At 35.3% G+C, this 70,787-nt stretch overlaps 8 protein-coding genes, 1 long non-coding RNA gene and 1 pseudogene across 12 annotated transcripts; 4 read left to right on the top strand and 6 right to left on the bottom strand.

Annotated features, from left to right (window-relative positions):
• Nucleotides 1-3,088: 3,088 nt before the first annotated feature.
• Nucleotides 3,089-12,265, top strand: LOC107878743 (imidazole glycerol phosphate synthase hisHF, chloroplastic). Of its 2 annotated transcripts, none has more exons than XM_016725851.2 (19): nt 3,089-3,542; nt 3,648-3,730; nt 5,828-5,922; nt 6,382-6,485; nt 7,063-7,232; nt 7,352-7,466; nt 7,624-7,679; nt 7,766-7,804; nt 7,894-7,992; nt 9,170-9,232; nt 9,314-9,376; nt 9,485-9,567; nt 9,728-9,836; nt 9,949-10,002; nt 10,253-10,340; nt 10,525-10,562; nt 10,714-10,819; nt 11,278-11,444; nt 11,994-12,265. In XM_016725851.2, exons 1-19 carry the CDS (start codon nt 3,371-3,373, stop codon nt 12,051-12,053), a joined length of 1,764 nt encoding a protein of 587 aa, XP_016581337.2. In that variant the 5' UTR covers nt 3,089-3,370; the 3' UTR covers nt 12,054-12,265. The 2 variants fall into 2 exon arrangements, 1 of the variants encoding a protein (XP_016581337.2); XR_007042594.1 differs by lacking the exon at nt 11,994-12,265 and adding an exon at nt 11,778-11,940 and having other exon boundaries at nt 3,120-3,542; nt 11,278-11,683.
• A 1,535-nt stretch (nt 12,266-13,800) lies between these two features.
• LOC107876930 (glycine-rich cell wall structural protein 1-like) lies at nt 13,801-14,310 on the top strand. Its single transcript, XM_016723745.2, has one exon. The coding sequence runs from the start codon at nt 13,801-13,803 to the stop codon at nt 14,308-14,310; it is 510 nt and encodes a 169-aa protein (XP_016579231.2).
• Nucleotides 14,311-30,678: 16,368 nt separating this feature from the next.
• Nucleotides 30,679-32,044, top strand: LOC107876929 (putative glycine-rich cell wall structural protein 1). Its single transcript, XM_047393343.1, has 2 exons — nt 30,679-30,883; nt 31,218-32,044. The coding sequence occupies exons 1-2, from the start codon at nt 30,877-30,879 to the stop codon at nt 31,949-31,951; spliced, it is 741 nt and encodes a 246-aa protein (XP_047249299.1). The 5' UTR covers nt 30,679-30,876; the 3' UTR covers nt 31,952-32,044.
• A 1,461-nt stretch (nt 32,045-33,505) lies between these two features.
• Nucleotides 33,506-40,952, bottom strand: LOC107878742 (dihydrolipoyllysine-residue succinyltransferase component of 2-oxoglutarate dehydrogenase complex 2, mitochondrial). Of its 2 annotated transcripts, none has more exons than XM_016725849.2 (15): nt 40,760-40,952; nt 40,567-40,641; nt 40,031-40,105; nt 38,606-38,666; nt 38,497-38,524; nt 37,279-37,349; nt 35,983-36,057; nt 35,827-35,882; nt 35,689-35,733; nt 35,313-35,576; nt 35,118-35,212; nt 34,678-34,768; nt 34,492-34,602; nt 34,090-34,284; nt 33,506-34,000 (listed from the first exon to the last, which is right to left on the bottom strand). In XM_016725849.2, exons 2-15 carry the CDS (start codon nt 40,615-40,617, stop codon nt 33,809-33,811), a joined length of 1,410 nt encoding a protein of 469 aa, XP_016581335.1. In that variant the 5' UTR covers nt 40,618-40,641; nt 40,760-40,952; the 3' UTR covers nt 33,506-33,808. The 2 variants fall into 2 exon arrangements, with proteins under 2 accessions (XP_016581335.1, XP_016581336.1); XM_016725850.2 differs by having other exon boundaries at nt 40,743-40,949.
• A 2,803-nt stretch (nt 40,953-43,755) lies between these two features.
• LOC107877413 (acanthoscurrin-2) lies at nt 43,756-45,334 on the bottom strand. Its single transcript, XM_016724062.2, has 2 exons — nt 45,088-45,334; nt 43,756-44,348 (listed from the first exon to the last, which is right to left on the bottom strand). Exons 1-2 carry the CDS (start codon nt 45,263-45,265, stop codon nt 43,915-43,917), a joined length of 612 nt encoding a protein of 203 aa, XP_016579548.1. The 5' UTR covers nt 45,266-45,334; the 3' UTR covers nt 43,756-43,914.
• Nucleotides 45,335-48,628: 3,294 nt separating this feature from the next.
• LOC107876928 (glycine-rich cell wall structural protein 1.8-like) lies at nt 48,629-49,063 on the bottom strand. The gene has a single exon (XM_016723743.2). The coding sequence runs from the start codon at nt 49,061-49,063 to the stop codon at nt 48,629-48,631; it is 435 nt and encodes a 144-aa protein (XP_016579229.1).
• An 855-nt stretch (nt 49,064-49,918) lies between these two features.
• On the bottom strand, nt 49,919-50,776 carry LOC107877412 (glycine-rich cell wall structural protein 2-like). Its single transcript, XM_016724061.2, has one exon. It carries the CDS (start codon nt 50,753-50,755, stop codon nt 50,048-50,050), a length of 708 nt encoding a protein of 235 aa, XP_016579547.2. The 5' UTR covers nt 50,756-50,776; the 3' UTR covers nt 49,919-50,047.
• Nucleotides 50,777-52,942: 2,166 nt separating this feature from the next.
• On the top strand, nt 52,943-55,394 carry LOC107877411. Its single transcript, XR_001676352.2, has 2 exons — nt 52,943-53,334; nt 55,084-55,394. It is a non-coding gene; the product is annotated as an uncharacterized LOC107877411 (long non-coding RNA).
• A 222-nt stretch (nt 55,395-55,616) lies between these two features.
• Nucleotides 55,617-57,414, bottom strand: LOC107876927 (annotated as a pseudogene).
• LOC107878741 (rab3 GTPase-activating protein catalytic subunit) lies at nt 57,252-67,569 on the bottom strand. 2 transcript variants are annotated; one of them, XM_047393342.1, is made up of 15 exons: nt 67,331-67,389; nt 66,880-66,944; nt 66,498-66,579; nt 65,140-65,331; nt 63,618-63,715; nt 63,136-63,329; nt 62,835-63,001; nt 61,380-61,718; nt 61,226-61,290; nt 60,721-60,769; nt 60,453-60,609; nt 59,007-59,091; nt 58,851-58,920; nt 58,075-58,215; nt 57,252-57,780 (listed from the first exon to the last, which is right to left on the bottom strand). In XM_047393342.1, exons 4-15 carry the CDS (start codon nt 65,203-65,205, stop codon nt 57,481-57,483), a joined length of 1,731 nt encoding a protein of 576 aa, XP_047249298.1. In that variant the 5' UTR covers nt 65,206-65,331; nt 66,498-66,579; nt 66,880-66,944; nt 67,331-67,389; the 3' UTR covers nt 57,252-57,480. The 2 variants fall into 2 exon arrangements, with proteins under 2 accessions (XP_047249298.1, XP_016581334.2); XM_016725848.2 differs by lacking the exon at nt 66,498-66,579 and having other exon boundaries at nt 67,331-67,569.
• Between the last annotated feature and the right edge of the window lie 3,218 nt (nt 67,570-70,787).

The following is a 70,787-nucleotide window of genomic DNA, read 5'->3' as shown; positions in this document are numbered from 1 at the left end:
AAAGTTGCTTAATCAAATTGCGTTGGCGAAAAAGTTAAAATTGATCAAATATTGGATCACAACACACTCGATCAAATCTCCCTCTCTTTTTTTCGGAACCAAAAAAAGTAAAGGCTTAATGTAGGTTTGTTTTGGATTGCAAGTTGACTCATTTAGAGTCTAGTACCCATTCAACTATGACAAAAGTTGCTACGACATACTCTAATTTTACAGGGTCTTATTACTCTCTTGAACTCAATTTTAGCGTATTTATATTAATCTTTTTAGCTGACGTGACACCTTTTACGTGGGCCTCAATAACAAAAGTATCGCATCGGCTAAAAAGGTTGACAATAAGTGTCACTTCAGCTAAAAAGATTGACAAAAATATGTTAAAATTTAGTTCATGCGATAATAGGACCTCCAGAAAGTTAAGAGCGTGTCGTAGCAAATTTGGTTATAGTTGGGGAGTGCTAGATACTTTACTCTTAATCATTATTTGATTAGTTAATTAAATGGATTGAACAGTTCATTAAAAAAATGTTGATTTAACAACATAGGTTGTGGTGTCCTGCTTTACCCTTAATCAGAGGTCGAGGGTTCGATCCTGGGTATGGAGAAAACTCTATTGGGAGCGATGTCACCTTAATGGGCCCTGCAACGCATGATTCGAATTAATCAGGGTTCCAATGCGGACACCGAACACCGGTTGGGAACCCCCCCAAAAAAAAAGTGTTGATTTTGTCACCTCCTAGCATTGACTGTTCAACAAGGGCCACCAAGGGCCACCATGGGTGATTAGTCTTAAGAGTTCACAAGCTTTGCTGTGTTGTAACAAGAACCATGATTTTTCTCCATATTCCCATGATTATAGATAAAATCAAAGTGGTGGAAATTTCAATTATTTCCTTGAGTACTATTTTTTTCTAGAACAACAAAGCATATTCTTGTGAAAATTCAAATCAAATAGTAAATTAATAGCATAGCCCTGACTTAAGCAGTGACTTCACCTAGTCTATCTAATGAGCTCTAGTATTATTCCCTCTTCCAATATCACACTTTTTCTATCCATCCATATTCTGACTTATGGGAGGTGAAGCAACGCTAAAATTATCTCCCATGATCCATAAGTCATGTACGTCAACAGTAAAACTAGACACAAATAAATATATTAGGGTATTAAGTTGTCTACATTGCACCTCATGGTGTGGCCTCTTTCAAAACATTGCGAGTCAGTGGTGGAGCCACCTTTGCTCTAGGGGTTCATCTGAACTCCCTTTCAGTGGCAGATTTAGAATTTTCATTGAGGAGTTCATAAGTAAATGTACATACTAGTCGAAGGGGTTTCAACATCTATTATATATATATAAAAATATTTTTGATCATGTAAAAATAGTATAATTTTCCGACGAAGGGGGTTCGAATGAACCCTTTGAATCTAATGTGGCTCCGTCATTGTTCCCTTCGACGAAAAATTATACTATTTTTATACGATTTCTAGATGGTTAAAAGTATTTTTTATGCATATATAATAGATATTGACCCCCTTTAGACTAATTTGTATATATACTTCTATCCTCAATGAAAATCCTGACCCCACCAACGAGAATGAAAGATGTTTTGTGCATCGGATATTTCTTTTATTCATATTCTGACTGTATTCCTCTTATCTATTTTATTCCATATTCTTCTAATCATGAACTACTTTTATTTGTATCCTTAGGAGTGAATCGTGATGCAAACTTTTTTCATAAAAAAGTTGTTTGGATATTGTACTTGTGGATATACTTTTTTTTTTTCTTAAAAAAATATTTTACAGAATCTTTGGAACAAAAATACTTGGCTAACATTTTGGATCGTGTAAACATATGCTTGGTTCTCGTCCTTTAAATAAACAAACACAATATCTAACCAATCAGTGTTAATTACTTGGAGCTTTTGATACTATCATTTTCTTTTTTTTTTTTAACTTGGGTAATGAGTGATTACTCAATTTTTATTTTATGCCACTGAAAGTCATTTACTTTTAATTTTGTAATGAAAAATCATTCAATTTTATTATCTAAGTTATCATGAAAGTTACTAAACTATTTCTAACAACAAAACTATTTACCCAACTTTATATGATACAAATCATAATTGACATTCAAGAATCACAACAGCAACACAACGTACTCAGTGTAATTTCATAAGTGGAGTTAAGGTGATTTGATTTATACGCAAACCTTATCCTACCTTATGATTATAAAGGTAGATAAATTATTTTCGGTAGATCTTTAGCTTAAGTGAAGCATTTCAAAGCCATTATGACATTCAAGAATCGGTACATAAAATTTGAAAAAAGAAGCTAATGCTTTTATATGAAGTTTGGTAATACTGATTAAAAATTAAATAATTTATAAAAACTAAAATGTAACTTGCATATATCATGATCAAATTGGCTACCTAGTGCAATTGTTAAGGAGTTGCTATATTTTTGAAGATAGACCAAGTAGGCCCAAAACACTACTCAAGACCTCCAACTGAAAGATTTACTGAAAGCCCAGGGCGTTTTACCAGTACTCAGCCCAAATCAATAAGTTTCTCTCAATATGGACTCAATAAGTTTCACAAGATGCACAAATAGTGTTCGATATTTGTAACATTATTGTAATTTTGGTCCTCCACCGAACTTCTGCCTATTTTTAACACATTGATTTTGACCACAATTTAGTGTATAGAATGTAAACTATTATTTAGTACAAACAATAAGTCAATCTAAGAGAAGGTGAAAAGAAGAGTATTCCTTATTCTTTTCGAGCCAAAATAATTGCAACTAGAGAACTTTATTTTGCTTTTCGAATTTTATCAATTTATTTTTATGGACAAACGACGTTGCAAGGAAAGAAAAACTGGTACTATTGCGTGTAAAATACAAATGACCGATGAACCTCTCGATGTAAATAAGAAAACAAAAGTGATTCTTCTCATCCGCCCTATCCTTGATAGATAGAGTTATCTAATATTTATTATTAGTGGAAGGTGACAAATATCTCGTGAAGTTAATCTGAGGTACGTAAAAATCACTTCAAACACCAAGCGGCCTAATCTCGTATTTAATAATTGGCATGGCAATAGGCTTCGTTTATCCGAGTATCTTCCCAACAGTTGAAAGAACGAGCGAGAAAAGCAACATAAATTTAAAGATGGACCAAAAGTGCAGACACACAATATAAAAGAGCAAAGTACTATTTACTCAAACCCAAAATAAAGGACTATTTTAAGCCTTTTCTCTCAAAAGTAGCGTTTTCCTTGCCTTGAAAAATTCCAGCTAAATTACCATACCATAAATATAATTTACATTTACTTACACTTTGTCAACCAAGCAAAACCAGAGCTCGAAGAAGCGAAAATGGAGGCGGCTACTTTCACTTCTACTACAGCTTCATCTTCAACGACGTCGTTTTCTTCCTTCTCTTCAACTTCTCAATCTCTTCGCTTTCTGCGTTACAAGCCAAATGCAAAACCTCTAAATTACAAATCTTCTAGAACCTTCTCTGTCCGTGCCTCCGCCGATGATTCTGGTCTCGCTCACACTTTGCGCAAATGCGTATATATATATATATATATATATGTAAAATGATTGTATTAATTTGATGATAATAATGCTGGTTGTTGTTGTTTTTCAGTGGTAACTCTACTTGATTATGGTGCTGGCAATGTGAGAAGTCTCAGGAATGCTATTAAGTATCTCGGTTTCGATATCATTGATGTATGTTCCACCTTTAATCTCCTTTTCAAAGTGAACGGTGAAAAACTCACCTCAAGTATCTCGAATTTTTTGAGTTCCATGCCTGAACTATTAGGTGTACGAGTTTCCTTCCTGAACTATCGACGGCTATTTATCAAAACACACGGCAGCTTTTAACTGTTTGAGTTTCGTACCTAGACTTTTAGGTAGGAAAAGTGAACAATTAACAGTTTAGGTGTGTTTTGATACGGCTATTTATCAAAACACATGTCAGGTTTTATCTGTTTGAGTTTCATACCTGGACTTTTAGGTAGGAAAAGTGAACAATTTTTAGCTGGTGATAGTTAAGGTAGGAAATTCGATAACTAATATTACAAATATGAAACTCTAAAACCATGATACTTTATATTGAGGTCTATTTGTAGGAAATTAAGAGAAATGCACACTATTAGGTGTACGAGTTTCCCACCAGAACTATTGGCGACTATTTATCAAAACACATGTCAGTTTTTAACTGCTTGAGTTTCATACCTAGACTTTTAGGTAGGAAAAGTGAACAACTAAAAGTTTAGGCGTGTTTTGATAAATAGCTGGTGATAGTTTAAGTAGGAAACTCGATAACTAATGTTACAAATATGAAACTCTAAAACCATGATACTTTAAATTGAGGTCTATTTGTAGGAAATTAAGAGAATTGCAAACCATTAGGTGTACGAGTTTCCTACCTGAACTATTGAGGACTATTTATCAAAACACATGTCAAATTTTAACTGTTTGAAACATATCTGGACTTTTAGGTAGGAAAAGTGAACAACTAATATTAAGGTTGGTTTTGATAAATAGCTAGTGATAGTTTAGGTAGGAAACTCGATAACTAATAGTACAGATATGAAACTCTAAAACCTTGATACTTTAAATTGAGGTCTATTTGTAGGAAATTAAGAGAAATGCAAACTATTAGGTGTACGAGTTTCCTACCTGAACAATTGACGACTATTTATCGAAACACACGTCAGTTTTTAACTGCTTGAGTTTCATACCTAGACTTTTAGGTAGGAAAAGTGAATAATTAATAGTTTAGGTGTGTTTTGATAAATAGCTGGGGATAATTTAGGTAGGAAACTCAGGACCTAATAGTACAAATATGAAACTCTAAAACCATGATACGTTAAATTGAGATCTGTTTGTAGGAAATTAAGAGAAATGCAAACTATTAGGTGTACAAGTTTCCTACTTGAACTACTGATGGCTATTTATCTAAACACACGTTAGTTTTCAACTGCTTGAGTTTCATACTTGGACTTTTAGGTAGGGAAAGTGAACAACTAATAGTTTAGGTGTGTTTTGATAAATAGCTGGTGATAGTTTAGGTAGGAAACTCTAGACCTAATAGTACAAATATGAAACTTTAAAACCATGATACTTTAAATTGAGGTCTATTTGTAGGAAATTAAGAGAAATGCAATTCGAAGAAGAATTTATATATGGCACCAAATTAAATTATCCATATGCATGTCATTAACATAGTTGAGTGGTGCTCTTATGTTTATAATTCATCCAAGTGAAATATATAGTAGAACTGAAATTACTGCGGTTTATTGTTTCCTGAAGTCTTTTTTGACCAACAAATGAATGGCCTTTCAGGATTTTTATCCTTAAAAATGTTATCTGCTCTTTGTCATATCAACCTTAAGGGGTCATTCTGTGTGCGGGATAAGGTGGGATATTCCTGAATTAAGCCTATGCCGGTAGAGATTTTATCCCAGGCTTTTGGATATCCCACTTTATCCCATCCAACTTGAAACTATCTTATCCCATCTCCAAGGTGAGATAAATTAGTCCTGGGATAGTCCTGAGATAATTTGGTCCACGTACCAAACGACCCCTAAATATTTATGTATTGAGAATTTGCTCGTCATATCAACATAAATGTTTGTACTTGAGAATTTGAGTATAAGCATGCCCTTTAATCACAGTGTGTAACTGGTGAATCATGGAGTGGTTCTGTATAGAAAGTTTATCACAAAAGCATGCCAAAGTCAAAAGGGAGAAAGTATCCATGCATCTTGAGTTTTGATTACCCTCATTGCGTACCTTTATTTTTTCAACATCTTCTAGGTCCATACACCCGAGGACATTTTGAAAGCAAAACAACTCATTTTTCCTGGAGTTGGTGCTTTTGCTCCTGCCATGGATGTGCTAAACAACAAGGGGTATGATTCTCATCCACATAATGCATAGGAAAGGAATTGTTTATTTGTTCAGTACTTCGCTTTGTAAATAAACAAGTAAATTACTTTGTTGTAATTTTACCCATATGAGAAGTTCATAACTCAAGCATGATTCTGGCCTCTGGGATAATACAACCTCTTGCTCCATATCCATGTAAAAGATAAGCTGTGTATTTGCGTGAGAGTGGTCAACCAGTATTTAGTATTTACTGCAGGACTTTATATGCAAAAAAGGACTAATAAAGGCAGCACAAACAAAAATATTTGAAGGACCAGTTGATAATAAATTGTACTAATTTATTTTGGTTAAAGCTTTTGCAAAGATAAGAACATGTCTACAGAAAGTTCGTGCTTCTCTATTTTGGTCTTTGTGTTTTATCTTCTCGCTTCATATAAGATTTTCTTGCTTCTCTGAAATTTACGGAGAATATTTTTCTACAGAATGGCTGAAGCACTTTGTACTTACATTGAGCAAGATCGCCCATTCCTCGGCATCTGTCTTGGACTGCAGCTACTTTTTGAGTCAAGTGAAGAAAATGGACCAGGTCACAAACTAACATTAGATTTATTAATAGCGTGACGTTTCATATTAACTGGGTTCTAGTGAAGTCGCTTTTGTCGTCACAAACTAACATTAGATTTATTAATGGCGTGACGTTTCATATTAACTGGGTTCTAGTGAAGTCACTTTTGTCTAACTGTAAAAGGGACCTCATGCACCGAGATGCTTAACTTATGGACTATGAGATTAGTGTTTGCTGCTATAACAAACAGGATCATTTCAGTATTTAAAATGGTTGTATATTTTGGAATAAATTATCATGGATGAGGATTCAAGGCTTGCAATTGTAGCTATAAGAATTTATATACGGAAGGAAATGAAGTTGGGCTGTCCACCAGCTTTACATTGTTACCTTATTGATGACATACATTGAGTCCTTTGGTTGCACTTTTCCAGTTGCAAGTATATTTGGATGTCTATTTCCATCGCATAATCCATCTTCCAAATTCAAGTGATCATTACTCTCAAATCATATATATTTATTTGTTTGCCCACAATTTCATACATCATTTTAACTAGCTTCTTCATCTGAGAAACTGACTTTCCAACATGTTTATCAGTAAAGGGTCTTGGTTTGATTCCCGGAGTAGTTGGACGTTTTGACTCTTCTAAAGGCATCAGAGTACCTCATATTGGCTGGAATGCACTTGAAATAGCAAAAGATATCCAAATTTTGGATGACATTGGAAAGTCCCATGTCTATTTCGTACATTCTTATCGGGCAATGCCGGTACTACTTCTCATTAATTAAATCTGTATAGATGGTGACTCCATCCTCTTTTTTCTCATTTTTTATGTTTATTTAGTAAATTGGCTAGCAGCTTGATTCAAACATTTCTCCTAATTTAGTCAGATCAAAATAGAGAGTGGATCTCATCGACCTGCAACTATGGTGACAATTTCATAGCATCCATTCAGAGAGGAAATGTCCACGCAGTTCAGTTTCATCCTGAGAAGAGTGGTGGTATAGTGACTTCCTCAAATGTTTTGGAGCTGTAAATAAAGAGAGAGAGAGAGAGAGAGAGAGCATGTACAAATATATATATAAATAATCCCCTTAAACTTTAATTTTTTCTCCTCATAATCACTATCTCCTTAAACTGTTGGAGTTATGTTTCCAGATGTTGGCCTTTCTGTATTGAGGAGGTTCTTGAATCCAAAATCTGGGAAAACACAGGTATTAATGGTGCTTATGACTTAATGCTTTACTTCTCAAGTTAACTGTTCAAAGCATCTAACACATGAAAGCCTCATGCAAGACAGAAGCTAGTCCAAGGGAATGCCTCTAAACTTGCAAAACGGGTAGGTCACATTCGTCATAGTAGTAATTGATTCTCAGATTTTTTTATTTACTTGTATTGCTGAAGTTAGTGCGTTTTGCGACCACTTAGGTTATTGCATGTCTTGATGTGAGGACAAATGATAAAGGTGATCTGGTTGTAACCAAAGGAGACCAATATGATGTTAGAGAACATACAAAAGAAAATGAGGTGAGTGGCCATTAGTCTTTGTTTAACCATCAGCTCCTTCTGAGCTCTGTCAATTCAAATTTTTATCTTTTAAGTTGTTCAACATTGCAGTTGGTTTGCAGGTAGTTGAAAGCAGACACTATAAATCATAAACAGTAGGTAAAATGAGATCCAACAAAACTTATTTAGAAAAGGAGATAGTCTAGAGATGTAAAAGGGTTCTGAGGAAAACAAAGTTTTGTTATACTTCTTTATCCAAAAAAAATCAAAGGTATGATATTCTTCTGCTGTAAGAAGGAAAAAAAATGCTAGTTCTCTTTCTCGTCAAATCTATTGCTCTGAGGTTAGAAAGCGGAGGCTAAAAAGTTGTAAGTTTTTGGGCTACCAGACCTTGCGACATTCTGTGATAAGAAATTCAGGTCATACTTGTAGGCTATCTTAATCAAAAGAGAAGGAACAATAGAAAACTAATGAGGAACAGAAGAAGCATGTTAGCTAGCTGGTTTATGGCCTCTTAAGGTTCTTGGTGTCAGGTGGTTGATTATTCTATTTTGATAAGATAAAGGTTTCATTAAAGGAAGTACCAAGGAGTACCCAGAAACTTACAAGCTACCGGAGAGCTGTATCAATAGCAATCCGAAATAGCATTCCCGAAACACCTATAAATTTGATAAGCTGATCTAAGTTATCTACTATATCTCCCTTACACCAAAAGTATAAATTTTGGAGACATCTACTCTATAAAATAGCTTGGTGACTCCTTTCATTCTCAAAACTTCTTTTTTTCCTTTCCAACCAATTGGTTCAAAAGATGCAAAGAGATATAGTCTTCCAGATTTTCTTCAGATGTTTCGTGACTTTCTAAGATAGCCAACATATCAGTAGACTTTCACATTCCTTGGCATCACCCAATGCACTCTACTCATGTTCAGAAAAAGATCCCATATCTGCTGTATATGGCTGCAATGCAGAAAGATATGTTCTACAGATTCTTGAGACTTCTCACAAAAAAATCGACTTGGTTAATACTTTTTGATCAGTAATCTAACTATGTATTTTAGCTTTTTCGGAACATTCTGTTTTTATGAAATCTGGAATTTACAGCTCTATGATGAAGGCTGAAGCCATGTGGATTTTTTACTTGATGTTGTTTCCCAGTACTTGCTCCTTTAATTGAAAACGCCTGTCTTTCCTGAAGGTGAGAAACCTTGGCAAGCCAGTGGATCTTGCTGGACAGTATTACAAGGATGGGGCAGATGAGGTTTACCTTAGCATTTGTTATTTGTAATTTTATGTTACTCTAACCTGATGATAGACTAATTAGTTGTTTCCTGTCGTTTAGGTTAGCTTTTTAAATATTACTGCTTTCCGAGACTTCCCCTTGGGCGATCTGCCAATGTTGCAGGTTTGTTCTGTACTTTCTTTCAGTGTTCTGTAGTTCAATATTCTAGTTAATCATTCCCGATCAAGAGGATGGTTAGTGATAATTTGTTCTACTTGATTTGCCATTTAGGTATTGAGATATGCATCAGAGAATGTTTTTGTGCCATTAACCGTTGGAGGTGGTATTAGAGACTTCAAAGACGGCAATGGCAGGTTTATAGCTATTTGTTATCCTGTTCATACATCACTAATCATTTGCTTTGAATCGTCCAAATTGGTTGTGTAAAACTGAGTTGGACAATCAAATAATGTTCATTTGGGAATATGGACAATGATCAAACTTCACTAGTTGATATATAAACTTTTTCCGCAGATACTACTCTAGTTTAGAAGTTGCTTCAGAATATTTTCGTTCTGGAGCAGACAAAATTTCTATCGGAAGTGATGCCGTTTATGCTGCGGAAGAATACTTAAAATCTGGAGTATGTGATACTTATCTATATGAAAATTGATCTGTTCATTTTCCAACAAAAAGTGCTTCCTTTTTTATAGTAATGTCAAACCTGTTTTTCATTTCGCTTACTGTCTTTGAAGGTGAAAACTGGAAAGAGCAGTCTAGAGCAGATCTCCCGAGTTTATGGCAATCAGGTTGATTTGAAACCATGTATAGCATTATGCTAGTTACTCAGATAGGGATGTCTGATAGTAATGATAACACATTTGTTGTGTCACTATCCTTGGTGTCTTCACTGATGAAAAGTTACTCATCAGACATATTAGTCTATAAGTGCTTTCCCTTGTCTGCTTGTTTTCATATATGAACAGCCTACTCATTATTTAGTGGGCAGGTCGCGTAAAAAAACTGTTGAATTTGGTTGGATGTGTTGTGATATTGTAGGCAGTAGTTGTAAGCATTGATCCTCGAAGGGTGTACGTAAAGGACCCCAAGGCTGTGGAATTCAAGACTGTGAAAGTGAGAAACCCAGGTAATTGCATTCAGATATCCGACTTGACCTCATTCATGCACACAGTCGTATCAGACTTGTTCAATATTGGGGAAGTACAAAGAGAATCGTTTGCTTCGTGTCATCAAACATTATCACTCGACCAAAGATAAAAGGGAGCAAGAAGGGAATATTAATTTGACTGAAGTTTGTCTACTGGTTTCAGGTCCAAATGGAGAAGAATATGCATGGTACCAGTGCACGGTGGGCAGTGACTCTTTCTTGTTATAAATTACTAACCATTATTCATGTAATTTCATTCTGTTATTGGAATCACATGGAATATCAAGATTGTTTTACACGCTTGATAATTTTATGTTTTCACCTTAAGTTCAATATAATTCTTTGTTTCAAGGTGAGTGGTGGGAGAGAAGGCCGTCCTATTGGAGCTTATGAGCTTGCGAAAGCTGTTGAAGAATTGGGAGCTGGGGAGATACTGCTAAACTGCATTGATTGTGATGGTACGTTGTTCATAAATTTGACGTATAATTATCCTACATTTCAGGTCGTGTTTGAATGGGTCTGAAGATGGTGAATGCCATCTAACCCGCTGTTTGCATTGTATTTAAAATCTTGCCTTAACAAATGGGCCGTCAAACTCGCAAGTCACATCTTTTTTTATTCCTTTTCATCTTCTTGATGCCCTTTATGTTATAGGAGTATTTGCTATACAACGCCTTCCTTTGCCTGTGTAATGATTTTTCTTTTTCCCTTTCATGTACTACTACAAACACTTAAAGTAGGAGAACCTTTTCTGTCCTTAAACTTACCTGGTGTGATCCATGGTACTTGTGAATGAAACCATACAAAACCTGCATAGTTGGCTGCTCTTGATATAGCTTCCTTTTTGCATTAATCCATGTCATGCATTCTCGGGACAATGTAATGCCTAATTATTGTTCTTCTAATGTCTTTTCAGGTCAAGGGAAGGGATTTGATATAGACCTAATTAAGTTGATTTCAGATGCTGTAAGCATTCCTGTGATTGCAAGCAGTGGAGCTGGAGCTGTTGAACACTTCACAGAGGTCTTCAGAGAAACAAATGCATCTGCTGCCCTTGCTGCTGGAATTTTCCATAGAAAGGAGGTGAGTTGACTATATTAAACAGATGCCTTCTTCGTGTGCCTTTAAGTTGATCAATATTCAGAGTATTGGTGAGCTCGATAACAAAAGAGATTGACTCACAAAAGCTAGATGAAAAAGCACGTGAATCCTTGGATAATCAATGAACGGTGGATGCCGATGTATCTGCTGACAGTATGCACCTATTCGGAGAAAGCAGATACCGACTGTTTGGGTTTAATGAGCAAAGCCTCACCTATAAGGTTTTCTTTATATCTTCTTAAATGGCACTAAGTAATATCCGTCGCTTGTCAGCATAATTAACTTCTCTTACAAGTGGCTTTTTGTTTTTCCTAGAAGTGTATGTTCAAGTGATATACATACCAGCCTGTATGGTACAAGGGGGTGCAGTATGGAGTGTTTAAAACTTAAAAACATTGTTGAACTATACTGTTCAAAACTAAGTCCTGTAACATACAACAATTCCGGAATAAAGCATTCTTAAGTTACCAGTTGTAACATACGCAAATGTAATATGTATCTCTGACTTATAATTTGTTTCCGCAATTTCAGGTTCCCATTCAAGCCGTGAAAGAACATCTGTCAAAGGAAGGCATAGAAGTTAGAATGTAACGGCATTTTTTCTATAGAGAAAGAAGCTCGATATGCAGTCCTATCTATCCTCAAGGAAGTAAAAACGTTTGCTTTTTATGCCACCAAAATTTTGAGGCCCCAAAAAGATTTGAGTAAATTTTATGATTTCTACTTCACTTGAAATAGTAATGAAGATCGTGAATTACATTTAAAAATATTATCGTAAGAAAAATAGAGAGAAGTTTTTTGAATTACCTCCTAAACTTATAAGGTTTTATTTGGTGTACACTAAACTATTGGTTGTCTTAAAAACCTTTCGAAATTTGTTATTTTAATATGTCGAGTTCCCCCTCGTGGTCCACCTGGCACAAAAATTGAGTACAAACACAATAAGGCGCGCGAGGGATGAAATATTTACCACATTATTTTATTCTAATAGTAAAAATTGAAAAATTATATTTTTCTTTATTTTTTTCATAGTTTCAAGGCACTCATCTCTCTCTTTTCTTCGTATTTACTCTCCCTCTCCTCCATCATTTTCAAAATTTTTCAAAATAATTTTTTTTCAATATGATTTCTATGGCTTTAAATTAAATCCTTAATCAAAATAGTAATTGAAATTTAGTATGAAACACTAAACGAAAAAAATAACCCCATATTTTAACACAAAGAAAACAAACGAAAAAGTACTTTTTTTTTTTTAAGGATAAAAACCTACTTAATTAAAGGAAATTCAATCCAAAAATAAATATTCCCCCAAAGCTTCAACTTTTCTCTATTTTGGATCACAGAAAAATTAAAAAATTTCACCCTTCTTCTTCACTAAAAGCTTACGCAAAAGTTTTTAAGGATCGAAAGTGAGTGATTTTTGATATAGGATAAATATGAAAAGAATCTTATATTATTTATCCTTGTGGACATAAATATAGGCCAAAATTTCACCATATACATGCGTGTTTTATAGGATTGTGGTCTTTGAAGTACGAGGATGTACCCGATGTATTGAAATAACAAGTCCCGGTGGGGAGGGGGAACGGACTTAAGACAACCAGTAATTTAGATAATCACTAAATAAAACTTTACAAGTTCATTGGGTTCTCTCTAAAAAAATACAAAACAAAAAGGGAAGAAATATTTTAAAACTTTGAATTAAACAACTCAAACTTCATATTACTAGTGAATGTTTTAGTAATAACATCCAACATCTTATTAACTGGAATGAATCCTTTATTAAACAACTCAAACTTTGAAATATTTGATCTTGTTTCGGTGAGAGAAGCTCTTTCAATATCTTGCACTTTTAGCCTCGTGCCAATTTTGAACAGGTTATCGTTGTAAAATTGTATTGTTATGTCTGCGTGTTAGTTCTGACTTCCGATCGAGTATTATCGTGGTGGGTTGGTTATTCGAAAACTTTCGGTAAAATGATGAATCTTATTTTCTTATTTGATCAGATTCAATTTTTGCATTCTTTGAATTTCAGTAATTAAACAACATTGTATTAATGCATGTTTAATTAAGTGGCCCGCAAATTAATGCAAAAAAAATAAAAACTGTTAATATGTTACAAAGCAATTAATGGTGATATTATATTATATTGTTATAAATTCCTTTCTGTATAGTATATTTCTCCAAAAGTCTTTGTTACAAAATGTCCATAATTTAATTTATTAAGCTAGTTAACACAGTATGCGAGTAAATTGATCACTCGATTTAGAACGAAACATTTCGTTCAATTATCTCACAATATCCTTTTTGTCTATTTAGAAAAGTATTGCATACAAATATGGCTTCGAATTTCATGATTATGATGATTTTCGGAACTTTAATGTACACAAGTTGTGCTCGAAAACTTATCGATGATAGCTTTAACGTTCCACAAGTTACAAGCTCATTCGGAGAGGGAGGATTAGGTTTTCCCAATAATAATAATAGTGTTCCACAAGATACAAGCTCATTTGGAGAGGGAGGAATAGGTTATCTCGATAATAACAGTAATAATGTTCCACAAGTTAGTGGCTCATTTGGAGGCGGAGTTGGTGGTGGAGGACATGTTGGTCCTGGTGGCATAGACTTTGGAGTAGGTATTGGTGGTGGAGGTGAAATAAGTGTACCCGGTGTTGGGTCAATTGGCGGTGGTGGAGGTGGCGGAATAGGTGGAGGCATTGGCCGAGATGGTTCAATGTATATGGGAGGTGGCGGAGGTGGAGGCATTGGTGGTCAAATTGGTAATGTAGGGTTTGGGGGCGGGCAAGGGTTTGGTGGTGGCCAAAGTTTTGAGGGAATTAACAATTAATTTGTTCGTCTGGTTTTGTTAATGAAATAATGAATTTTATTTCAAATGCTGGATGAGTAGAGAAGTTTAATTGTTTTTCTTTATAAAGAAATACGTTATTATGTCAAAATTATAAATAGATCAAGAAACATTTCATGCTTGATAATGTTCTTATCAATATTTATGTCCACTTTAGCTCTAATAAGTAAATGATCAAATCATCAAACAGGATGATAGTATTGAGATGACGTATATTAACAATTTGTTAGATCAAATCAATAATTGCGTGACATATATTTTATTTAATTTATGACTATTTTTTCACTTAATATATGCTCGATGATTTTAAATACTATATGACGAGAGTAATGACGCATTATTTATAATCCATCAAATTGGATTTTAGTCATATAATTAAAAACTTATGCACACCGAATGCTTATATAGTCAATTAATTCCTTCATCCTGTGATAAGAATGTAAATTGGAGAGGGAAAAAAAAATGAACGACAAAATGTTGTATATTCTAAATTATCTCATGTAGATTAATCATGGGACAATTCCTACCTATTACCATATAAATACAATTACATGTTGACCCAACTAGAATTTGATTAGTCTGATTCAAAAATCAAATCACGAATTTCTCACTAAATAGAAAAAAAAAAAATCTTTGAAAAGACTTTAAATATGTGGATTATGAATGCAACATGTAATTATAATCTCTCTATTTGAACCGCCCAAATTAACAACATACCTATTAAGATAGGTCTATAGTGATTCTTAGTTTGTTTTGTGATTTTGCTTAACTACCTACGTTGAAAGTAATATGAACTTTCTAGTTAAATCAAATAACTAACCACTTAATTGCATCTTATATGATATCCTTAATGGATAGTATGATTGCGGGCACGGATCATCTTTAGACCGATATAAGACAATCGACACAGATCAGATATTTCCGTCAGAGTAGACGTCATCTCACATTTTCCCAACCTAAACACCAAACTACTAGGATCCCAAAAAATTGACGTTGCCTCTATCAGATCTGGACGGGGTGTGATACTCAAAAGCGATGTAAGATTGCCTAACAATTTTTCTATCTCATGCCTTTCAGAGTAGTTGAGCATATTTCCACCATTTAATTAACTTTTTGGGCACCTTGGAAACCATCAAGACTCTAGACCCTGTGGACGGCTCCATCCTGTAACAATACACAGAGTTATGACTCACGATTCAATAAGGGCAAGAGAATTTCCGACCGTCGAGATTCTGACACAAAGAAGTGTCACATAACACAGGGACAAGCCGACCTATAACTCAAAATCGTCGAATGGAAACGCTAAGAAGACTCAACCTAGCTAGCTATGACCACTAACAAATACTTGACTAAGCAGAAAATGGACCTTAACTAGGACTAGGACAACAATCGAACTTAAAAGATTACCGGACCCACCGAGGGCTGCCTACGTATCCTCCCCCGAGAGACGAGAATCAGGTATGTGTAGTTCGTTCAGATTGGACAAATAAAGATTAGACAAATGATTGAACTCTAACCTAAGAGACACGACCATAAACAGACGACAAACAATGTTAAAAAATCTTTTTGGGTTTTCCAAATTGATACTTCACATAAAACTGACACAAACAACAGTGAAAGAAAAATCTTTTTGATATTTTCGATATATGAAATGTACAAAACTTCTATCATTTTTTTTTCATTTAAAAAAAAAAAAACTCTTAAAGAAAATCTTTTTGATTGAATTTTTGAATTTTGAATGTTTACTAAAGAAGACAAAGGAAAATCTTTTTTATGCTTTTTTTGACAAATGAGTGCAAAAATTTAAAAAAACTTTTTGAATTTTGAAAAGCAAAAGCCATAAAGAACTTTAAAAGCACGACACCCTCTTTTCTTTTCAATCTCACATTTTTTTTTTCAAATGTTTTGTCTACACACTTTACTTCTAACACATGCTTCCCCCAAATCAGTCTGTCGAATGACCACGTTACCCTCAGAGATGCAAACATTTAGTACGTAGAGATGGTTTAGAGGTGAGTCTCCTACAAAGGGCCACACGGGTCCCGCTAGGTCTCGATATGATGCAGATTAGCATGACTTAAAGGCTGACCTACACTGGGGTTCACTAACAAGGCTGTTCAGGAGAGCGTATGGTCTATAGTGGCTAAGGAATTCTGTTGACCAAGGGTAAGGTGTTAGGCACCCCTCGATCCCGTGGTTCGACTACGGTTGCTTGGTGAGCGTGTCGGCTAATTTGACACTACAAATGCATAAATCACACAAAGCACACAAAAACAATCAATCACTCAAACAAAACAAAACAATCCAAAATTTAGTGTCCAATCCAATTATACAGTCCAAAATAGAAAAATGCATAAAATATAAATCTTATCCTAAGCTCTAATGCCTTATCCGATGCCTCGGGCCTTCATCACGGACGTCCTTCAATACAAGATACTTCAGGGCATTCCCCGGCGAATAAATACAAGTGATCGTGGGGCATTCCCCGATTAAATAAATACATTTCCAAATTCGAGAACTAAAACCAAACCATTCAACACAAATTCCACGTTCAACAAGACAACACTTATTCCTAAATATTTTTGCCTACCCGAACCTATTTTTGCCTATTCATTCGATGGCCTAATTATGCTACTATACAATTCAACAACATTCAGTAATGAATCAAAATGAACAACCTTCAACTTATTCGATTATCAATTCCCCAATTCCATTCTCAAACAAGACATAGTTTCATTACGCAATCCATAATCATGAAAACCAAATATCGAATCAAAACAAATGAAAATTCACACCGTCATTCACGTAGAGATCACAAATTATAAAGAGAGAGATAAAATTGGACCTCAAATGTTTGCTTTCAATTAAAGTTGCTTCTTCTGATTGAACCGCATCCAAAATCTCGGATCGAAACTCACTGTGATAAATCCAACCTCATAATTTGTTTAACCTTCACTGTTTCTTTCGCTAACCCCAAACAACAACACAAAACTGAGAAATCTGTGTGAAATTTTCGGCGGAATCTCACCGGAATGATACTCGAACGAACAATTTTTTTATTGTTCCCGGTAATGACTCGATCGGAAAGAAGGAGGATGTGGGCTGGTGATGTCTCTTGGTGGATTTTAAGACTTGATTCGCTATTTCTTGCTTCATCGGAGCTTCGGATAGCTCAAACGGGTTAGCAAACGGAGAGAAGATCAAATCTCAGGCGATAGTGATATTTTTTTTCGATGAAAACTCGTTGGAACGGCCAGCCCACCGTTGATATTCTCTCTCTCGTTCTCTTCTATCTCTCCGTTCAAAACCCTCTCCCACTCGCTGTCTCTACTCGTCCCGATCTCTCTCCTTTCACTCTCGATCTCTTTCTCTCATTTTCGCTCAATCCATCCTTCTCTCTCCCCCCGTCTTCAGCTATGTAGTATGTATTATTGTTGGTTCAATTAGTGTGTGAAGTATGTGGGTATGGAATTGTGAGGATGAGTTTCTGTGTGTATGTGAATATGGTGATGGATATGAGAGTCTCCTCCAAGTTGTTGTGATATCTCCTTATAACCCTTTTTTTCTTTTTGGAGAAGAAATATGAGAGGGGTCACGTGGGTAGGAGGGTGGGGTAGGGTAGTGAGGTGTGAGTAGGGGGTGGGGGTAGGGGTGGTTGTTAGGATGAGGGTGTGTGGTACGGTGAGCTAAAAAATGAATAAAATTGAACTTAGGAGGGACAAAATTAGGTGTCTACAGAATGCCCCTTTGAATGTAAACATGAAATGTTTTCAGACAAAGAAGTAGACAACGAGACAAAATTTTGTCTCAATTATTATTCAAAAATAATGAAAAAGAAGGAAGGAGGGAAAAGAAGTCTTGACTTTGGACATCACACTCATCCTTAGTTATGAGGGAATCAAGTCACAGGTATCTCCAAAGTAAGGAGAAAGACTATACCGAGTTGGAGAGTCGAGTGAGGTCCCTTCGAGGTTATAGTCCATGGCTCTGTTATTACATCAAAAATGAAAATTATAAGTTAAAACATAAATGAAATTACAAAAATCCTATCTATGCAGCTTCTTTTGGACTGTTGACTTGAGTTTCATCATCCTATTCTTCAGGCGGGCTCCTGACTTGCAATTTCTTCAACTTGTTGTTTGGCTTTCAATTTCTTCAACTTGTTGTTTGACTTTCAACTTATTTTCCCTGCTCTTCAGGCGGGGTCCTGACTTTCGGTTTCATCAGCTTTTGATTTCATCACCATGTTCTTCAGGCGGACTCCTGACCTTGGCTTCCCAGATATCTGCTCCAGCACTAGTTCCTTACATCTTTGTTTCAGATTGCTTACACTTGCCCCTGTCTTGTCGCATCATTAACCCAAACCAGATCGAGGGTAATGACCTTGACTCAAGCACCGAGTTTCTGTTCTGCCATGACTCTGAGATGCACCTTTTGACATCTGATACTCCCATGAATCCAGCAACCTGTCGGTTGATAAACTACCTTTTCCTTGCTTTGAATTATGATCGTGTTTCTCTCATGTGCTGGTCTTGGCTTTCCTCATACAATTGGGAAGACTGATAGCAAGTTTTGAAGTCCCTTCTCACTTGTTTTGACACAGAATAGACTAAAAAATGTAAAGAAACGACAGTGAATTTCTTTTGATAAAAGACATTAAAGGACAAAAACATGAATGTGTAAATGAAAGAAAAAGGGCAATGTCCCTAAGAAAACTTATCTGAATATGGCAACCAACTCCAATGACTATGACATGCTTTTTGGATTGAGCTGCATGATCTTCCTATCCAAACTTTCCATTTGATGTTAAGTTCATGCCTTTGCCTCTGAATTGCTTCTTCAAGCCTGTTGGACTCGTACAATTCCTTTAGTTGACGACATCTTGAAAGATTTTCGCCAACAAGCCTCTTTCCTTTTCACTTTTCTCAAACTTTCCATCGTTTTACAGTGCCCGTGGGGTTTTTCACCAATAAGACTCTCTCATTTTTTTATTTCTCTCAACTCACCATCGCCTTATGGTGCCCATGAGGATTTTCACCAATAAGACTTTTTTTTTATTTCCTTCCTGATTCCTTATGCTGAGGAAGACAAGTAGTTTCCAAAATGCGTTGTCATATCCATTGCATGCTTAGCCTTAAAATTCTCAAAGATTGATCTGAAAGTCTTTCTTTGGTTATAGCTTGGCTTTTGGATAGGATTAGAAAGAAAGGATAGCATGAGGCTTAAACAACACTTGAAGTGGGGTAGGACTTACAACTTTTAGAATCAACTCAAACAATGAGGATTAACTCATGCTCCAATTTTTGGCTGGACAATTCTAAATTATTTATTTGATTGGATCGAGCCCAGAATAGGGCAGCCTACGTATCTCACTCCCGAAAGAGGAGAATCAGGTCGCACGTAGTTCCATCAGCTTGTTCTTTGTTTTGGTTTGATTTTTTTTTTGATTGATTTTTTTTTCATGTTTTTTTTTCTTGACACTTTATTTTTTGACTCTGTTTTGATTCCAAAAGAGGGGTATGAAAGAAAAATAAAACTAAGCTCAAACGGGGTAAACAAAGGATGACACAATTTTGGATAGCAGAATGGAATGCCTTTATCATATCAATCTTAAAAAAATGCTAGCACTAAATATGCAATAGAATCAACAAGGAATAAAATATCATACATAATATATTTTGACTGCATATGCATTGATAGCCATTTATGCCATTTTGCCTTCAATATCTGTCAAATATGAGGCTCCATTGGGCAACACTTTTTTCACAATAAAGGGACCTTGCCAATTTGGGGAGAACTTGCCTTTTGCTTCGATCTGATGAGGAAGGATACACCTCAATACCAACTGACCAACTTCAAAATGTCTGGGTCGTATCTTTTTCTTATACACTTGAGCCATTCTCTTCTGATATAATTGGCCATGACATACCGACGTCAGTCTTTTTTCATCAATCAAGCTCAACTGTTTCAATCGGGTTTTAACCCACTCATCATCATCAATCTCTGCTTTAATAATGACTCGAAGAGAGGGAATTTCAACTTCTGCAGGAATGACTGCTTCTGTTCCGTACACCAATAAATATGGGGTTGCTCCTATTGAAGTGCGAACAGTAGTGCGATAACCTAGCATTGCAAACGACAACTTCTCATGCCATTGCCTGGACCCTTGTACCATTTTCCGCAGTATCTTCTTGATATTCTTATTAGCGGCTTCCACAACACCATTTTTTTTGGATGATATGGAGTGGAATTTTGATGTGTGATCTTAAATAGTTGACACACTTCTTGCATAAAATGACTGTTGAGATTGACAACATTATCTGTAATGATCATCTTCGGAATTCCAAACCTACAAATGATGTTGGCATAAACAAAATCTACTACTGCCTTCTTTGTTACTGACTTAAAAGTTACTGCTTCCACCCACTTTGTGAAATAATCAATGGCCACCAAAATGAATCTATGTCCATTTGATACCTTCAGGTCAATCGGTCCAATCACGTCCATTCCCCAAGCTACAAACGGCCATAGAGCAGCTATTGCATGCAACTCAGCAGGAGAAGAATGTATCAGATCACCATGTACTTGTCATTGATGACACTTTCGAACAAATCGAATAGAATCCCTCTCCATAGTAAGCCAGTAATAACCTGCTCAAAGAATCTTCTTTGACAAGACATAACCGTTCATATGCGGCCCACATACTCCAAAGTGTATTTCAACCATGATTGTCGAGGCTTTTTTTGCATCCACACACCTCCAAAGTCCCAGATTTGGGGTTCTCTTGTATAATATTCCCCCACTTAAGAAAAATCCACTAGCCAAACACCTAATTGTCCTTTTTTGATCACTGGTGGCATGTATTGGGTTGTCTCCTGACTGAATGTATCGCTTGATATCAAAGAACCAAGGTTCGCTATTGAGTTCTTCTTAAACCGCATTACAGTGTTGAGCCAATATGCAACCAAATGAATTGTCCAAAACTGATAAGTACAAAATCAATGGCCTGCCAGGCTCGAATGGCACCAGTACCGATGGGTTTAAAAGATATCTTTTAATTTTAGCGAATGCTTCCTGATATTCTACAGTCCACTCAACAACAAAACTCTTCTTCAGCAACTTGAAAATGGGCTCACAAGTGGTTGTGAGTTGAGCAATGAACCTACTGATGTAGTTTAGTCTACCAAGCAAACTCATCACCTTCGTTCTATTCTTGGGCGGTGGCAGATCCTGAATGGCTTTGATCTTCGAAGGATCCAATTCAATACTCCAACGGCTGACTACAAACCCAAACAACTTTTCGGATGGAACTCCAAATACACATTTTGTCGGATTGAGCTTGAGATTATACCTACGAAGCCTCTCAATGAACTTCCTTAAATCTTTAACATGGTTATCCTGACTCTTTGATTTAATAATCACATCATCTATATACACTTCATATTATGAAACATAGTGGTCATGGCTCTCATGTATGTTGTTCCAACATTCTTCAAACCAAATGGCATCACTCAATAACAATAAGTCCCCCATGGTGTGATAAAATACGTCTTTTTTGCGTCTTCATCATCCATAATAATCTGGTGGTATCCGGCATAGCAATACACAAAAGAGGCTACCTCACGTTTAGCACAGTTGTCTAGCAAAATATGGATGTTGGGCAGCGAAAAATCATCCTTAGGACTTGCACTGTTCAAATCATGATAATCAACACATACTCGACTTTGGTCGTCTTTCTTTGGGACAGGAACAACATTGGATAACCACGTAGGAAAACGAGCCACTCGAATGACTTTGGCTTCAAGTTGTTTCATGATTTACTTTTTGATTTTGATACTTACATCAGTTTTAAACTTCCTCAACTTCTGTTTCACAGGGGGGAATGTAGGATTAGTTGGCAATATATGAGTCACTAATTCAGTGCTTAGACCAGGCATATCATCATAAGACCATGCAAAAACATCCTTATAATCAATTAATGCTTGAATCATTCCATCTTTTAGCTGTGGCAAAGCATGTACACTGATTTTAGTTTTCCTAACATCTTCTTGATTCCCTAGATTAATTGGCTCATTTTCATTCAAATTAGGATTCGACTTGTCTTCAAACTATTCCAACTCTTTGCTTATATCTTCTAGTGCCTCTTCTTCATCATATTCCCCCTCTTGCTTCATTATATCTTGATTAGTTTGGATTTTAAGATCAGACTGAAAATTTCGCATGCATTTCATGTCATTAGAGTCAGCATAAAGAGAACTATATAAAGAAAAGACAAAACAAAATACATTAGACAGAAAATAAAAGAGACATTGCATTTCATTAAGAGGGAAAAATAGAAGGGTTTAAACATAAACAACAGAATATAAACAAGCTAAATTCTGAGTTGCAGCCCTGGAATAACTCGAAAATTTGGAAGGAAAACAAAATGAACTACCAAAACTCCCTCCTGACGGGGAGATAAGTGACTTCCCAATTATTGAGACGGACAGCTGTGCCCATGAACTGCAGATCTTCCTTACTGGTACCTTCTCCTGCTTCAACCATACTTCAATCAACAGGTTCTGGAATTCATCAACCAATTCAGCTTCAAATTCTACAGGCATCTTGACACCGCTCTTCACAAATGACTCACTGAGCAGCGACGTTGGAGGGGGAGTAACCATACTTCCTTTTTTCTTTCCTTGGCCTTCTTCAGATCTTCAACCGTAGGTTCAAAACCCAGACCAAGAGTGCCCATACTCTTCCTCGGATATATAGTACGAACTATACTATGCAGAGACACTCTCAAACCCCTTCCTGGCTCGAATCCATATTTTAACATTTCATTTATCATCATGACAGAATCGGGATACAATTGTGGCTCTGGAATAACCTGCCTTTCAAAAATATAATACACCGACACTGTATCAAAAGTTTGATAGATAAATATCTCCTCTACATTGTTCACTTCAATAAGAGACAAAGGAGAATCTTCATAGGCGGACAAATCCCCTTCACCATAAATAACCACTTCTTGTCTGTCATGCTCAAACTTGATCATCTGGTGCAACGTAGATGCAACCGCCTTGGCCTTGTGGATCCACGATCTTCCCAACAACAGATTGTAAGAGAAATTGATATTCAATACTTGAAACTCTATGGCGAATTCAACAGGCCCTATAATCAACATCAGTTCTATTTCGCCAATGGAGTTTGATTTTGCTCTATCGAAAGCCCTGACACATACATTGTTGGGCCTGATCCTCTCAACACCAATGTTCAACTTTTGCAAGGTGAAAATAGGGCAAATATTTATGCCAGAACCTCTATCAATCATGACATGAGTAACGTATAAATCTTCACACTTCATGGTAATGTAAAGACCCCGATTATGCCCCGTACCTTCAACTGGCAATTCGTCATCAAAGAAGCTGATTCGATTTACTTAAAAGATTTTTTCGACCATTTTCTCAAGCTGATTTACCGTAATCTCCCCAGGAACGTATGCTTCATTCAATACCTTCAGTATAATGTCACGATGTTCCTTGGAATGCAACAACAAAGATAAGAGGGAAATTTGAGCAGGGGTTTTCTTCAACTGATCTATTATTGAATACTCTGGTAATTTCATCTTTTTCAAAAATTCTTTGGCTTCTTCTTCGGTGACAGTATTTTTGAGAGACGAAGGCCCACTCACCACTGGATTGGACTTCCTCAAACCTTCAAGAATGAAACATCTTCCTGACTAAGTCAGACCCCCTACCTCATCTACTTCTTCCTCGAGTTTCTTTCCCTGATAAGTCATCACAATCCGTTTATAGTTCCAGGGGACCTTTTTCGTATCAACTATCAAAGGTTGGGTTACTGGTTTAATGATAATAGGCGTTGTAAGTTCTCCTTTCAACGTCAAGATAGTCTTACCCGGAGCTCCTACCACCGTCAACTTAGGTTTGTCCTGACTTAAACCAACATCTTTTCTGGCGCCTTGTACTGTGATCACGGGTTTCTTTGCACTCTCTTGGACTTTATCTTCTCTCATTCCTTCCTGGCTTAATGATATTGCTTTCAACGAATCTGCCGCATTCACCGATTTGTCCTCATTGGTCTATATTCTGACAATAGGCTTATAACACATCGACGATTCTTTGCCATCATATATTAACTCCAACATATTGGTTTCATCAAAGGTTGGCAATGGATTCTGGTTAATGTTTGGAACTTTCGTGGCCTGGACCAAAATCTGATTTGCTTCGATTAAATCTTGGACAGCTCTCTTTAAATACCATTATTTCTCGATATCATGGCCTGACATGTCAGAACAATACGCATACCTTAAGGAATAATCAAGATTCCTCGAAGGTGGATTTGAGAGCCTTTCTTGGATTGGGATCAAGACCTTCATCTTTCTCAACCTATCAAATAAGCTAGCATATGACTCCCTAAGAGGTGTGAACTAATTTTTGACCTCCTTCTCTTTCTTATACTTGGGCCTAGGTTGGAAATTGGTTCTGAAGGGATTTTGGTAATTTGGTGGGGCTGATGGACGATTTTGTGAAGCTTGCGCGCACCATTATGGGTAAAAAGAGGTTTGGGCATATGGTTGCGCGCTATATACTGGGTACGGGGGTGGTGGAATAGAATATAGTAGGTTTTGCGAACGGTAGTAATGGTGGGGAGGAATAAATAGAGCTTGGGTGTAGGCTTGGGCTTGGGCTTGGGAATAAGGGCGAGGCGGTCTTTTGGGATAGGAATGAGTTCCAGCTACAACGGTTGCCACGTCCTCTTTCTTCTTCTTACCTCTGAATGCTTCAGAGCCACCTTGAATTGATTGGGTGGTGGCTTTCAATGTGGCAAAACTCACTATCCAGCTGGTCTTGATTCCGTCCTTTATCATCTCTCCCATTTGAGGACTTCAATAAAAGACTTTCCCATTGCCGAAAGTAATTATTGAAAATAGGTCTCATCCTGTGCCTGAATGAAGACCTCTACTAGCTTACTCTCCTTCAGCACTTTTCTTCTTCATGTCTACCAAGGATTTTTCGTCAGGAATCAGGTCAACGTTATACTGAAAATGTTGCACAAAATCAGTATCTAAGTCATCCCAGCTGTTCCATTTATCAATATCCTGATCGACAAACCATTCTGAAGCCAGATCGGAAAGACTCTCGCCAAAGAAAGCCATGAGCAACTCTTTCCTTCCTCCTGCAGCCCTCAATTGGTTGCAATAACGTCTCAAGTGCGCCACGAGATCACTGTGCCCAGCATACTTCTCAAATTTGGGCATTTTAAAACCAAGGAAAAGGTTAACGTCTGGGAACATACAAAAATCTTTATAGGAAACACTCTTATAACCTCTGATTCCCTACAAATTTCTCATGGCCTGTTCCACACTTTTTAATTTCCGCGCCATGAATTCTTGTCCCTCTGTTGCAACAGGATTCTCCATATCAAATGAAAATGCAGGTGGCTGAGTGTACCCATACGGTTCATTCATCCCTAAAGTAGGTTTCGGGGCATAATACTGATCATCCGAAACCTTCAATACTGGCTCACTAGCAGACCGAGAGAGTACCATTGTCGGATGCACAGCATAGGTGGGGGCTTCAGGTGGTGGCGAAGCCACGAACACAGGCACTACAGGTGGCGCCGGCTAAGCAGTGGGCCTTGGTTAGGGAACTGTCAAGGGAACACTAGGGGTGCCGGGATAATATTGACGCGGAGTGAATCCTGTCCCGTGCACAGGTGACTCAATGAGAGCAGAGAATTGCGCTTGAGAGACTGGTGGGCAATTAGAGATATTCCCAAGATCTTCGAGTAGTGGAGGAGAAGACATTCCGCTAGCCCACGCCCAGTCCAAATCTATCAATTGTGGCCTGAGCCTTACTACCTCATCATTGCATTCTGAACTTTCTTCCCTGGGATCTTGATTCGGGTCCATGAGCAAATTTTCAATCTCCCTGCCAGCCATGCCAAGATTTTCTTTTGATCTAGTGAAGTATGGGTGACTAGCCAGAGTGATACAACACCAACCACTTTTATCTGAAAGAACATGCTCATCAAAGACAGCGCCTGTTAGGATTAGATCACACAACAAACATGGGAATCACATTTGCAAAATTATATTAGATTCATGCGTATTTCTACCGGCCGTTGGAGGCAGCGAGGTCATTTTAAATCATTCCAATCTTTCTTCTATGCCCAATTGCTTCTTTCCTCCAACCACACCTCTTTTTTTCTTTTCGCCCTCACTTCTCTCTTCTTTTCATCAATCTCTTTTCTTTCACCTTATTCTCTTATCACTCTTTCTGTTTTTTTTTCTTCTTTCGCTATCTACCTTCTTTTTATCATTCTTTATGACTTTTTCTTTTCTTTAAAATAAGAAAAATAATGAAGAACGAAGAATCAAAATGATTAGATTGAACCACAAGTAGGTTGCCTACGTATCATGTTGTACATGAATCATATCCTGCGTAGTTCGGGCAGCGCATGCATAACTATTACAAAGTTGAAGTTTCTTTTTTTTTGATGAAAAATAAACAAAAGAAAGAACAACGCAACGTCACAACATTTCATAAAAAGACAACTAAAATCGACTTCAAATTTAAGGCTACCTTAACACTAATCAACAAAGATGAAACAACACTCTAGACCCACAGGACAACATACGTGACATTCCTAATGAAGACCCTAAAGTTAAAACAAACTCGACACGAACTAACAAAGATACAACAATACAATGACATAAAAATAAAGGACTCAAACTAAGATAAGAAGTGCCCCTTCAAACTGTTGTGCCGCGTGACGACCCTGGCTGAGATGGACCTATCTGTGAAACTCTCGCCTTACCAGTCAAATTTTGCAACATACCCTGCAATGACACTTTTATATTCGAGAGAAAGCTCCTAGCACGTGTTGCTGCCTCTTGGGGAGTGCACCTGAAAAGACTGTTCTGATACCTTTCTACAGTTGTGAGCAACCCTGATAATTGAACTCTTAACGTCTCTACCTTGGCTCCCGCGCTTTCATCTTGACGTTCATCAACTATACATTCTTCCTGTATTCTCCCTCTAAGTTGTGCTGGTAACGGCCTACTAACACCCCGAGGAATGGATTGTAACCAAATTTCATATCTTGGAGTGTATCCTGGATTATCTAAACCTTCCTTGAGAGTATTTACGCCTTGCCACATTGCGTAATCCCAGAACTGCTCATATTTAATCTCATCCCTAACTTGGTCTCTAAAATACTCAACATCCTTTTGAAGGTCCATTATCGGTGGGACATCTTGCAATCTTCCCAACTGACGCATTACCCTAAGAGGAGTGTATGGTTGAGTACAATTAAGCCCCAACAGAACTAGAAGGAGTTGCATGCTACATCCGACCAAGATTGTTTTCGGGCGAAGCCAAAAATAGGTCCACAGAACATTATCATCTATTCTTGATTCGAGAAATTCAATCCATGCCTCGACTCCCACTGGCAATAAGAATTTGTCAAAGCGCATTCTTTCTTCCATGGCTTTCACTCGATCGGAGAGGCAACAGTCAATGGCATCTGATTTTTATCTAAGATGGAGCATGGCAATGCTCCATCATCTATAGTTGCAACACTAGATTACTTTCTTCGAAGAACCGCATCCCCCCTTGATCCTTATGAAATAAGGTCATCACTACAGATTGCAACCGAGTATTATTACGCCTTTCGTCTTATGGAAACACTAAAGTGCCTAACAAAGAGAGAGCAAAGATTTCAAGATGCTTTCTTTCCCATTTCTTCTTAGTTATATGAAATTCATCCCCAAAATAATCAAAACCTCCCAATGATCCGAATCGAGCGAACAAGTAATCTAAGGAAATCCATGATTGATTAAGACATCCCAAAAAAATATTCTTACTCTTTAAACCGCAATGCTAAAGAAAGCTCGAGCCAGTATGATTGCAGGCTCGGATCATATTTAGACCGATATAAGACAATCGACACAGACCAGATATTTCCGCCAGAGTAGGTGTCATCTCAAATTTTCCCAACCTAAACACCAAACTACTAGGATCTTAAAAAGTTGACGCTGCCTCTATCAGATCTGGACGGGGTGTGATATTCAAAAGCGATGTAAGATTGCCTAACAATTTTTCTATCTCATGCCTTTCAGAGTAGTTGAGCATACCCCACCATTTGATTAATTTTTGGGCACCTTGGAAACCATCAAGACCCTAGACCCTATGGACGGCTCCATCCTGTAACAATACACAGAGTCATGACTCATGATTCAATAAGGGCAAGAGAATTCCCCACCGTCGAGATTCTGACACAAAGAAGTGTCACATAACACAGGGACAAGCCGACCTATAACTCAAAATCGTTGAATGGAAACGCTAAGAAGACACAACCTAGCTAGCTATGACCACTAACAAATACTTGACTAAGAAGAAAATGGACCTTAACTAGGACTAGGACAACAATCGAACTTAAAATATTACCGGACCCACCGAGGGCTGCCTACATATCTCGCCCCGAGAGACGAGAATCAGGTATGCGTAGTTCGTACAGATTGGACAAATAAAGATTAGACAAACGATTGAACCCTAACCTAAGAGACACGACCATAAACACAAAAGCCATAAAGAACTCTAAAACTACGACACCCTCTTTTCTTCTCGATCTCACTTTTTCTTTCTTTTTCCTCTCTTTTTTCTTTCTTTCTTTTTTGCCAATTGTTTTGTCTACACACTTTACTTCTAACACATGCTTTCCCCAAATCAGTCCGTCGAATGACCACGTTACCCCCAGAGATGCAAACATTTAGCACGTAGAGATGCTTTAGAGGTGAGTTTCCTACAAAGGGCCACGCGGGTCCCGCTAGGTTTCAATATGATGCAAATAAACATGACCTAAAGTCTGACATACGCTAGGGTTCACTAACAAGGTTGTTCAGGAGAGCGTATGGTCGATAGTGCCTGCGACAACTGTCCACCCACTCCATACATCCGACGGCTCCCCCTCCTAAAATAAGGGTGACTCAACTAGAGTTCGTGTACACGACGTGCACTCCGAGACTTGTTGCAGAAAGAATTGACTCGGGTTATGCAAATAATGTCAGATATAAAACGGCAACACATAAAGAAAAAACTGTAAACAAAGAGCACGTAGGCACTCAACAATGGTAAACAATAACACAAAACAACACAAAATGTCTATACACTTATAGTGCCAAATTAAGCTGATACAAATCCCAACAAAAAATAAGCTCGAATTCTAAAAATTCCCCAGCAGAGTCGCCAGAGCTGTCCACCCCTTTTTTAACTCCCAAAAGATATTCATTTTAAAGCTTGAAAGGGTTTTTATTATTAAAGTGACAAAGTGACGATTTGTTCCAAAAAAGGATTATGTTTACATTCAAAACTCAGAGTCGCCACTTGGCATAATCTGGTGTGCCAAGTTACCTTTGGAAAATCCTTTTCGAAATGATCTAACTCTGTAAAACTGGTTTGCGAACAGAGATTCTGGCTAAGGAATTCTGTTGACCGAGGGGAAGGTGTTAGGCACCCCTCGATCCCTTGGTTTGACCATGGTCGCTTGGTGAGCGTATCGGCTAATTTGACACTACAAATGCATAAATCACACAAAGCACGCAAAAATAATCAATCACGCAAACAAAACAAAACAATCCAAAATTTAGTGTCCAATCCAATTATACAGTTCAAAATAAAAAAATGCATAAAATATAAAAAAATGCATAAAATATAAATCCTATCCTAAACTAGTAAATTGGGGTAATTACTAGTAGTGCATGTTGAATAGGTAGGAATATCCACTTGATCTTTGAATGTTAGCTAACTAAGGTTAAATAATACGTTTACCATAAAATGTAATTTGTGTACGATACCTTATGTTATTTAGTATGTTGTAAAGTGCATATTAGACTAAACAAAAAGATAGTAGCATATATGTTATTCTAGTATTTATGTTATTTTCTGAATTTGCATCCAAGTGTTACGTAAGAAAAAACATTTATTACGTAGTATTTTCTCCATTCATTTTTATTTATTCAGTTCAGTATACTAAAACTAGTTGTCTAACTTTACTTGTTTAGTTGAAAACCAAAAGGTAATTTATCATTTTGTGTCTATTTTATCATTTTAGTAAAATACTATTCACTTTCCAATATTTAGATTGCTTATAATTTATAGAGATGATATCGTAAAATTACTTTTCTATTTATTGTATTTTATCGAGTTTGCTAAATTAAACATGGACAAGTAAAAATGAATGAGGTATATATTAAGTCTTATCTTTAGTCAACATTTAGAAAATTAATTAGTCAAGAGTATTTAAGAGAATGTGCGTTATCCAAATTTTATATGCATGTTTTAAGTGGATTAATTATTTTTCACCCATTAAATATTACTGTTACAAATATAAATACTTATGTTCAGTTTTGGTTCTCACGTTAATTGTCGAGAATTTAATTATCTTCAGCTCTATATCTCTACTATATAAACTCATGGCATTGTGAATAACCATATCTTGTAAAATCACTTTATTTCTTCCACATATATAAAAACACCAAGAATGAAAAGTAAGAATTCTTCAACTTTTTTTTCTTTCCTTAAACTAATATACTATATGCTTATGTGTTGCTACTAAAATAGTATTGCTTAATTTATTGTAATTCTCTTTATTTAGTGTCGTGCATGTTTTGTACATACACTGAATAGGAAACAAATAGATACGCCAGAGAACAATATAATATATTCACATGATTTGAGATATATTTTTATTTTTACATACATTAAGAGTATAAATATTTTTACACTATCTATTTATTTTAACGTGATGTAACGTACAATTTACATTTTACGTGTTATTAATTTCATTAAGATAAAAACTTACGTATTTTATTTTGCATGCAGTGTCAGCACAATATTCAAAGGCATTCATTTTTCTAGTTCTTTTGGGGGTACTTGCATGTGCCACGTCATCAAGGAAACTTCAAGAAGATGATGCAGTAGCTACAGTTTTTCAAATCCCTGTTGAAAATGGCGTAGGATTTGGAGTTGTAGGAGGAGCTGGCGGCAGTAGTGGAGCTGGTGGTGGAGGCGGCGGCGGCGGTGGAGGAGGTGGTGGTGTTAATGGTGGAAGTGGTGCAGGGTTTGGATATGGTTTTGGTGGTGGCCAGGGATCAGGTTTAGGTGGTGGCGGCGGCGGCGGTGGCGGAGGTGGTGGAGGTGGAGAGGATGGTGGAAATGGTTCTGGATTTGGTTTTGGCTATGGTAGTGGCTGGGGGTCAGGCATAGGCGGTGGTGGTAGTGGCGGCAGTGGAGGTGGTGGTGGTGGCGGCGGAGAGGACGGTGGTAATGGTGGAGGATTTGGATTTGGGTATGGTCAGGGTCAGGGTCAGGGTCAGGAATCAGGTTCCAATGACTCCAGTAGTGGTGTCGGAGGAGGTGGTGGTGGTGGTGGCGGAGGTGGCGGAGAGGACGGTGGTAGTGGTGGAGGGTCTGGATTTGGCTATGGTCAGGGTCAGGGTTCAGGTTCCAACGATACCAGCAATGGCAGTGGAGGAGGTGGTGGTGGTGGAGGAGGCGGAGAGAATGGTGGTAGTGGATTTGGAAGCGGAGAAGGTTTCGATAGTGGTGGCATATGATCCAATAAATCTACATGCATGGAGTACAACCCTGCATGCATGGGAGTACTAGTAATTCCCCTCCCCCCCCCCCCAATCTTTAATCCTTTTGGAGATTTATTAAGAGTCGAAATGTAGTGTACTTTGTTACTCCAATTGGCAATATAATAAACTTTCCTCTTCTTAATTCCACTTCAATTCGTTATGACATGTTTCTTTTGCCAATATTAGAAGTTAATTTATAAACATTACTACTATAAAATACCTATTATAAACATTACTACTATAAAATACCTATTAAGTATTTCTTCCATTTTCTCTCTCTTGTTGCTTCTATATATAACCCATTTATAGAAATGTATATGGAATTGCTGCCTTAAATGAGTCGAGGTCTTATCAGAAATAATTTTACTATCTTTACGAGATATATATATATATAAGGACTTGGTACACTTCGTACCCTCCTCCTAAAGTCTCACTTGTGGAGCATATCATTGTTGTTGTATATGAAGATGCTAAATCTTTAATTATAATTAATATTTTGGAAAGTGCTTTAGAAAATTATGTACGTATTTCATAAAATCCTTTTATTTCTTGGATCATTGGAAGTCAACAAATTATCACGAAGAAAAATAATTTAAGTGCCAGACTTGCAACTTTGCACCAAAATATAAACAGCAAATGAGCTAGCATATACTCGAGGGGCTCGTCTGACCTCTTTGATGAGAAATTACACTAATTATGCAGTTTTGGTCTATTTTTACATTTTTTCAGCCTGCAGCCTGCATGGCATTGTCCAAATAACGTATATCGAAAACAACCTCTTTACTTTACTTTATCTCTCCTTTGAGGTAATGATATAAACTACAACACCTTAATCTCCAAACCCCACTTCGTAAAAATATACAGGATATATTGTTGTTGCAGCCTGCATGACATCCTTGATACTTTTGATTCTTTTTTCTTTTATCCTTTTATTGCCAAATAAGGTAAATTTAACAGTATGGTGTTTGATGTTAGTGGCTTGATTAATTTAAATTTATTATATATAAATAAGCTCACTAAAAAGAATAAAGTGCACCTTATTATCAAACAAAAAAATTTCTTCAAACTCAAAGACCGATACTATTACACCCTCTTTCCCTTTTCATTTGTCACCATTTAAACTTCAAGAGTCAAATTCTTTAGTTTTGATCCTGTATAGGGATATAAAGTTCTTAAGTTTTTTTAATAAAAATTTACAAAATTAAAAACTCCTAAAAAATAGTACTATAAGTCAAACTTTGATACAAATTGAAAAGCATGGCTAAGTTGGATTACAGTATATTCACAATCAACTTCGGTCCATGTAATGGGATTGCAACCCCCACCCCCCCCCCCCCCCCCCACCCCCACACACGAAGCAGGTGATTGCAGTTTAATACAGCATACGCCGTGCATTCCCACAAAATGGGGTCTAGGGAGGTAAAGTGTACGCAGTCCCATTAATCAATCTTAAAATAATGGGGACCAACATAAGATGAATTTCAGAAGTGTATAAACTACAATCCAGAAGAAAATAATGAAGCCAAAATGTCCAATTCAAAGACGGCTCAAGTTGGTTTAAATATATTGAAACAAGAAATAAATATCATGCAAAGTATATATAGTTGTGCAGAAGGGTAAATGGGGAGGGAATTGCAACATCTTTATGGCTCTACCTGCAAATCTCAAATATAGCTGTGACATCACAACTTGGTAAATAATCAGAGAGACCAAAGTAACACCGAAGGCCAAGAAAAACTCTGATATCGCCCATTTATTCTGGTTCTAAGTTTGAGTTTACACTCTGGTATACCCCGACGGGTCAAATCAAAAGCCAGATATTGTTTCCCATCTTCAAACATCAAGGAGCAAGCGGCGAGGATCTTCCACCACATCCTTAATCCTTCTCAAGAAGAACACTGCCTCTCTTCCATCGATCAGCCTATGATCGTATGTCAGAGCAATGTACATCATTGGTCTTGGAACGATATTGCCTCCAACGACCATCGGGCGACTGACTATTGAATGCATTCCCAAGATAGCAGACTACAAAATCAAGCAGCAAATTTTCAACGGTGAAATAGCTCTACAACTACAAGGTAAGTGCAATCACTTCCTACAACACATACACATACCTGAGGAGGATTTATTATAGGGGTACTAAGAAGACTTCCATACACTCCACCATTTGAAATGGTGAATGATCCTCCAGCCATTTCATCAATAGATATGCTTCCATCATTTGCCTTCTTAGCAAGCGTGTTAATTGTCTTTTCTATCTCAGCGAAATTCATCTGCTCAGCATTGCGGATAACTGGAACAACAAGACCCTGAGCAAGAGAAAACAGGAAACTTCATATCATGCCTAAAGTCTCTCTCTCTTGCAGTTCTCATTTTACTTTCAACATCTATAAAAACACTGCAAAAAACTCAAAAAATAGAGTCCATACAGAAGAGAGTTTGAAAGACAGTGAGACTAAGGAATACGTTTTGCCCATGTAATCTGAAACTTTGAGGCAAAGAAAGAGCTAGCTTGCCTTTGGTGTACCAACAGCGATACTGATGTCTATATAATCCCTGTAGATGATGTCATCGCCATCGATAACTGCATTAACTATTGGCTGATTCTGGAGTGCGCTAACTGCTGCCTGAAATTTATATAAGCATTTTCAGAGTTTGAGAATGAATCTATAAAAACAAACAGAAATTAGTCTTCTTCGTACTTTCACAAATCCAGACATGAATCCTAACTTCACTCCGTGCTTTTCAACAAAGGTATCTTTGTAATCAGAGCGGAGCTTCATCAAATTTGTCCTGAAAAGAACAACAATGAAGAAACAAATACATAAGGTTATCAGACATGCAAAACAAATAGTACTACATCACATACGATAAATGCCCACTCGCCTCCTAGGTCAGAACAGAGACCAGTCTGCTTCCTGGAAAATAAATTGGAAAAGGTAACTGAAGTTTATTACCTTAAATTCCACTTTCTGTTTAAGAACTTACTTTTTCATTTGTTAAGATAAAAACAAACAACAAGATTCAGATCTTCCAAAATCAAACTAGATCAATTTTCTGTTTCTTTAAACATACAATAAGATGTAGAAATATTAGCAAAAAAAGATAATGTGTATTATACAAAAGCAAAGTCCAAACTTACATATCAACTTCATTGAATGTCGTCAGCAAAGCAAATGTGTTCTGAGAATCTTTCAAACGTGTGGCAACTCTTTTTCTGAGCCTGGTCATGGGAACCTGTCATCAAAACAGATTATAAAAGTTTAACACACAGTAATTGCCAAGATACATAAAAGTAGTGTCAATGAGATTACAACAGCATTAGTTATTGACTCACTCGTCTTTCCCGTTCTTTGGGAGGAAGTTGGAGTTCAGTAGGAGAGCGTTTAGGAGGTGGAGGTGGACTTTCCTTAGGCTTCTCCTTGACAGGAGTTGTCTCAACTTGAGGTTTTGCCTTTTCCTCTTTCTTATCCTCAGCTGGAGGAGCTACTTTCTCAGAGGGCTTCTCAGATGGAGCAGCATGTTCCACACCCTCACCAGATTTTGAGATGACAGCAACTTTATTGCCTGGTTCGACAGTGTCCCCTTCCTTGACTACAAACTATAGATATTCGAAACCAGATTCAGAAGCTGTTGATCACAATACAAAAATGTAATAAACTAGGTGGTGGGAGGTTGACCAAAGCAGAGTTCCAGTGCCAAAGATGTTTTACCTTTTGGATTACACCGGCTTCAGGGCTGGTAACATCAATTGTTACCTATCAAATCAAGACCATCCAAATATTAGCCCTTAATCTCCAAAGAGACCTAAGATAAGGTGATCAAAATCAACTAATGTTAGAGCTATGTACCTTATCCGTTTCAATCTGAGCAATTGGTTCATCAACTTCTACTCTGTCTCCAACATCTGCTCATATAGGAGGAAAGATGAAAGAGAGTAGGTACAGAGACTCAATGAATACTACTTCATAGAAGATGGATCAGGGACCATATCAATAAAGACATACTCTTCAGGAACTTGGCCAGTGTCCCATCACTTATAGATTCACCCATATATGGAACAACAGCGTCAACGGTATCACCTTCATTACAATTATTGACAGGCAAATGAAAGGGAAAAGGGTGAGTAACTGTACCAATACAGAATAGGGGAAAAAGAATGACAGAAAAGGAGAAAGCAAATGAAAAAACAATTGAAATATAAAAGGAAGCAGTCAATTAATTATTTCATGGTGCACAAAGAATTCCACCATTGTTCAAACTGTAAACAAAGTGCCAATAACCTACTAATTCTTAATTTCCTCTACTCCACCAGATTCTAAGCTATGAGATTGGGTCATTAAACTAATTGTTAGCATCTTATCATATATTCTTTTAACAATAATGATTTCCACCTATTGACTAGAGTCATATTAACATCTGTGACCTTTGGATGCGAAAGCAACATTGGAGTGATCATGTAGTTCCAACGAGACGAAGATGATGGGATTGGTCCTTCTTGATGTCATCAACTATAATGACAGTCTTGATTCTAGAGATGATACAGAACATTATACGGAGTTGGAGTTGCTAACTAGCGATATGTTTTTTGAAATTGATCTGACTAGCTAAATCCTTCGGGTTGATAATGCAAATAATTCTTTCACTTCCAGATAGAAATTCGCAAATTACCACAACTGACAGCCAATCATTTGGTAATAGGAGATGATAAAATACCTGTAACTCTTTAGTATCTATATAAGACCAGTAGACGACAACTCCAAAAAGAGGAAAGGAGAGGAAAGGGTAACTTCACTTAACTATCTGAAGATAATAAAAATTTAAAAGAGAAGGTACAACTGACTTAGGAATATCCAACTGATAATTTATTTGTTCAACAGTTCTAAAGAATACAGGTGATGGGACCATGATTGGTGGAGCAAGGATTTTCAGTAAGGAGGGGGTTAAAATATGAAGAAGTACAACAACAATAACAACATACCCAGTATATTCCCACAAAGTGGGGTCTGGGGAGGGAAGAAGTAAAAACATCAAAAAGGCAAAAGGGTTCAACATCTACTATATGTAGATATAAAATAATTTTAACCATGTATAAGTAGTAGGATTTTCCAGAGAAGGTTGTTCAGATGAACCGCCTCGGCGCTACCTCACTCCGACCCTGACCATTATCAATTGCAGGAACAATACCAAGAGAACAAATAACATTTTTGAACAATATCATATTCACCGTAAAGCATGTCCGTGACTAATTTCATTTGTATCAACGTTCCAGCCAAGCTTAATAAATTACTATAAAGATATACCACTATTTGCACAGAAAGGCCTGCTCCAATTTGATAGAATTGAACTTGAGCTTAGATTGGTCACTGCCCCACTGCAAGCAATGTAAAAATTCATATAAGCAGCTGGAATGTGTGTGTGAGAGAGAGCGAGAGTTAACATATCACCAAGTTTTGTATTTTTTTCTAATTAAAATGCAACAACGAATATGCTTCACTTCCAAACAAGTTAGGATCGGCTACATGAATCAAAGCATCACAACAAGGTACACTAGCTAAAAATTTCCATATCCGAACACTCCCAACACCTAGACACTTCAAATTGGTTCAGGCATATTACAAATTATGACAACAGATGGTTTTTGGTTGGATTAAAAATGAAGTATCTAGGCTTAATTAGTAGCGCAGAGCTAAAATTGTTAACATATTTAATTCTCTTTGATTGCTATTCCTTTTCTAAATCTCAAGGAGATTCAATATAATCTTCTTTGCGTCAAGACTTGCTCAAGTGTTTTATAAGTTAGGCAATCAAATTGCATTAGGCAATCAAATTGCATTAACCGTTTTTTTGTTAGGAGTCCTTTTAATTGGTTATTTGGGAAAAACGATATTCCTAGACCCTCTAATTTATCGTAAATGAGACGAAACTAGATGAAAGAGGAACAGAAATAGAAAAATTCACATAGTCAACCCAACTTGTTTTGGATTGAGGCGTCTATTGCTTTGTACAACACGGTTCCTATATAGGTCTCTTGCTTCAAAAAAAATATATGAGTGGCATTATTGATATCACTTTAGGACATCCCAAATGCTTCAAGAAAATTTCAAAATATGTGATGTTAAATCTATGATGTCGTGCATAAGCAATTAACTAATCAAACAAACTTCAACAATTACTATAATAGTGTAAGTCATTTAACTTGTTTTCTTTTCTGCAAATGAAGATATGTGGCATGCACACACCGTCATACTCATATAACACAGGTACATTCACTAAAAGATGTCTAACATATCCATCTCCTCTGTGGACAGAGAGTAATTGATCTCAGCTTTTAGTTACTCATTCAACCAAATGAAAATACAAGCAGATAAAAAACTACAAAGCAATGGCAAATTCTACTGAGTGTGTCCTTGGCAAAGAAATATACAATTGCTAAAGTCGATAAAGGACATTGTGCGTGTATCCATGCTCTAAGTCTTGAAATACTATATGAAAGGTGTTTAGCAATAATAGATACTAACCTTTCTGGCCGCAAATTTGATGAGCACCCTGTATTAAGAAGTAGGCGTTCGTTATAACAGCTGACACCAGTATTAATGTATTGATTCATCATAGATTAATTACACGTACCAGGCAGTACAAGCTGATTGAAATTTCGCACATGACCACATTGTCTAGTAAGAATTGATATCTGTTCTCATTTTCAAAATATGTCACGACAACATTTTAAATGGGATTAGAAATAAAAACAACAGCAAGACAAATAGCATGAAGGCTCATGTTCAATATAATGAGGCGGAGGACATAAATAAGAGCCTAAATAGTTAAGTATCAGAGGGTTGCCATAGACAGTATGTCATAAAATCTGAAAAGCTTACTAAGTCGGAGCATAATGCTATAGAAGTGATCACAGCAAAAGGATAGCACCGATACATTGCATAAGGAGAAAGTAAGGATAAGCACAGGCAATCTTAACAATCGTTATGGTAAGATAAATTGAACAAAATAACTAATAACTAATTAGTAACTAAATTAACTAATTTGTCCTAAAAACTTATAACACATGCAATAATCCTGTGATGCCACTTGGCAAGATCTTGACAAGACTTTCTTGCTATTTAGTATATATAGAATATAGTACTACAACAACAACAACAACAAACCCAGTATATTCCCACATAGTGGGGTCTGGGAGGGTAGAATGTACGCAGTCCATACCACTACATCCGAAGAAGTAGAGAGGCTGTTTCCGATAGACCCCCGTCTCGAGAAAAAGGACCAAGACCTTAGTCAAACATCGCAAGCAAGCATACAATATGATAAAATAACAACGGTATGGTAAGAGTACTGACACTGCAAAATTTGAAACTGATGTATCAAAAATCTAAATAAATTAAAATTTTACTACACTAGAATCTAGAGAATAAGAAACAATAATCCTTCTCCGGAGAAATTGTACCAATATCAAAATGACTCCGTCAAATTCATTTATCAATAGTATGAACTACCAATTGATGACACTGTTATCAAAAGCAAAAAAGCTAAAAAAAAAGCTCGAAGCTCTATTGGGGTTTTAAGTGCAAATCGCTAATAAAGGTGTGGGCTTTAGTGAAAATATCAATTGTTTCGGATCGCCTATTCAGGAAGGCTCATTGGCAAGGAAAAGTATGCCTTGAAGACGACACTGAGGCTCACATTAAGCGACACGAAACGTTCTACATGTTTTGAGCCTCATTTCAAGGCTTAAGCGCGTCTTTGACAACACTGATCGATGACGATCAAAGTATTTCAAAATTATGGCTAAATAACGTGCTTATCCATAAAACGACCACGATTTAACAACTTGCCATAAAGTTCACTTGAGCTAAAAGGAAAAAAAAAACTCTTCTTTTTCTTCTATTTGCCAAAAGACATTCCAAAATCAATTTAACGAAAATTTCACCGCCATAAAAAGCAATTTAACTTCATATCCTATTAAGAACTCAATAAAAAAGAAAAAAATCTGAAAAATACAACCAAAAAAAAAAAAACGAAAAAATCTTAAATAGACATTACCTCTTCAACTGCAGCAGATGAAATTCTAGATTTAGATACAACAGGTCGAACTGTATGCAAATATTTCCTCACACACTGTCCAAAAAAAATCAAAATTTTCATTATATCAAAAAAAAATCCAGTAACTCATTATACAAATATGCAATTTATATATCAGAAAATCGCTATAAAAGCTAAAATTTTCCTCATATGAAAAAAAATTCAGCAACTCATTATACTAATATACAATTCATATATATTAAAAAACACTATGAAAGCTAAAATTCTCCTCATATCACAAAATTCCAGCAACTCATTATACTAATATACAATTCATATATATTACTAAAAAACGCTATCAAAGCTAAAATTCTCCTCATATCAAAAAAATTTCAGCAACTCATTATACAAATATGCAATTTATATATTAAAAAACGCTACAAAAGCTAAAAATTTCATCATATCAAAAAATATTCATTAACTCATTATACAAATACACAATTTATATATCAAAAAAAAAAAACGCTATAAATAAAGCAAAATCAGGAATTCAATACCGAGGTAGAAGAGGCGCTAGAAATCACTTTGCGTCTTAAAACGCCTAACATCGCAGCTTTATCGATCTCCTAAAACTGCAAAAAAAAAAAAATCAATACAACAAAAATCACAAAAAAAAAAATAATAATAATAAAAATTTATACGAATTTCTATTATATATGTAAACAGATCTTACTAAAATTGAGCAATTACAATGAAAATTTATGAGGAGATTGATAGGATTTTGGCAGCAATTGAAAATCAAAATTTGTTCAAACAGCTGCTGCGCTGAACTTTCTTTATTGAGAATTTTGTTTTTCCTTTTTTACTATTTGGCGATGGAAAATGCGATTCGTACTTGTCACCTTGTCCCGAAAAAGAGCTGGTAATTGACTTGTGTTTTTTATTATTATTTTTTTAAAAAAAAAAGTTAATATATCTAGAGAAACTTCAAGCCTTGAAAATAGCCTTTAATAGAAATATAATGTAAAGCTGCATAAATACACTAAGCTGCCTTATATATATATATATATATATATATACTGACTGTAATTATTGATCTAGATTACATATAATTAAGCTCCCTTTATTTGGTGTGTTTATACATTTTTTGTTTCAATTTATATGACGCGGTTTGAATTTTGAGAGTTGAATAATTTAATTTTGATGGTGTGTTTGACATGATTTTATGTAATTGGGGAAAAGTTATGTGTTTAGATCGTACGAAGTACTCTTAGGGTCGTTTGATTGGGAAATAAGTTGTTCTAAAATTACTGATGTCAGAATTAGCTGTCGGGAATTAATCATTTCAAATCTCAAAAAGGAATAAAAATAACACTACAATTTTGAAATAACTAATCCTGAGATGAGTTATTCCATGAATTTTCTCTCAATTAAATATGAAATAAATTCATTTTAAAATAAATTTCGAAATTAGTTATATGATATTCCTCCTACCAAACGATCCCTAAGTGGTTTGGATCGTAAGTATTTGAATCTTGAAAATTGAAAAGTAACACATAAATGGGACGGAAGGAGCAGTCGGTTTGGACTACACTAGAAAATTTCACTCTATAATAAATCACTTATTAAGTTTATAAAATTAAGAGATAATTTATCACGTATTATTAACTAGAATAATTTCCTCAATTCATTTTTTAAAATATTAAATTTATTATACTTGAAAAGTGATATAAAATTGTGATTCCATTTAGCAGCGTACCAGGTTAACACTAGACAGATAAAAATAAATCAAAAGTATATTTATATAAAACAATTTTATTCTCAAAAATAAAATAAAAAATTAATTAAAAATCGAAGAATGTTTATCATCCCATTAGCAAGTGACTCATCATTTCATAAAAGGCATGCGTATGACCTTCAAATAGAAACTACGATCTTCCTTCCATTTTAAGGGATACTAAGTTTATTACCACATAATCTCATGTTATATTTTAGATTATAAATTTTGAAAAAAATATTTAAATTATATATTCGATCAAATCATTCACATAAAATTTTAGAGTGAAGTTTATTGCCACACAATCTCATGTTACATTTTAGATTATAATTTTTTAAAAAGATATTTAAATTATATATTCGGTCAAATCATTCACATAAATTTTTAAAGTGACTCCTGAATTGGTCAATCTCAACAGAGGCAGAGTCAAAATTTAAATTAAAGCGGTTTAATAGTTGAATATAAACTAGTTAAAGGGATTCACAACTATTCTATACATTAAAAAATAATTTAATTTATATATAAATAGTATAGGTTTTGTCAAATTCGAATGAACCCCTAACCAAAGGCTGGCTCAGCCTCTAAGCAATCATACACCAACATTATGAAATGATTATTTAATTATAATGTAGTGGGAGTGAGACTTTTCCAAATGCAACACTCGAATCAAAGCATAAAAACAAGGTCGGCTAACAACTAGTTTAGACAATTCCAGTAGAGCTGTCAGGGTGTGCCCATTCCATCCGGGCTAGCTCGCACGGATTTTGAATTTTATGGGTCAGGTTAGGTCGATCCATTAAAATGATGGGCTAAAAAAAACAAAGCCTATATCATTACTTTGTGGACTGCGGGCTTCATGGGTCAGTCCATTTTTTAAAAATTAATATTTTATAATTTAATTTTAGAATGTTAATAAATATAAATATCATCAAACAATGTTACATATTGTTAATACTTGCTAATCAAATCTCCAACACCTTAAAAAATACTTCTAATAGCGAAATTAAATAACTTTTGATATAATATCCTTCGAACCAAATAAAAATACTAATATACAATCTAAATAGTTGCATGCATTTGACTTTCGGGTCGGCCCATGGGTTAGCCCAACCCATATTGATCAAGCACTATGGGCTTATTCGGGCCGAACTAAAAACTCCTGTTCTTAAATGGGCTGCAAAAACTGAAGCCCAACTCCATCAAATTACAAGTCGGGTCAGGCCTATCCAACGGGCCTGACCCATATTGACGGCTCTAAATTCCAATATATTTTTTAAGCCTAGGTGCTTTTTTTCTTTTTTTAGTGATCTTCTCATCCTTCTAGATGTATTGACTTGGCTAATTCAATTTTGTGCTTGGTAAAATTAATTGAAGGAGGCAGAACGTTCATGATATGATTCTTATTTAAAGCATTTACAATAACTACAATAATAACATATCAAGGGTAAGAAATAAAATATATGGAGATGTTACTTCCACTTCTTTGAGATAAAGCTAAATTGATCACAACAATGATCGCTCAGTAAACTTAATTGTCTATAATTACTTTTCCTCCTTGATTCCTTAATATAGTAGTAGAATTACAAAATGGTGAATATACAGGCTAGATAAAGACTTCATACACAGGTCGGGGAGCCCTCCGCTGATGCATGAGCCAAATTAGCCGAACAGAGTAGCCGATTTGCTAGTTAAAGAGGGTCCTAAGCTGGATGTGGATTGTCTTTTTGAAGAATGGTCAGTTTCCCCTTTGTTTGTTCGTTCGATACTTTCTAGTACTAAACAAGAATGAAATTCCTTTCCTTTTGCAGGGATTAGTACTATTCTATTTCAAATATTATTATGTCTGTACGTAATAATAGTTCTAGGCCAATACATTGTCTTGTTAGCTCTATGTAGCTATTTTTGTACGTTATGATGCATAATATTAATCAATAAAAAGCTCTTTTCCACCCCCAAAAAAAAGACTTCATACACCAATTTTTTTTTCTTAGATTTATTAACTAACATTACATTACATTACATCATACATACACATTACACAAAACATAACATAAAATTAAGATGCAAGTACGTGGTAACATTAATACAACACTAGCTTTAACGCCAATGCTAGTTAATTACATTTCCTTCATGGCCATCCTCCTCCATATCCACCACCATATCCGCTGCCAGGGCCGCCATATCCACCGGTGCCGCCTGCTCCCACTCCAGCTCCTGCTCCACCACCAATATTGCCACCAAGGCTGCCACTGCCACCTACTCCAACACCAGGAGTGCCTCCTGCTCCAACACCGATACGGCCACTGCCACCTACTCCACCGCTAACACCGCCACTGCCGCCTATTCCAATGCCAGGAGGACTACCAGGAGTGCCACCACCCATGCCACCAGCACCAGCACCAACACCAGCACCAGCTCCAGCACCTATACCTACACCAACTCTACCTTCAGCACCTCCACTAATGGGACCAGCACCCATACCCAACCTTCCTCCTATTCCTGCGCTAACGCCACCACTAATGGATCCTCCTACACCAGGACCAGCTGGAGGGGGAGTTCCACCTGTTTGATTGACACAACAATACTAGTGAGTGAGTGATCACTACAAGTCTACAACAATAACAATAGTAACATATTCAGCGTATTTCATAAGTGGGCAGCGGGCACTAGCCAAGCTAGAATTTTTATTATGGAGTTCAAAATATACAAAGTGAAAACACGTCCGAAATTGAATGGGGTTCAACATCTACGATGTCAAAAGATAAAAAAGATTTTTAACCATGTATAAATAGTATAATTTTTTATGACGGGGTTTAGATGAACCCTTGACCCCTTACTGGCTCCAACCATATATATGTATGCAGCCTTATCCAGGGGCGGCACCAGTCTTTTGTTCGGGGGTTCGGTCGAACCCCCTTCGACGGAAAAATATACTATTTGTACATGATTAAAATTATTTTTTTATATGGTTATAGCAGGTGTTGAACCCCTTCGACTAAGTTTTCTTTGAATATGGACCCGCTTAATTGAAATCCTAAATTTTCTTTGAATATGGAACCCCCTTGTTGAAATTCTAGCTCCGCCTCTGGGCCCTTATCTCTATCTTGTGAGAATAGAGTTGTTCCTTTTGATAAACTCGATCTCTTCCTTTTTTTTTCTAGCAACTCTTTTATTTTAATTTTTCACATGAATAATACTCCTATATGATTACAAAATTTTAAAAATTTATTTATTTTCTTAAATTTCGTTTCAAGTCAAAATCAGTCTCACAAATTAAGACGGAGTGAGTTAAAAAAACCACCTGCGGGTACATTATCAGCGAATCCACCACCAATATTGTCATCTAATCCACCTTGATAATCAGTTGTTCCATATTTTGCTGCTACAAGGGAATCATTTTCATTTGGTAAATTTCTAGCACCAACAAAAAAAGCTCCAACTGAAAGCACAAAAAGAAGTGGTAAAATTTTAGCCAACATTTTTTCCAAGCAATTAGAAATTATTTAATATTATCCAAAAAGGGATAATAATAAAAGTTTCTGTTGTGAGAATTTTGAAGGATTGTATAGTGGATTTTATAGTAAGTTTGTGGTTGAAAAATTCCAAAACCCAACAGTATTCTGTATTATCATTCATTGTACGTAAATGAATGCATGAGTTTTATTTGGACATTTGTAAACCATGCACGTAAGGAATTCAATTCAGTGTTATCATTACAACCTGAAGTAGTTGACTCTATAAGCATTAAATTGATGAGCATTTATTTTGGATTTTGACTCATGGAAATAATATAGGCAAATGGTTTGTATGATCTGCGTGACTCTGTATGCTAATAGCCTACACCTAGAGTCCAATATTGCTTTACTGTCATTATTTAAGTTTATAATTTTGTTTCTCATCCCGTCATTCGGTTCTGATAACTGTATCAAAGCTCTGACTAATGGTGATGATGCTTCCAACTAGATTTTTAGTTAAGGGTGAAGCAATCTCACCATTACATCACAATTCATGCTGGTAAATGGTAATACATATCATTTAATTAAGTTAAAAGAGTCCAAGTGGTTTTATATGTTCACTCACCATGTTAAAAAAGAAAAGAGGGTAATAATTTGGTGCACCATGCATGAAGAATTATTTTTTACACAAGCAAGTAATTTAAAGTCTATTATAGGTAAGTTTTAGTTATTTGAACTTTTTAATCTTAATATTATAAATGCGGAAAATTGTTGTAGAGGGCAATTACTTGGACTCTATATTCACTCAACCATTTTTTATAGCATTATGATTTTGTTATTACAATTACAAAGGATCAATCGTGTCTTTTTCATTGATGGTCAATTTCTACTCTATTGTTATTCAACACCATCTAATTTGGATCAATTAGTAGCATCAACCATCAAAGCAGTCATCAAAATAAACATAAGCAACATATTACTATTCTATAATACAGTAGTCTCAATATCTCAATTTTTATGAGACTTTGTACTTTTTGAGATTCAAATTTTTTAATATTGATCGTTCAATTGGGACTATATAAAAGTTATACAAAAAGTAAACTAGTTTAATTTTGACGGTAAAAGTATCACTTTTTAACAAACTTGTATAATAAAAAGTTATTAACTCGTTTAACTCTCAAAATTCAAATATCAATAAATAAATTGGGACTCAAAAATTTTATAAGCATGATTTTAATTCATTGTAAAATGACTGGTAGGAGAAATTATTTTTTCGGATCAATAAATAAAAAGTTTAAGAAGAAAACATGTATATAAGGGGAATTAGCAAGTTTTAAAATTAAGGAATAGAGAGAAAAAAACAAGTAATTAAGGAAATGATTTTATGAAAATATCGATCTATTACAGATATTAAAATTACTGCTTGTGTAAAAAAAGTTTCCATTGATAGTGAAAATAAGTAAACTCCTAAAACAAATGGTAAATAACATGTTAGTAATAGGATTAATTAATTACAGTAGTAATAATAGTATAAGAAAAAAATATCGTTTCCTATTATGTGTACAAACACACATGACACTTTCGTTTCGCCAGGCAAATTAACTATTCACCTAATTACCACCCAGAACTGTCTCAGGTCTTAGGTTATTGAGTCTTAGGAAAGGGAAAAAATATTTTATATACTTTTAACAATTCAAGTATAGCTGTTATAACCGGACAGAAATAAGCAAACCACAAGTAAAAACAAAACAAAAAGAACACACATAAATTTACATGAAAATCCTTGATGGAAAAAATCACGGGCAGAGGCAGAGGAATTTCACTATTATGGAGCGGAGTATAATGAGGAGAATGACGTATTTTCTGAACCTCCAAAAAGGACCCACTAATTGCACTTATATAATACGTGTGTACAAATAAATTCTAGACCCAAAAACATATAGGTTCATACATCGGCCCGATCCCTACGCTACCACCACAAACCCCATAAAAAATCACAAACATGGGTCACACCGCGAACTTTTCAGGACCGGATCAATAGAATTTGAGTCACAAACTCTAACAATAACAGTAATGTTTAATGGGTGAGAAATTATCCACTTAAAAACCTTCATAGAATTTGAATCACACACATTCTCTTAATTACTCTTGACTAATTAAATTTCTAAAGGTTGACCAAATTAATTATCTTAAACTTTCTCCTGCGTACGTAATAATAATTCTTACGTAACACTTAGACGTAAATTAAATTCAGAAAATAACATAAATACTAGAATAACATTTTATAATAAATGCATTATTTACCTTAATTAGCTAACATTCAAGGAGAAAGACGGATCTTTTTTCTTATTTTTATTAGTGTTAGTATAGTCCAACATGCACTATACTTACGCTCAATTTTCTTGCAATCTAAACTTTTACATTCTTTTAACAGAAGGTTGAATTCATATTCCTATTCCTTGAGGAAATAATAATTAAGATGCAAGTAATAGGTTAGGTATGAGCTATATTTTTAACTAGACTAGAAAGTTCACATCCCTTTGCAATGTTTTTTTTTTTTGGTTTCGGTGTCCGGTACCCGCATTCAGTGGCGGAGCCAGAATTTTCACTGAGGGGATTCAGAAGTAAATATACGGACTAGTCGAAGGGGGTTTAACATCTACTATATATACATAAAAATATTTTTGACCATTTAAAAATAGTATAATTTTCCGACGAAGGGGATTCGGATGAACCCTTGAATTGTATGTAGATCCGCCACTGCCCGCATCGGATTCCGATTAATTTGGATTCGCGCCGCGTAGGGTCCCATTCGGGGGGAGCGCTTCCTATCAAAGATTTCTCCATACCGAGGGCCCGAACCCGAGACCTTTGGTTAAGGGAGCAGTAGCCTCATCCGTTGCACCACATCCTTTGATGTCCCTTTGCAATGTTGATATAAAGCTATAATTAGCAAAGTCACAAAATTGACTGACTACACTTGAGTAGATCTCAAATCGGAGGTGGTCTGTCTCATCCTTTATTCCTTTGGACGATTTCTTTTACTTTCATAATGTATATGTGATAGATTGATTTGTTAGAGCTAAATTGAATTGAACATAGACATTTATAGAAATATTATCAAGGATGAAATGTTTCCTTGTCTATATATAGGATGGTAATATAATGTTTTAGGTTGTTTTACTTTTAATGAATCTTATACGACGATGTGAAATTTAAGTTAATCAAATTAGCATATTGAATAATATTACTTTGTCAATAAGAAGTAATTTGTTTGCATTTCACAACCGATAGACGATGTAAAGAGAAAAGAAAAAGTACATATTCTACTCATCCAACATTTGAAATAAACTTCGATATTTTCAATAATAAAACTAGATAAACAAATTAATAGTGAATTCCCTCAAAACTTTGGCCACCACCAAACCCTTGCCCGCCCCCAAAGCCTACATTACCGATTTGACCACCAATACCTCCACCTCCGCCACCTCCCATATACATTGAACCATCTCGGCCAATGCCTCCACCTATTCCGCCGCCACCACCACCGCCAATTGACCCAACACCGGGTACACTTATTTCACCTCCACCACCAATACCTACTCCGAAGTCTATGCCACCAGGACCAACATGTCCTCCACCACCACCTCCGCCTCCAAATGAGCCTCTAACTTGTGGAACATTATTATTATTATTATTATCATCAGGAAGACCTAATTCTCCGCTTCCAAATGAGCGTGTATCTAATCCAATAAGCTTTCGAGCAGAAGTTGTGTACACTAAAGTTCCCAAAATCATCATAATCATGAAATTCGAAGCCATTTTGTACGCAATACTTCTCCAAATTGATTAAAAAATTGATTTTTTGAGCGATGACGTTCTAAATTGTTAGAATCAAATTTATAACAACATATATATTATGGTGGTATGGAGTATATATCCAACTGTAGATTAATAAAGAAAGATGAAACGGATTTTTTTCACCATTAATTGCTTTGTAACCTATTTATCAAAATTCTTTTTGCATTAATTTTGAATTGACAATGTTAGGTGACTTTATTAAGGGTAAATTAATGAACTAATACTATTAATGTTGTTTGCTAGAAACTCAAATTAAAATATAGTAAAACCAAATAGGAAATTATAATATCAGCTAGAAAATTTGTAAACTTTGTTACCCTCACGTGGAGAAGTAATAGATAATTAGATATAGTACTTTGACCGACATGAGTTGTTTTGCAGTGGAGTGGTGAGACTGCTCCACCCTTAATCAGAGGTTTCAGGTTCGAATCCTGGGTATAGAGAAAATTCTGTTGGGAGCGTTACCCCTTAATGAGCCCTACAACGCGCGATCCGGATTAGTCGGGGCTCTAATGCGGGCATCAGACAAGATACAGTACTTTGAATACATAGCGTGATTAGTATTTCTTTTATCTCAATTTATGTGAAACTTAGGTAAAAAATTTTCTATTGTGATGTTTTCATGTCTTTTAAATATTTTGAATTGTCATTTAAAAAACATCCACATACATTTTCTTAAATATTTTAAATTTTTTCATTTAAAATTTAACTTTTAATACTCATAAAACCAACAAGCATTTACAAATTAAAGTGGAATTAAGAAGCGGAAATTTATCGTATAGCCAATTGGAGAAACAAGGTACACAACATCTCGACTCTTAATAAATATCCATAAGGATGACTAAAAAGAGAAGGCATTGAAAAGAGATACATAATTGAGATTGAAAAAGGAAAAGGAAAAAAAAATAAAATAGAAGGATGCATGAGTAGTCTACTCATGCATGGCTAGTAATCCATGCATGCATCATGACTAGTACTGCATGCATGTATTGGCTTCTGTTCATGGTATCTATTGCCCCCACCCATGCCCTTACCACCAGCATAGTTGCCTTCTTCAGTTCCTCTTGCATCAGATCCAGTTCCACTGTCGTAGCCATAACCACTTCCACTATCATAACCTGAACCACCATCTCTTCTTCCTTCGCCACTGCCTCCACCACCTCCATATCCTCCTACACCAGCTTCAGTTCCATTACTGTAACCATAACCACTTCCACTACCATAATCTGAACCACCATCCGGTCCATCTCCTCTTCCTTCACCACTACCTTCGCCACCTCCATATCCTCCTGTACCAGCTCCAGTTCCATTACCATAACCATAACCTGAACCACCATCTCCTCTTCCTTCTCCACTACCTCCACCACCTCCATATCCTCCTACACCTGCTCCTGTTCCATTACCATAACCATAACCACTTCCACTACCAGAACCATCATCTCCGGTTCCTTCACCACTGCCTCCACCACCTCCATATCCTCCATCACTACCGCCATCACCATCACTATCTTCTCTTTCACCATACCCTTCCCCATAACCAGAACCAGAACCCTCTCCTGACGCTTCCCCCCCACCCTCACTCGGGTCTTCACCATAAGCAAAGATGTGGTAAAATGACTTATCTTCCCCAAGCATATAGTTCCTCGAATCCATGAGGGACGAATCAATAGAGTTTGTAACCTATATAAAGTCAGATCATAATATCAATATAATAATGAGATAAACAACTCACCTTTTAATATAGAAATCAGATAAATATACCAGTTGATTCAACAAATTTAAATCGAGTTGAAATCAAAAAGTGATATGATCAACGAAAATAAAAAAAAATGAAATGAATTAGTGTACGTACACAGGAGAAAATAATAAAAATTGAAGAACGAGATCGATAATATTTGTATTTAAACCAATGGTTTTACTGGTCTTACCTTCGAGGCGACCTCAGAAGAAACAAGCTGCATGGCACCAAGAAAGCAAAAAAGGGCACATAGAACCATGAGAAGAAAGAACTTAGAGTTAATCATCTCTTAATTAATTAGGCAATTTTTCTCAAGAAAATTTAATTGCCATGCTGTTTGGCAGTTGAAAACTTTGAATATTATCAATTGAATTAAGTTGTGGTGCAGCAGGTTGCATGCATTACAGTATATTTTTTCAATAAATGCATGCAGTTTAGAGTTGAATCAAATGATGATGATTCTCATATTTCTATTGGCTTAGATTTTTGGGCCTTTTAATTGTGTCTTTTCTTCTTTAATTTCTATGTTAATCTTAATTTTGATGAATTTAAGTTTCAATTGTTGTTCATCCAAAGATGTTGTTGTGTCTACTGCTTTAGAGTGATGCCATCTCTAGATAATGTACTATGCATTAAGTTGTAATAATGTATTAATCGTTCACATTTTTTACTTGATTACCATGAAATATTTTTCGCCGGAGCATTAAGAAGAGTGGGGTGTTCATGGGTCGGTTTGGATCGGTTAGTGGTTAAAACTATAATCAAAACCAATTTAGTCGGGTTTTGAATTTCTAAAACCAGATCAAACCACAAAAAGAAAATAACCGTCGGTTTGGCTCTTGTCGATTTGCTTCGGTTTGTCGATTTTTTTGGTTATTGACTAGCCTACTCCTACCATCTCTAGAATAGACTCCTTTTTCTAACCCATATAAAAGAGTATCACATTGAACAATTTCTCATGAAATATTTGTACAGCGATATAAACTCTTAAAAATCAGAACAAACACATTAAACAAAACCAACATTGAGATGAAAAGCACTAGCTTTGTATTGTAGGCACTAAGATTATCCAACAACATACAAACACATACATGTACATTGTAAAATAGAGTTTTGTATTCTGTTGCAATGTACTGCAAGAAGAGACAAAGTTGGGCAGATTTGAGTTATCTGTTTACTTTAAAGACTAGGAGACATAAAACTACTATTTGAACCAAGAACCATGGTAACTCGTATTGTGAAAGATGAAGTAGAAAAAGTGAGGTAGGGACCGTAGGGTTAACTTATTAGTAATAGTAGGTAGAGTTGGGCTTGAGTTTGGGGCTTTGGGCAATTGGGCTAAAGTATTGGTTGATCTAGACATTGATTAAAATTTAGTTTTAGATTAAATTTAATAAAATATTTATATTTTATTTATAAATTATATATAAATAATTGTAATATATATATATAAAATTTATCGGTTCGGTTTGGTTATTTTCACGATTTTTTTAAATAAAACCATAACCAAACCAAATAGCATCGATTTTTTAAAATTTAAAACCAAAACTAACTAAACCAAACCAAACGTCGATTTTTTTAATCGATTTGGTTCAATTTATGGTTCAGTTTGGTTTTTAACCAAACCCATGAACACCCCTAAAGTTGAGGGGGCAAGAGGTGAAAAAGTAATATCATTTTAGCAATTAGTCTTCCCTTTGTTTTAATTTATATAATATTATTTGAACGTGCATAAAGTTTCGGCAGCCTGATGCACTAAACTCCTGCTATGTGCGGGGTTCAGGAAAGCTGGCCAAACTATAAGAATCTATTGTACGAACTATGTAGCCTTACCCTGCATTCTGCATGAGCTTGTTTTCACGGCTCAAAAAATTGACCTCCTGGTCACATGACAACAACTTTATCAGTTACTTCAAGACTCCTCTTCAATGTGCACGTAGATTAGAAAAAAAAGAACTTTTAAAACTAATGATATATATAAACTATATCATTCGGTCTGAATGCTACATGAAGAACATAAGTCAGATGACGGAAAGTTAAATGGGCCATATGACCCAATCAATGATGCTCATGGATCCATACTAAACAGGCCTTGACCCAAAACAAAGCCCTCTATCCAATACCATAAATTTGTACTCCCTTCCCTCCATCATCAAAAACCTTATCCATATCATATCATAATCAAAATCATTCCTTGTATAATATTGCACCTCACTTTATGTAACAATTTATTTTACTTTAAAGACACTTCAATTTCCATCAATATGAAATTCATCACCCTTCACTCTCCAATCTTTCTAGGCCAATTTTCAAGCAGCAAACATATATGTCAACACCATAAATCAAAGCCAATTTACTTAATAGAGCACCAACATTATAATGTTAAATTAGCTACTGGTTATGTAATGGGAAAAAGGAGTATGTTAATTGCTCCACTTAGGGCCATTAATTCACCTGCAGCTTCTGGAGACTTGTCAGTTTTACTACAGACAGGGTTGGTACTTCTATTCTTTTAAATTTTATTTTAAGTTTAACTTCTTTAAATTCAATAATATTTTATCGATTCACATAACGATTGAGAAAAGAAAAAATCTTTCTTTCTTTACTTGACAAATTCTGAATAACGTGAAGTTTATGAGTTCCTATAATAATTTTAAATTAATTTTTATTGGTAATTGAATTCACATTTAAATATTTATGACTAATATTTTAGTGAAACATTTTATTACTATGTTAAAGAGTTTGTGCAAACACTATCATGCATGGATAATGTTTTGAACTGCAGTTATGGTAATACTACTACTACATACTCATCCAAAAAGAGTAGTGAAATTGGAAATAGATGAAGCACCTGATTTAAGTGTGAATTGGAATAGTTATATATGTAAAAAAAAAAATCAACATAATAAAGCTACTCATATATTTTTGTAGTTACAAGTATTTATTAAAAGGGAAGCCTTGGTGTAACTGGTAAAGTTGTTGTCATGTGATCAGAAGATCACGGGTTCAAGTCTTGAAAACAGCCCCTTACAGAAATGTAAGGTGAGGTTGCTACAATAGATCCTTGTGGTCGGACCCTTCCTCGAACCCTGCCCATAGTGGCGATAATTGTTAATCATATTTTCAACAATCCTGTTGTCACATATTTGAAAATAAAACTCATTTTTAACCCTGCAAAAGGGCTCTAATAGTTTTAACCCGAAAAGGGCTCATATACTTTTAACCCAAAAGCTCAATTTTTAAAGCATGTCAAACAACAGTGATATATGAAGAATATATATGAAGAACGAAGATCATGCACAAGAAGAAGGTGGATCAAGTGAAGAAAATCAAGCCAAAAAGGGAAGATTTGTTAGGTTTTTTGCCCTGATTTTCTTACTATATTTAAGTTTTACTTTTTCTTGGAAGGAAAATAAAAGTTACCATAATTACTTTTACTTTTCCTGAAAGAAAAAATATAATTCTTTTCCATATTTGGCTAACCTCTTTCTCGGAGGAAAGGTTGTGGAACACCCCCTTCTCATGTCATAACACAATAGCATCCACAATCTAGTCGTTTAAAGAGTCTCGTTAGGGGGAGATTTTCTCTGTCATTAGTTTTATGCTTTTTAATATTATTTTTAATATTAGGTTTTATACGTAGGCCAATTGGCCAAATCACATAATAATATTATGTTTTTTAGTATGTTTTTTTTTGTCAGCTGAGTTATTGTCTTTATGGTTTGCAACTAATAGCTTCCGCATGACGCTCTCTCGATTTCAAACCCAATAGGTGCTTACTATGTTTGAACCCGAGCATACCTACCAACCCAGAGCCTTAAAGATCAACTTATATACCAGTGCACCTAACCAACTTCTTGTTTAGTGAGTGCTTTTATATAATTTATACCTATTTTCGTATATTTTTAATGTAATTATATCTATTCCGTATCGAGTTTAGTGGGTGCTGGAGCACCCAAAAACTATGCATAGGTCCGCCCCTGCCGGGCTGCCCAATGTTAACATTAGTGGGTAATACGATAAAGTATTCAAACACACCTCAATGTTAAGTTGGCCAAATATTTGTTCCCAATGATAAGAGGCGTGTGTAGGTCAACTCAACATCAAGTTGTGTTTTAATACAAAGAGAGTGGCAGTTTAGGTAGATAACGAGAACAACGGGTAATGCTTGCAAAATATGATAGTTTATGTGTGTTTTTGACCATTAAATGTTTCTTATTATTTTGGTAAATTGCTTGGACAGTGCAGTAATGCTATTTATGTACTGGATTGCCAATTTTGTGGTGCCACAGTTTATCCTAAAGGATCTTCAAGATGACAGCACCACCAACAATAACAAGACTGATGAAAAAGATCTTCTATGAATCACAAGATTGTTAGTACCAAAGAAGAACAAAGGCAAAGGAGTTAAAACTCTGCTTGATTCTCAACTCTTCCATGTTGAAGAGTTTTTATGATTTGATTGATTGATATTTCTGTTGAATATAACATTTTTAATGTCAAAAAATTCGATAAGGTGTTCAAGATTAATATATAGATAATTTTTGACTTGTATTTTTTGTATAATTTTTCGACGAAGGGTGTTTAATTGGTACAGGACAGGGTAAAAAAATCATTTTTGAGAAACTTAAATGGGGCAGGGTAGTGAAAAATAAAGGTTTCTCTTAGAAGAAAAAAAAGGAGAAGATTACTTCTTGTTTTTGTCAGATTCCAAGTGCATAATGAAATATAAACTAGACAGTATGAGCTAAAAGTTAAATTAAACTAAGCATTTACTATGACATAATCCATGTTCTGTGCTTTATAAATCACTAAATTCTTGCAAAGAAAACTAATTAAAAGAAGGATTACATCAATCAAAGACGAACAAAAAAGTTGTTAACATGTAAATATAAGGTTAAACATGGTCAGACTGGGGAGACTTAACCTGTCCTGCCGCGCCCCATTGCCATCCCTATTACTATTGAAATGATGCAACTATATCGTTGAAGTGACCGAGGAGTTCATCAACTGTCATGACTCGATGATCATGCTTATCTCTCACGCGAACACTGACCTGACCATTACGAGCTTCCTCTTCTCCAACAACCAGTATATAGTTATACTGTACTAGTTGAACTTTGCGTACCTTTTCCCCTACTTTCTTGTCACTTACATCAATATCTACATAATAAAGAGCATCAAGTATCCGCTTCTGGATCTCAAGCGCGTAAGCTTGAGATTTTTTAGAAACAGGACAGACAATGGCTTGTCGCGGACTAAGCCAGAAAGGCCATTTCCCCTTGTAATGCTCGAAGAGTATTGCAGATATTCGTTCAACAGAACCAAGTATAGGTCTATGTATCATAACAGGTCTTTCCCTGATTTGATCGTTTTCTGCTAGGTTGAATCTTTCAGGCAGTTGAAAATCAAGCTGCAATGTTGCACATTGTAGTTTTCTTTTCATTGCATCAGATACACTGATATCGATTTTTGGACCGTAAAATGCTCCATCTCCTTGGTTGATCTACCAGGGGTTACCGAACTCGTTCAATGCTTCAGCAAGAGCATCTTCAGCTTTCTAAGTCTCCGATATACTTTTCAGGTCTTGTCGATAACTTGAGGTCAAAATTACTGAAACCGAATATGCTGTACACATAGTTGATGAAATCCAGGACGTTCTTGACTTCATCCTTGATCTGTGACTCCCTACAGAAGATGTGAGCGTCGTCCAGGTGAAATTGCCTGAGACGTGTTAACCCTGTAAGTGCACCACTAGCTTCGTTCCTGTGAAGAGCTCCAAAGTCAGCCAGATGAAGTGGTAGTTCCCTGTAGGAACGAACTCTATGACCGAATACTCTACAATGTCCGGGGCAGTTCATTGGCTTCAACCCGAATTGATAGTCTGGTTTGTCATCCATGTCGAACACAAACATGTTCTCTCTGTACTTTGCAGCATGGCCAGAAGTTTCCCATAACTGCATCTTGTATATATCTGGACTTCGAATCTCCTCGTAGCCTCATTTCCAGTACTCATTCTTTATGAACTCGAGCAATTTGCTGCAAATTTGAGCACCATGTGGAAGAAACTTCCAGGGCTTAATGGATCAAAATAGAAAAGCTCTTGCTTCTTATTCAACTCTCTGTGATCGTATTTATTTGCTACATATTCCTGATCCAATGTGAGAATATACCAAGTATGTTGTTGTAAGAAAATAAAAAGGAGGAAGGAGGCAACAATAATAACAACATCCTATTTATAATAAGGTTTAGAAAACCTATTTCAATAAGAATTAACTACAAATCCTAATCCTAAACAATTTAGGTTTCAAAGGAATACGGACAAAGTCTGATTTTAAGTAGGAATTGGAAAAATATTGGAATTTTTTTTTAAATAAAAAAAAATGTATTTTTGTAATTACAGGTATTGGATTTTAGGCAAGAAACTTTTGAGGAATATTTTTCCATGAAAAACATGATTCAGAAAAATGTTTTTCATGAAAAATACTACCATCATATCAAATACACTAAAGATTCTTACATTAAACGTTTCGTCACAAGCATCAGCTGAAACTCGCAATGCTGGAATATTCATTGGGTCTCTGTGCCTAAACTAGTAACATTAATTTACAGTTGCAGAATGAACAAAAAAATACAGTTCTTATACAATTGTCCAGTCATTTTCGACGGAGGAAACAGGTTTATCAGCTGGAGATGGACTGCCGTGCTTAGGAGGTTTCTTTGAAAACATCGATGAGAATGGTTGGCGTAATGGACTCTCTTCCTGGTTCTTCTGGTCTTGCGGTGATAGTTGTTTGTCCTTGTTTCTGAATATGAGGCTAAGCCTTTTAAATCGACTTTTTAGTTCATTTGCAGGTGCAGCTGTAGGTTCTTCGGGTTGAAATGTGATCCTTATGACTTCATCTGGACTGAGTACCATTGTCTCTACAGTCTCGTAGACCTAGTAAAAAAGTGTTTAATTGTAATTCATCAAGGCAGAATAACTTATTAAAGTAACAAACACCCGTTGTTCGCTTACTAGTGTATGTACTCATGATGTGTACCTAACCTACACATCACGCGTTGTTCTCTTACTAGAGAACCAAAGCCCTCGGAGCGAAAAGCTACTAGTCCTATATGAGCCAGCGAGAGCAAGTCAAATGAACAAGCACGTCTCAGGAGCACGACATGTGCTTATATCCAGCACCACAAGTCAGCAACCTTATTAACCTTCACCAAGCTAGATAAGACATACCTGGCACAATTCATCAATTTTCTCAACCCAGTTGCTTCTTTGACAGGTGACAATGACGTATTCTTTACAATCACAGAACAGCTTCGATAAATTTGAGTTGTTGGAGAGGGTGGCCTCAGCACTTACCAATCCTGACCCCAACTGAAATTTAAATACCAAATAACATACGTTATAGTCATTATGATTTGGAAGCTGATAAATGTCACAACCAAACCAGAATAATGTTTTATTTACTATGTAACAGAAACGTGAGAGAGGGGGACATGATGACAGTGAAAAATTGACTTGGAAGGTACCTGAGCCTCACCAAATAAACTGCAATTTGTTACTATATAATTGTTTTGGCTACCAAAAGTAGATGGAATATAGGAAACAAAATCATGTCGTGCACAAATTTCATCAACTTTTTCCTCTTGACAAGAAAAAGACGCATAAAAATGGAAAATTCTCAACTGTATATTTGAGTTTATACGATGAAATTTCCCACATAGGACACGCTGATATAAATTCAAATTCTATGTTAATAATAACAGACAAGATCTTTGTTCAACATGGAACTGCAATACTACCACAAGAAAGTTTCTGCTAGACCAAAAGAAAATGCATATTGGCAGTCATTTGAAAGATATTATACATCTGTGAATACTCATTTTTGATTTCTTTTACCAATGACAGGCTGAATTCTTTTCTTATGAGAGTTTAAGGAATGAGAGTAACAGTAGAGACAGATGAAAACTAAGACCAGAAACATTTCAAACATGCATAAGAGGACTTACAAGAGATATAAACAGCTGCTTGAAAAGCTCATGGGGCAATATATCCTCTAAATTATCCAGAATACTTTCCCTACAGAAGGCACCATAGAGTTCCTTTCAGAAAATCAAAAGACATTGTTTAGATCTTCTGAGTTGACCTGGAACTTAGAAACTTACACTGCCAAATCCTCATCGAAGAGAGGAGTTTGTCTAACAGCCGGCACTGGCTTTGAGGTTTCCCACAGCTCGCGCCATAAGTTGCCTAAAAACATCAATCAGCAGAACTTGTCATATGAAGTCTTGCAGCTTCCTTCCACCTGTTTTGCTTGAAATGTACTCAAAGATGGTTTCCACTTATCACATTATTAACAATCATAATGCAACCGTGAGAAGTCTAATGAGGACATTGCAAACTTAGTGCAAGGTAGTATTTTGTTCCATCCACCCAAATACCACTTCTACCAACTAGTTTAGAAGTATTCTTCTGCAACGTGCATAGCATTATGAGTAAGTGAATAGACACCTCGTCATACCTAGCATGCTGCACATACTCAAAAGAGTCTTTCTTCTACCAAAACCCACTGGAGTTCCTATACTACTTGAATGGACAAGTGGAAATAGCTACCATTTCAGAAGGTTCTGTCTCATTTTTGCTAAACGACCTGTAATTGTTGCTTGTGTATTTACAACCAGTGCACTAGCTAGCTTTTTAATACATAACCTATTGTATGGTCTCTAACCTAGTCTCTGTCATTTATAAGATTAGAATACAATGAACATCTAACATGTTAACACATACATAAATTCACAAGATAAACTACCTCATAAACATAAAAATGTTTTGTTTGTTCATGGTTGTTTCAATTTAACATTAACTGCTTTCATTGATGTAACTAATAACAGTTGTTCTAGGTCTGCACACTTTACAAGTGACTAATAGATAAATTAAACCAATGTGATACAGTCCAATCAGAGTAATAGTCTCATCTTTATACAAATATAAACAAACCCAATAGTAACCTTGTTTAAGTTTCTTTTTGATAAGGAACCTTGTTTCAAGTTTCTATTTCCTCCATTCATCTAGTTTCATGAATCAATCAATCATCGGACTCCAGTAGAAAATGACATTGCATTTATCAGAAAGATTTAATCAAAACCAATAAGTGCCATTTCAAGAATAAGACATCCCCCATCAAACCCTTGCAAGTCGAATAACTTCCATAATCATTTTGCTTGTGCTACACTATCTCTAAATAAAGCAATCCATTGACATAGAACTGTTGTCTTTCCTGGCACGACAGAAGTGAAAGGTATAATTTCTTAGCTATTTGAGAATTATGTAATCTCCTTATCACCTCCTAATATGGAGAGCAACCTGAGCAGATGAAGCCTGAAGAGCGATTAACAACGGCTGCTAACATATAAAAACATGTGACTACTTTTTCTGATTCAGCAGCTCAAATTGAAAGGTCAATTTATACCATATTGGCTAAAGAAGACCCTATAACCAGAAAAACTCATGCATGACAAAGAAAAAGTAACAGAAGCACAGCAATTGAAATGTGATTTTCAGAAAACAAGAGGTGAGGATTGTGACATGAAATTTGAGTATTAGAATAGAACCTTCTTTCTGCATTCGAGTACTCAGTTGGCCTCTTCCAGACAATGAGTCATTAGCATCAAGAGTTTCATTAATTACATCATTTGTATCACATTCCATCCAATCAGGAGGAGAATGCCATCTAACAAAATCTTCTAATATACACCCAGGGTTTGCTGCCTAGTAGAGTTCAGGAAATCATGTTAGTTTCAGTCAGATGCTGCCAAAATGCCAGCTTGAGAAGGTACTTCAGGAAACTCTAAATTACAGATTCTGTTACTGAAACTTCACCTTGAAAGCCTGCATGTCAGACAAGAGTTGAGAGCACCCAGCTCCAAGACTGATGATAGGAAAGACAAGCATTTCAGATGAAAAGGTCAAGATGATCCTACTTGTGTCTATAAGTTGGAATATTTGAGGCATTAGGGGCAGCAATGAGCAATAAAAAGTATGAAACAAAGAAAAAGAGCAAGGAAACAAAAGAGATCGGATGATTGTATCTTTAGTACAGTAAAAAACTGAAAGCTCCTTGATGCATTTGTAGTAAATAGAGAATAAGAACAACGTTGATAGTTACTGCCAACTTTTTTTGTAGATAAAATGAAGATTAGTAACCGCTTATCCAAGAAAAAGAAGACGCACAACTGTCATTCATGAGCAAATTTTAGTGCAAGCAAGGTAGGGGTAAAGTATATGGTTTGGCAGAATAAGTGTTAAACTGCGAATATTAATGATTGGCCTCCATTTATGGACCTTGCAGCATGATCTTGAAAACATAACAGCCTAATGGCCTTACCTCCCTGTTCGAAGCACCAGCTCCTCTGTTTCTTTGATTAGATCTTCTGTTAGTAAAGGTTCTTCCTACATATATATTCATGGTCATAAACGATCAACAGTTAACAGGGGAAGGTATCCAATTCGTATCATAACATCTGCTCTTGTCCACGAACCTGCATTACTGGCGTATATATAGGTTCACCCGTTTCCAGCATTGTTAGATCAGATAGGCTATCCACTCCTAGCCGAAGAATTAATTCTCCTGTGCTAACTTTAGCATACAAGACGGGAGTTGCAGGAAGAGTGCCCTTATCAACTCGAACATCGGTATTTGAACTTGCTAGCCTGACAACTGAATCCAATGCTTCAGTGGCCGCAATGCTTCGCTTTTTTCTGGAAATGCAACGGTTAATAACCTGGAGTTGCTGATACAAGAGGCATGAATTTAGGTCCGGAATTTGATCGGGAGGAATGCCAGGGATATATTGTCCTTCAGACCACAGCCTTCTCAACTGCGTGCAAAGAAGATTGAAGATGTAGTACTCAGTTAGAGCATTTACAGGACTATGTTCACGGTACATCAATTAAATTAGGAAAATGATCTAGAGTGTAACTTGATGTCCAACTAGAAGATGATATACCGTTAAAAGGATCCACTATCTACAACAAATTGAATACAGGTTTAATATCTACTATGATATACCGTTAAAAGGATCCACTATCTACAACAAATTGTATACGGGATTAATATCTACTATGACATACCGTTAAAAGGATCCACTATCTACAACATATTGAATGCGCGATTAATATCTACTCATGAAGATATAATGTCACTGCAGTTTAGAGAATGGGACCAGTGAATTAATGCACTAGTGGACACTACAAAATCTGGAAAGGGTTCCATAAGCTCCATAAAATAGTAACGAAGGAAAGTGAGCTCTTTTACCCTTCACAACAAAAAAAGGAAAAGAAAGAAAATGAAATCAGAAGAGGAGAAGAGTATGAAAGAGGTTCAATTTGCAAAAACTTTCAAACAAGGATATAGACTTGTCATAGTATATCACTATATTGAAAAATGACATTCAATTTGATTGGTAGTCTTAACTATCAAGCTATATCAGCTTTGGGGCTTTGTGTATGCGCGCATGTATTGGGGTGGGGGCGGGTGAGGAACCCGGTTTATATAGAAGATTGGGTCTCCTTTTTGAGAATCATGTTTTGATGTTTCCCCCCAATTGTTAAAATCATCTACCTAATCAAAAAAATGGAGAAAAGCATTTGAAAAAAAGGTTGAAGCCTTTCTTGTTGGTTTGGATTCTATCATTCCAAAAACTTCCTTCTTTTTTTCTTTTTTTAATAAGTAGCTGCAACGTTCTATCAGGCGTGAAAAGTGATGCTGCTTTATTATTCTTCAGAAACCACTCCTTTAACAGCAGGAAAGATAGCTTCTTTCTTTTTTTTGTTAATCAGGACAGATAGCTCAATGCATATTCATGTTAGAAAAAGATGGTGTGATATAAGAAATGACAAGAAGCTGATACAAGTGATAAGAAGATCTCCTATGGCAACAGATATCCATCTGCTTATAAAAATGAATGTGAACTGGTTTTGTAGAGCATACTTACTTCAACAACAATTTTGCACCATAATAAAGCCATTTTCCGCAGTGATTTCAAACGTCCAGTTACATCAGCAAGATTAACGATAAAACTTTCAGGAGGAGCACCATGAATATCCTTAGGCAAAGATGAAGCATTCGCAAAATCTACCTTCCTTCCAGGATAATGTCCTTCTACAAGTATCTTGCAGATATTGCAATGGAGGTGAAAATCACACATGGTAATCCAAATGGCTAAAGGTAGAAATTACTATTGTATTTAATAAAGAAACAAATTCCACCACATCATTGAAGAAACTGGCATCTACCTGCATCTAGCAGTAAATTGATAAGAGACAAGACTTTGTCATCCGCACCAAATTCACCCGCAAATTTGTCATCTTTTTCACGTAGCACTAATGACTTCACTGCTGACAAGCTTAAGCTAGCCCTCTCCATGATGGGTGAGGAACCTCTGGATGAAGCTAGGAAGTCTTTCATTGTCATATACCTCTTTCCAGCCCTAGGAAGGAGGCAATAGGGGGAAAAAAAGGAAAAGGGAATTAGAACCACATCATCTGTTTTAAGGAAAAAGACGACCACATACGTGATTAACATTCTTTTTTAGTTCACAGACTACGTGTTTGTTGAACTACTACAAGGATATGGAAGAGAATTCACTTGCATGATGGAGCTGAGCAACGCAAAATCAAACACTTCATGTGAACGCCAATGAGATGAGAAATTGACAGAGAACCCAACTAAATTGAGATGGTTAAAATTTCCAAATTTAAAGATAAGCATATCTTACTCCACAGCTACAGCTAATTGCTTCATGACAGAGGCTGGAGGAATGACATCTGTGTCCCGAAGTTTTGACTCTTCCATTGTCGCACTTGATTCAGAGTCCTTGAGAAAATAAAGAAACTCATATCATTAGAAAAACAATACACCCTTATGGTGGGGCCCTTCCCCAGACCCCGCGCATAGCGGGAGCTTTAGTGCAACGGGCTGCCCTTTTTATATCATTAAAAAAACAAAATTAGGGAGGACATATTTCAGCTAAAGGAGGCATAGCTATTAGGTATCCCCTATTCCTTTGATAGGTCTTCAAAGTTAAGGAAAGAAGTGCTCTCCAACTAATCATTTCTTATACGAGAGAAATACATGCACATTTACATAATTCGTTTGACTCTAAGTAGGGATGACAATGGTGCGGTTGCGGTGGGGTTTTTTCTAAACCCGCAAGTTTTAAAACCACACCGCATCACCTTTAAATCTGCATAAACCCGCCCCACACTCATACCCGCGCATACCCTTTCTGCACCGCACCACCCCATGTTTTTATTTTTATTTTTTTTTTTGAAAAATTTGTAACTCCATTAAAAATAATAATATTTTCAAATCTAGAACTAGGAAATAATAACTAATTTCTATTATATCACTTTTCACTAAGAAATTGTCAAAAAGTATCACGTGTACAAGTAATGATCAAATATCATATTTTTATTAAAATGAATAGAGATATTAGAAAAACTATAAAATTATTTATTTGTAGTGTTATACACGTCGTTTTAAGTATCATAAAATTTTAAGTAAAGAATACATAATTTTAGGTATATTCACGAGAATAATACTAATTTTTAGCTTTTTTTAATTTAAACCCGCATATACCCGCAACCCGCACCGCACCTTTTAAAAAAAAAACTTACTTTAACCCGCCCCGCATAACTTAAAACCCACCCCGCCCCGCACTCGCACCCGCCCCATTGCCATCCCTAACTCTAAGAATGAAGAAAATTTGATTCGAACAATTAAAGCACTAGTTATGGTAACCCGCCCCGCAACCGCACCGCATAACTTAAAACCCGCACCGCCCCGCACTCGCACCGCCCCATTGCCATCCCTAATTCTAAGAATGAAGAAAATTTGATTCGAACAATTAAAGCACTAGTTACGGTATGTTTAAAGCTTTAGAATGCTCATTAAGTAGATGACACTCGAGTATAGCCTAGATTTCATAACAGCAGTAACTCTTGACTTACAAAAAGATACATAATCTTTAGCCTCAACCAAGAACAGAAAAGGGTTTCTGCAAGTATAGGTAGAGAATATATAAGAATTTTTCTGAAACAATATGAATGGGGATAAAGTCGCTAACAAACAGCTATCATGGCATGTCAAAAGGTAGAATTATGTGAGAAATACCCAGGGATGAAAAGCAGCTAAGGAATGCCAAAGAAAAAATGATTTGTACATTAAAAACCTTGAGTTGTAGAACAAGTGAGATAACTCACCTTTTTTTTCGAATGAGAATAAGTGAGATAACTCACCTTTGAATCATGTACTTCTCTCTCACTCATGAAGCAAATATTTTCATCAAAAATTGCATATGCCATTCCTGGACTTTCAGTTTTGTCAGTGCCCTCAGCTCCTCTTTTGCCTATTCTTATGTTCTTAAACCTCTCCTGCCAGTCCTGCTTTGCCTTTATTGGTGGAGGTCTCCGCTTTGAATTCTTTCCGTCCTGGCAACAAGGCATCCTTAAGATTATTAACAATAACTCAATATACTAAACAGCTAAAATCAAGTAAAAGTTATCTAAAACATAACTTTGTTAGACTAATTTAAGAAATTAAAGACAACTACTACGTTGACAACAAGTTGTACCTACTGGCTACTCTAATCCTCCTTGTGGAAAAGAAGAACAAAAGAAAATTGAAACATAGAAATTTGCCAGTTAAATCTGTCTACATTACTTTAACAAAACATAGTACCCCAATCTACAGGCAGGGTTAAAATAACTATATGCTAAACCCTCAATCTCAATCTACAGGCAGGGTTAAAATAACTATATGCTAAACCCTCAATCTGCCTATACTAGCTTAACAAAGCATAGTACCCTGATTTACCGACAGGGTAAAAATAGTTTAACTATGATAAATACTCAATCTGCCTTATATTAACTTATCAAAGCATAGTATCCCAATCTACAGACAGGGTAAAAATAGTTTTAACTATGACAAATCCTCAATCTCCCTACATTAGCTTAACAAAGCATAGTACCCCCAATCTATGGGCAGAGTAAAAATAGTTTAACTATGATAAATCCTGAATCTGCCTGTATTAGCTAAACAAAGTATAGTATACACACTGATCTAAGAGCAGAGTAAAATAGGTTAACAATGATGAGTCCTCAATCTGCCTAAATTAACTTAACAAAGCATAGCACCCCGATCTACAGGCAGGGTAAAAATAGTCTGACTGATAAATCCTCAGACCTCAATCTGCCTCTATTAGCTTAACATAGTACCCCAATCTACGGGCAGGATAAAAATACTTTAACTATGATAAATCTCCAATATGCCTATATTAGCTTGAAAAAGCATATTAATGGTTTAACTATGATAAATCCTCTGAATATGGAGCTGAATAAAGCAATACAACAAATTCATCTAGCCAATTCTAACTAATTGCCAATTGATGGATAATTCATTAACATATATTGAAATTAGCTAGTTGACTTTGAACCTCTAAATCATAAATCCAACCAAAATTAAACTCAAACTTCAAACATTCTCTTTTTTCTTTATTTAAAATCTTCTTCATTAACAAAAACATTAATCACCAAAAACTTCCAAATCATATGCATTTCAACACGAAAATCTCGAAAAAATCACACAGAGTAGTTACCTTTACCTACTATCTGTTGCTAATATATGTTGCTGGTGAGAGGTGACAAGTATCCCGTGGAATTAGTCAACGTGCACCAAAGCTGCCCCGTACATCATGGTTATCCAAAAAAATGAAGAAATTTTTTACCTTTCTGAAATCCAACTAATTGCCAATTGAGTCATAGTTCATTAACATATATTGAAATTAGCTAGTTGACTTTGAACTTCTAATCATAAATCCAATCAAGGTTAAACTCAAAATTTCAACATTCTCCTTTTCTCTCATTATCATCATATTCATCAACAAAAACATTAACCACTAAAAAAAAAAAAAGCTGCAAATCATATGCATTCCAACAAAATGATAATAATAAAAAAAAAAAAACTAAGATAAATCTCACCTTAGACTCATCCTTATCATCTGAAATTCCACTCGTTGACTTCCCCGGCGATTGTTTATCCAAATCTATTCCAATTTACAATGCCGAATCCAGCAAAAATAAAAATTAAAAAAATTTACAAAAAATAGAAAATAATAATTTTTTTCACAGTAATTAGAACAAAAAAAGGGAAAATCGTTGATTTTGCCAGCAATTGTTTATCCAAATCTATTCCAATTATTTTCTGAATATATTCCAAGAATACAGAAAAAAAAAATCACAGTAATTAGAACCAAAAAAAAAAATGAAAAATCGTAAACTTTGCCAGCGATTGTTTATCCAAATCTATTCCAATTTTCAATGCCGAATACAGAAAAAATAAAAATAAAAATATATATACAAAAAATAGAAAATAATAATTTTATTTTCAGAGTAATTAAAAAAAAAAAAAGGAGAAATGAGATGGACTGACCAGGATCATTGATGAGATCAGATATTTTGATATCAGTGAAAACTTTTTCGGCTTTAGCTGCGGCTGAATGGAAGGCAGTTTTAGCTCTAGATACGAATGACGTCTCCATTAACTCCGGCGACTCAATCGGAAAATAATATAATTATTTGATGGATTTATGGAGGGAGGAGAAAATCAATGGGAGTTTATCACACGCTAATCACGTAGACGTCGTTTTATCATTTGATATTTATCATTTTGTGCTAATTAATATAATGTGAATTGACTAATTATGTTATTATCATCTTTCCTAATTTGATCATTACAGCTTAATACTAAAATTATATATGCAAACAATATAATCCGATGGTTTATATTCAATGAAGATATCTTTTTAAAGATACATAATTAATTTTTAATATATTGTATTTAATTTTGAGTCTGTCGAGTTCATAATACATTTAACAAGGAAATATTTTTCCTCGTAAAGATATACAAGTAGCATTGAATATATTTTTTCAATTTTGAGTCTGTTGCGTACAAAATTACCTCCCTATACATTCAATAAAGATACTTTTGTAATTACTTATAAGGATGGGGATTTATGTAAATGTAGAAAATTAAGATGTGTGTTTAGGGGGTGTTTGGATTGGCTTTAATAAGGAATTTATAAACTAAAAGTAAAAAGACATAAGTTGATATTATTCTACTTTTGACTTTTGACTTATTTTGACATTTTTTTACTTAAAAATAAGTGTTGAAAAGTACCTTTTAACTTTGTCAAACACTGTTAAATTTAAAAAATACTTAAAAGCTAAAAATACTTTAAAATAAGTCAATTCAAATGCGCATTATGTTATTTTTCCTAAAATGTATACTCACTCAATTTCTTTTTAACGGTCACATTTTTTGTTCATGTGGTTAATTTTTTTAATTTTAAATGAATTATATTCGATAAGGTAATATAGTATAAATGATTGTCTTAAGTTGGGGCTTATTGAAAATAATCTCTCTATCTTTTAATAGTGGCGTGAACTACTTACTGAATATGTAGTTAAAGGTAATTTAGTAATATTTAATTCTCCGAGTTTGTTTGATTGGAAAATAGGGAAGCGTATTGGTCTATTCAGATTGATTTTATGTACTCCAATAAATATGTTAAATCGATAATTAAATTAATTAAATATTTATTATCAATTTATCAATTTTTAATATTTAATTTGATCGATAAAAAAGATAGTACTTTTAAAAGAAATTTCTTTCTTTTCATATTTTGATCTGTTCATGCGAATTCCGTAGACGGTGTTAGTCAAATTTTATAGCATTTTGGTGCTTATCATTTTGTGCTGGTAATAAAATAATGTGAATTGACTAATTATGTTGTTATCATGTTTCCTAATTTGATAATAAAACTATATGTGTGTACTACTCTAATAAATTATAAATTTGCCAAAGTAATATATAATTTTTAAATTCACGGTACGATTCAAGGATAGCTTCTTACTATCAATTATAAATATTAAGAAGTAATTTTTTTTCCTTTTTTATGATTTATGATTGGTGATAAAAATTATCATTTTTTGACCATTGATTAATGGTAGTAGATAAAATTTAAAAATCAATTTAATCGCTATATTTTAGTATTATTATATTAATACAGAAAATATAACTTAGCATGATAAAAGCACAGCTTCAAAATCGAGATAAATAAGGTATGCATTAGGTACTTTGATGAGGTAGTGAACATAAAGATAGACATATATTATTATTAAATAATAGATATTATATCACTCCTTTTTATTATTAACATACTAAATAAGTACTAAATCTTTAATTTTTCACAATTTAAACAAGGAGTTGACTTTGTATGAAAACGAATAACATAGTAAGTTTATTGTCGCAGTTGATTGCGTTCTCCTTTTGATCATACTTTTTATTTAGTCAAACTTTGAGAAGCTAAAAGTATTTTATTTATTTTAGTAACTTAAGATTTTTGATATCATAGAGAAAGAGAGATATCATAGAGTTAAATGGTACTTCCTTGATTATTTTTTATTTGTCCGATTTTGACTTGATACATTTCTTAAGAAACAATAAATCGAATGATAATTTTACTATTTCACGTTTTGAACGTGATGTATTCAATGCATTAAGAAATGACTATAGTTATAATTTATCTGTCCTATATTAATTGTCAACACTGTTGAAAATAATTATCATAAATTACTTGTTCATTTATAAAATTAAAATATAATTAATTACTATACTTTTCCTAGTTTACTCGTATCAATTACTAATTCACTTTGAAAGTGTAAACAACTTTGTAAAGTTCCATTCGAACAAAAAAAGAAAAATGAATTACTTATAGTGATTGCCATATTCTTTTGCACTTTTGATGAGGTCAAACCCGAAAGCATAGGTGTCTAAGTAGGTGCAGTTGAAATCTTGCTTGAGCTGTGACTTAAGTTGGAATAATACTTGACTGGGTTGGTTGATCCGTTTCATTCACTAATGTTTTACTGCAGCCTCAATATTATTCGATGATGGATTACACGATTAGAAGTTGATTTAAGAGAAAATACATAAAGTACCTCTGATATTGTCCGACTTTTTCAAAAAAGACATCATTTTGATTCTGTGTATAGACACACACATGAAGCGCGTGAATGAAAAAAAATTGTTGAATCAGCAAATTAAAATGTGTCACGTGTAATAAAAAGGATCCATTTTTTAAATTTTGTATTTTAGTATTTTTTTTTTTCATTTTCCAGCTTTTTCTTTTGTTTCTTCTTCCTTCTTCTTCTTCTTCTTCTCCATTAATCTCCATTAATGGTGTCTTTATTTTTCCTCTTCCTATTTTTATTTTATTGATTGAACGAGAATCTTACATATTAATAGAACCAATCTACAATTATTATTATTTCTCATTTTAAGTATGAGATTACTTTTCACAAAAAATTATTACCCATCTAATTGGATTGTTAATCTACATAAGTCCAAAACTGTTTTTGAAAATCGTTAAACCCGCAAGACTCTTTTTCCACTCTTCTACGAATTCAAAAAATAGTATATTGTCACAGTCCTCTCTCGGCTTCCTCTGAAGACCTTTTTACAATTTAGGTGTGTTTGCAAGCCATGAAAGAAGCTCATTTCTAAGCCCGATTTCATCGCCACCTATTACCATCATTCCTCTTCTTTCCATCGTATTGATTCATCCATCATTAGAGTTAGAGTTAGAGAATTAGTAAGGCAAGTTTTAATTAGAGTTAGAGAAAAAAAATAAAAGGAATTAGAATTAATAAAATAAGAAAAATAAAAAAATAAATATTTAACAAGTGGCAAACTATAATTGGTGTGTGATTGCACTCTCTATCTTGTGACTGAAATTATGGTCAAAATGGTGTATTTACAACGGATTAAGTAAGAATCGTGGGGTAATAGGTCAGAAGTAAATTTTAAGTGTCTTTTTGAAAAGTAG

The sequence above is a fragment of the Capsicum annuum genome, chromosome 7, assembly GCF_002878395.1.
Source record: "Capsicum annuum cultivar UCD-10X-F1 chromosome 7, UCD10Xv1.1, whole genome shotgun sequence".
NCBI lineage: Eukaryota > Viridiplantae > Streptophyta > Magnoliopsida > Solanales > Solanaceae > Capsicum > Capsicum annuum.
The sequence above is the reverse complement of the archived record's forward strand: the minus strand, read 5'-3'. Positions and strand labels throughout refer to the sequence as shown.

Coding starts and splice junctions, on each gene's coding strand:
- LOC107877412 (XM_016724061.2), bottom strand. CDS start 50,755: ATGGATTCGAGGAACTATATGCTTGGGGAAGATAAGTCATTTTACCAC.
- LOC107878741 (XM_016725848.2), bottom strand. CDS start 67,439: ATGGAGACGTCATTCGTATCTAGAGCTAAAACTGCCTTCCATTCAGCC. Junction 66,945..67,330: donor TGATCTCATCAATGATCCTG/GTCAGTCCATCT, acceptor AAATTGGAATAG/ATTTGGATAAACAATCGCCG. Junction 63,330..63,617: donor CAATTAGCTGTAGCTGTGGA/GTAAGATATGCT, acceptor CCTCCTTCCTAG/GGCTGGAAAGAGGTATATGA.
- LOC107876928 (XM_016723743.2), bottom strand. CDS start 49,063: ATGGCTTCGAATTTCATGATTATGATGATTTTGGGAACTTTAGTGTAC.
- LOC107878742 (XM_016725849.2), bottom strand. CDS start 40,617: ATGTTAGGCGTTTTAAGACGCAAAGTGATTTCTAGCGCCTCTTCTACC. Junction 37,350..38,496: donor TCAAATTTGCGGCCAGAAAG/GTTAGTATCTAT, acceptor CATTGCTTGCAG/TGGGGCAGTGACCAATCTAA. Junction 34,603..34,677: donor TCATGTCTGGATTTGTGAAA/GTACGAAGAAGA, acceptor TATAAATTTCAG/GCAGCAGTTAGCGCACTCCA.
- LOC107877413 (XM_016724062.2), bottom strand. CDS start 45,265: ATGTTGGCTAAAATTTTACCACTTCTTTTTGTGCTTTCAGTTGGAGCT. Junction 44,349..45,087: donor CGCTGATAATGTACCCGCAG/GTGGTTTTTTTA, acceptor TCAATCAAACAG/GTGGAACTCCCCCTCCAGCT.
- LOC107878743 (XM_016725851.2), top strand. CDS start 3,371: ATGGAGGCGGCTACTTTCACTTCTACTACAGCTTCATCTTCAACGACG. Junction 7,467..7,623: donor TCATCCTGAGAAGAGTGGTG/GTATAGTGACTT, acceptor TTATGTTTCCAG/ATGTTGGCCTTTCTGTATTG. Junction 7,680..7,765: donor CAAAATCTGGGAAAACACAG/GTATTAATGGTG, acceptor CATGCAAGACAG/AAGCTAGTCCAAGGGAATGC.
- LOC107876930 (XM_016723745.2), top strand. CDS start 13,801: ATGGCTTCGAATTTCATGATTATGATGATTTTCGGAACTTTAATGTAC.